Here is a 72,089-nt window from a genome sequence, read left to right on the forward strand (position 1 = left end):
CAGCAGGGCCGAGGGTGTGGGGAGCTGAGGATCAGCTAGGAGACGGCAGGGCCGAGGGTGCGGGGAGCTCGACACTCTGTACCTGGGCTCAACAGTCACTGAAGGCCTCCATCGTGGGTGCCGAGAGCAGGCGAGCGAGCGACCTTCTGCGGGGACCCTGCTCTCGTTGTAACAACCTGGACGGGGAACCTGCTCACGGAGCCCTTCTGCCTCGGTTGCAAGGCTTTACCTGACTGCCCGAGGAGCAGTGGGGGCTGGAAATGTCGCCTGCTCGTTTCTTTTCTCTTTTTCTCTTGTTTATTTTTTCTGAGAGAGAGAGAGAGAGATTGAGTGGGGGAGGGCAGAGAGAGAGGGAGACACAGAATCGGAAGCAGGCTCCAGGTTCTGAGCCGTCAGCCCAGAGCCTGACGCGGGACTTAAACTTGTGAGCTGTGAGATCATGACCCGAACCAAGGTCAGACGCCCAACTGGCTGAGCCACCCAGGTGCCCCCAAAGCTCTCATTTCTGACCACAGTGCAGAGAAGGGACTGGAGGGGGGGGGTTATGGTTGCGGTTGTGGGGAGACTTTGTTGCCAGTTCTCACCACCCCACCTACTGGGCTCTAAGTCTCCTGTTCTCAGCCTGGCGTGACCTCTGACCTTTCCCCTTGTGTGTCTTAAAGCAGCTCTGACCTCCACCTCTGACCCTAGGGGCCGGCCAAGCAAGACATTTCTGGAAGCAGAACCCTGGTTGATCGTTGGCAAAATCGTACCCATGCTTATTTGCAATGAGCCTTCGTGACTTTGAGGGCCTTCCCCTCCACAGGTGGGATCCATTTCCCCGCCCCCGATCCCCAGACTTGCGACGGTCAATACGACTCAGCGGCAGCGACACCACGCGGACTCTGAGCTGAGGCCCCACGAGGTTCTGCGAGCCTCCGCTCTCTCTTTGGAATCCTGCGGCCACCACGTGAACAAGCCTGTACTGACCTGGTGGATACTGGGAGACTTCGCCTCCTGTATCAGTGATCGCTTGCCGCCTAACAAATTCCTCCAAAACAAATTCCTCCCTTTGTCTGACCCCGTTGTGTTTGGTGCACCTTATCGTGTGCCTGGCACGGCCCGGCATCGACTCCGGTCTTGGTGGCTCCCTCGGTTCCCTGAGAGACCTTCCTTACCAACCAATCCACCTCCCCTTGCCCTGTGCTGACACAAGTTCTGTGCATTGTTTCCAGGGCCACGTCCCCTGGCCCGCCCGGAATCATGCCTTCCATTCAGCAAGATCTTCAGGAACGACGGCTTTGAGGCTGCTCTCCGTATCACGCAGGCGTGACCTTATAAAACCTTTGAGATCTCAGGAAATACGCGGATGGTAGGAAACCATGCAGAGGGATCCTATACGCCATTCACTTACTTCCCCCCCGCTCCGACGGTACAAACTTGTAAACTGTATGACGATATCACAACAGGAACGTCACACTGATGTGATCCATCCACGTTCTTCATATTTCACTGGTTTCACACACATCCATTCGCACGCGTGTACACGTGCGTATTTGGTTCTATACGACGGTGTGACGTGCGGATTCTGCGACCACTGCCAACCCCAGGCAACACGCAACGGTTCCACCAAAACCTGTGCTGCCTCTTTGTATCCGGAACCACCTCTCCTTCCCACCTCCCATCCCCCGGGGAACCTCTGGCAACAACCGGCCTGTTCCCCATCTCTAATTTTATCATTTCGAGACGGTTACATAAATGGAATCATGTGCTATGTAATCTCTGGAGGTTTGGCTCTTATCGCTCAGCATAATTCCCTTGAGATCCATCCAAGCGATCGTATGTATTGATAACCTGTTCTTTTTTATTGCTGCGTACTATTCCATGGTGTGAACATACTACCATTTGCTTCAAGAGTCATCCTTTGAAGGACATTTGGGTTGTTTCCAACTTGGAGCTATTATGAATAAAGCTGCTATGAACACTGCTGTGTAGACTGCAGTGTAAACATAAGTTGTAATTTCTCCGGGATAAATTCCCCGGGAGTACGACTGCTGGGTCAAATGGTAAGCTCGTGTGCAGCTTTATAAGAAATCGCCACGCTCTTTTCCGGGATGGTTGTGCTATTTTACATCCCCACCAGCACTGTGTGAGTGCCTTGGTTTTCCACATCCTCCCCAGCACTGGGTGCTATCACCGGGTTTTGTTTGAGCCATCTGACAGGTGTGTGGTGATAGGTCACTGTGACTTAAGTTTGGGTTTCCCTACTGGCCAGGGATGTTAAATATCTTTTCATGTTCTTGTTTGCCTCGTGTGTGTCCTCTTTGGTGAAAGGTTTGTTCATGCCTTTTGCCAGTTTTCCAGCTGGATTGGTTGTTTGCTTTTTTTTTAAACTGTTGAGTTTTGAGTGCCCTTTATTTTTCCAGATATGAGTCCTTTGTCAGATGTGTGGTTTGCAAATATTTTCTCCCAGTCCATATCTGGTCTTTTTATCCTCTTAACAGGATCTTTCACAGAGTAAAGTTTTGAATTTTGACGAGGTCCAATAACCAACTTTTCCTTCTATGAAACACTTTTCCTTCTGTTTAAAGGTGCTTGCCATAAACTCGTTGTCTAGCCCTAGATCCCAAAGATGTTCTTTTTTTTTCCTAAAAATTGTATCTTTTTACATTGGAGTGCATGATTCATTTTGAGTTACTTTTTAAATAAAATGTGACGTGTAATGAGTAGAGACTCATCTGTTGTTGGTGCTGTCACTTACACATGTGCATTTGTCCCAACACGCCTCCTCCTCCGGCAAATCGCTTTCCTTCTTTTTCTAAAATCAATCAGGCAATTGTGTGAGTCTTTCTCTGGGTTCTCTATTCTGTTTTAATGATCTGTGGGCTGATTCCCTCTTCCCAAACTACACCTTTGTGATTACTGTAACTATATAGTAAGCATCAATATTGAATAGAGAAATTTCTCCCAACTTAGTGTTTTTCAAGAACATTTTAAGCTATTCTAGATCCTATCCTTTTCCGGAAAAACGTTAGAATAAGCTTGTTTAGGAAAAATCTTGCTGGGATTTTGAAAGTAATTGCATTGAACGTATAGATCAATTCTGGGAGAACTGGCATCTTTTACTGTGTCGAATCTTCCAGTCGGCGGGCTTGATATGTTTTTGCATTTATTTGGGACTTTTTCCATTTATTTTGTTAGTTTTTTAATAACATGCAAGATACAGATCCCATATGTGTTTTGTTAGAATTGTACCAAAGTGGCTCATTTGCCTTAGAACCACTGTGTTTTACATTTCACTTTTCACACATTCCTTGTAAGTACATTGAAATGTGATTGCTTTGGTGGGAGTTGCTGGGTTTTGTTTTTTGTTTTTAAATTTTTTTAGGTTTACGAAGCAGGCTCCAGGCTCTGAGCTGTCAGCACAGAGCCGGACGTGGGGCTCGAACCCATGAACCGTGAGATCACGACCTGAGCCGAATCGGTCGCTCAACCGACTGAGCCACCCAGGTGCCCCATGGGAGTTGCTGTTTTATCATGTGACATCACTGGACTCCCTCATTTGTTCTGGAAGTTTTGGGGAGACTTCTTAGAATTTTCTACAGATGACAATCATGTCATCTGTAAGGAGTTTTATGCCTTCTTTTCCAAGCTGTATGTCTTTTATTTCCTATTTTTGCCTTATTGTACTGGCTAAAACCTCCAGGCACAAAAGACATTCTTCTTTTTTTCTCCAGTCCTATGGAGAGAGCATTTAGTAGTGTTTCGCCATCAAGTACAAGGTTAGCTGAAGGTTTTTGGTAGATGCTCTTTGTCAAATGGAGGAAGTGTCCCTCTAGCCCGAATTTTCTGAGAGTTTTTATAACGAATGGGTGTTGGATTTTGCCCAAAGTGCTGTGGCGGGTTTTTTTTTTTTTTTTGCATAAACGGATAAACTCATATGATTTTTCTTCCTTAGCCTGTTACCTTAGTTTTTGAATATTGACCCAGTCTTGTAAATCCCATTTGCTCATGGTGTATAATTTGTTAAAATACATTTATTGGATCCAATTTGCCAAAATTTTTGTTGAGGAATTTGGCATCTAAATTCATGAGAGATATTGGCTTATATACTTTTTTCTTTCTTTTCATTATCTTTTTCTGGTTTGGGCATCAAGGTAAACTTAGCCTCCTAAAATGAGCTGGAAGTATTACTTTCTTTTTTAAACAATTTCCATTAATTTTTTTTTTAATGTTTATGTATTTTTGAGAGAGACAGAGAGAGAGACAGAGACAGAGCATGAGCAGGGGAGGGGCAGAGAGAGAGGGAGACCCAGAATCCAAAGCAGGCTCCAGGCTCCGAGCTGTCAGCACAGAGCCCGATGCGGGGCTCGAACTCACAAACCGTGCGATCATGACCTGAGCCGAAGTCGGACGCTCAAGCGACTGAGCCATCCAGGCGCCCCAAAGTGTTACTTGGTTTTCTATTCTGTGGGACACATTGTGTAAAATTATTGGTTACTGTAGGGATTCCAATATACGTACACAATTTATTATAGTTTACTGGTATTGATACTTACCACTTGAGTCAAGTGTAAGAAAACCTTACTTCCACTTAGGTCTTGTCAACCTCGCCATTAATATACAGGTATTGTGCCCATGTGTGTGCACACACACATACACACACAAACAATGTACTGGTCCTTTTTTTCTTCTCCTTTTTGAACTCAGAAGACATACATATTAATTCTTTTCTTACTGTGTCAAGCTCGCCGAGATTCTGGGGTGTTTTTTTCTCAGCTTATTTTCTCTCTGTTAGAGAGAATGGGAAATCCTAGTGATGTGAACTCAAATTTGCTGATTCTTTCCTCTGTCATCTCCACTCTCCTTCTGAGCCCATCCAGTGAGGGTTATTTGGCCTTTATCCCGGTAAGTGTGTTTTTCAGTTTTTAAGTTTCCATTTGGTTCCTTTTTTTTTTTTTAAATGTTTATTTATTTTTGAGAGAGACAGAGACAGAGAGAGTGAGCAGGGCAGGGGCAGAGAGAGGGAGACACAAAATCTGAAGCAGGCTCCAGGCTCCGAGGTGTCAGCACAGAGCCCGATGCGGGGCCTGAACTCAAAGACCGCGAGATCATGACCTGAGCCAAAGTCGGACGCTTAACCGACTGAGCCACCCAGGTGCCCCCAGTTGGCTCCTTTTTTTTTTTAATATAACTTCAGTTTCTTTACCAGGAGTTTCTACCTTTCATCTGTTTCCAGAGAATTCCTAGTTGCTCTTTGAAGCATTTTTACGATGGCTGCTTTTAAATTTGTGATAATTCCGGGGCGCCTGGGTGGCTCAGTCAGTTAAGCGGCCGACTTCGGCTCAGGTCATGATCTCGCGGTCCGTGAGTTCGAGCCCCGCGTCGGGCTCTGTGCTGGCAGCTCAGAGCCTGGAGCCTGTTTCAGATTCTGTGTCTCCCTCTCTCTGACCCTCCCCCATTCATGCTCTGTCTCTCTCTGTCTCAAAAATAAATAAACATTAAAAAAAAAATTAAAATAAATAAATAAATAAATAAATAAATAAATAAATAAATAAATAAATTCGTGATAATTCCAACCTCTGATTGTCTGTATTGGCGACCTGCTGCTTCTCTTTTTTCAACCATGTTGTGCTTTTCTTGGTTCTTGATAGAGGAGTGATTTTCTATTCTATCCTGGATATTTGGGGTATTATATGGCGGGGCTCTGGATCCTATTCCGTTTTTCTTCTTGGGCAGGACATCTCTCTGCTGAGCTGGAGCGTGAGGGCTGGACGGGTTGTGTGTTCAGCTTCCCTCTGAACCCCACTGACACCATCCTGGCAAAAGTGAGGGGGGTGCTGACTCCACCTCCCTGCTGTTGGGTGGGTGCCAGTTAGCTTTCTCCCTGGCTCCGCGGACACCTTCCCAGTGAAACGGGAGAAACACCTTGCACCGCGCTGTCGTCTCCGAGCTCCCTCGCCAGGCTTCACAGACACGGGGATGGACACGTGGAGAGTTGATTCCCGCTGCTCTCGCATCGCTGGGCGGGGAGCGGAAGCCCCATCTACGCCAGGGCTGGGGAGGGGGGTGGGCCTTCCTGTGCTTCTTTGTGGCGTCACATCCGGGGATTTTTTAGTTGCAAGAGGAAGACCTGGGAGGAATGGGGAGACCCTATCTTGTCCGGAGCCAGAAGTTCAGGTATGGCACGACCTTTCTCTGTCCCCCCTCTGTTTCTTTATCTGTAAAGTGGGCATAACAATACCTACACCACCTGCACTACAGGATGGCTTTAAGAATTGACTAAGGGGGCGCCTGGGTGGCTCAGTCGGTTGAGCGTCCGACTTCGGCTCAGGTCACGATCTCGCGGTCCGTGAGTTCGAGCCCCGCGTCAGGCTCTGTGCTGACAGCTCAGAGCCTGGGGCCTGCTTCGCATTCTGTGTCTCCCTCTCTCTCTGCCCCTTCCCTGCTCATGCTGTGTCTCTCTCTGTCTCAAAAGTAAATAAACATTAAAAAAAAAAAAAAGAATTGACTAAGATGTTTACGCCTAGGAAAATACAACGCTGCTAGGAAAACCCTGTGCTAATGGAGACTTGGGTTGTAATGATGGTTGCTTCTGAAAGTGGGGTCTGGCAAAACATAGCTTGAGAAGAGACAGGGTAAGTGGTCGTCTCCTCCCTCTTCACCTATCGCTTTCATGTCGGTGGAAACAAACCGGCAGCCAGAAGCCCGCCTTCTATTGCCTATTCCCTGTTTCTTTTGAGTCCACGGTGACCTTTCTCCTGACGAGCAATAACCCTGGAGAAAGCTGGAGGAGAAACGAAGATTAAGGTCATGGCAAGGAGAGAGCAGTAAAGTAGCTTTAAAGAGCCTAATAAACCAGGATAATTGAATGTAGTGAGGATCGTGGCCGGGACAAAGAGGGGTGTCTGTAGCACCGTTTCCAGGAAAACAATCATAAAAGGGAAATAATGCTGAACCCTGGAGGGGAGGAACAGGTCATAAAGGGGTCCCGGAGCAGACAGCGATGGCCGTTCAGAATGGTTAGCAACGGCCCGGCCTTAGTTGGGGGCACGGGACGGACTCCAGTTGCAATGTTACACTATCATCAGGATGGCCGGGGTCTCGTGTATCACCGGCCCCCATTCCGGGCAGGCAGCGTCTGACCTTCCTGCGTCTCAGTCTCGGTCCTGCCACCTTGTGTCTGTGTGATCTTGGGTAAGCTTTTTCCGCTTTCTATAAAATGAAGTTGGTAAAGGTGCCAACCCCACCAGGTTGTCTGAGGATCAAAGGTGAAACATCTGAGCCGCCCAAAGTAGGCGATCGATGTATAAGGTAGTTCCCTTCCCGACTCCAAGTCCAGCAGCTTGACCGACGCGGCTCCAGCCATCGGGCACCTCCTCCAGACCTCCACGCTGTGCCATCATTTCCTCCGTGTAGTGGCTCAGTGTCGGGAAGGGCAAGTCACGGTGACCTTGCCCTAATCTCCTCTCCAAGATACCGCCCATTCCAGTCTCCTGGTTCCTCTTCCTCTCCTGTCCCAGTGGGTCTCCACTGAGCTTCCCGTGCGGGAGGCTGTGGGGGTCCAGCCCTCAGGGCTACCCCTGGGGAAGGGGTATTCCTAGACCAGAGTGGGGGCTGGGGCAAACCTAGACCCAGCTTCTTCTCCCACCCCCCAGCCTATGTCTAGCAGAAGCTGGGTTTAACGGAGACCATGATGCATCACTAAACTGTAACTCACTACGCTCAGAAGGCTATGCTATGTGTGTCCCGTGCACGTTTGAGGCCCCCACCCAGTGCTGCATTAGACCTGGCTCCTTCCAGCTCAGGAGAGCCAACTGTTAAATTTCAGGAGTTTTGTAAGCTGGTGGTTCAACACAGACATTATTAAAAATTAGAGGGGCACCTGGATGGCTCAGTCGGTTAAGCATCCGACTTCGGCTCAGGTCATGATCTTGCAGTCCGTGAGTTAGAGCCCCGCGTTGGGCTCTGTGCTGACAGCTCAGAGCCTGGAGCCTGTTTCAGATTCTGTGTCTCCCTCTCTCTGATCCTCCCCTGTTCATGCTCTGTCTCTCCCTGTCTCAAAAATAAATAAAACATTAAAAAAAAATTTTTTTTAATTAGATTATAGGGGCACGTGGATGGCTCAGTCCGTTGAGCATCCAACTCTTGATTTCAGCTCAGGTCATGACCTCGTGGTTCGTGGGATCGAGCCCCACACTGGGCTCTATGCCGACAGTGCGGATCTTGCTTGGGATTCTCTCTCTCTCTCTCTCTCTCTCCCTCTCTCTCTGCCCCTTCCCTGGTCGTGTGCTCTGTCTCTCAAGATAAAAACTTTAAGAAAAAGAAAAAAAAATAGATTGTAAAAAACTTTAAATTATATTGCAAACAAAGATAATGAATGAATGATGGAAAGCTGTTCCTTCCTAATTATCGTACCATGATCTCTGCTCTGGGGGGTACTTACGTACACGGTACGTGTAGGACATTCTGTAGAACAATGTGGTAGCCTGATGTTGGCCACTGGCCACAGTGGGAGGGTCCACACCAGAGGGATCAGGCAACAGAGCTGATTTACCATGTGGCTGATTGTTTAGATTTAAGACAGTGATGGAGAAAAGGTCACTGATGTAGGATAAAGTTAAAAGTGTGTTGTGTTACATTATAAATCGCACAAAGAATTAAAGAAATGTTCTTCCGGGATTAGCCAGCCGTTCTCATACGCAGCAAAGTGGTCACTCAAGGCTTTGGCGGAGGCAGAGTTCCGGCAAACACCGCTGTTGTTCTCCTTTTGTCTTAACGTGCATGAAAATATCCACCACAACTCGTGACGCAACTCCTCTCCCAGAGCCAGCGGTTAATTGAGCAGCCCGTCCCGTGTCTAGAATAGCACCTCATGAAAAGGCATGCCCGCTAACTTCTTTCTGGGGACCAAAATCAGAGCAAACGAGCCACGACGGCGGTGTGGGGCCATCTCGCCTGTTTTGCATTGGGTGGCGGTCCTGCAAATCTTGGGTGCTGTCTCCGTTCCCGTTCTCGCTCTGGGCCCCTTTGAACCTTGTTCCACTGTGCTCTGTCCCAGGGCTCCTTAAGCTGTGACATGCACGTGAACCACCTGCGGGTCTCGTGCAGGTTCTGAGGGCATCCCAGCAAGCCCCCGAGTGAGGACGGTGTGGGTCATAGACCCCGCTTTCAGCAGCGAGGTTCTAGCCAAACAGCCTGCTTCTAACATGTGAGGGGCGGGCCATCAGGCTGTCTTTGAACTTGTCATGTCCTTTCCCTGCAGTGCCGGTCCCCCCCTCCCCCCACCTCCGATCCTCACATGACCGGCTTCTGTGCATTTTCAGGTCTCTGCTCAATGCCCCTCTGCCCAAAGAAAGCCCTTCCCTGGGTGCTCTGTCTACCATAGCACCCCACCTCGGTTCTCTGCCCAACGACAGCTGATATTTTCTACTTAGTGATTATCAGCGCTCCTCCCCACCGCCACCCCCATACGAGAACGGAAACCCCGAAGGAGCTCTCCTGTCCACCCTGGTGACTTCGTGACAGGAGGGGCTCAACCAGTACTTGTGGGGCGACAGTAGTGACGTTGCTGATACCGAGGCGGTATGAGCGAGGTGGCGGGTGGGGATCTTTATCCCTCACCTGCATTTGAGGGAGGAGTAGTAGTCACTTTGCATCCTCCACCATCACGACCCCCTGCCCAGACTGCAAGCCCCCACGCCCAGCCGTTGCCCCATTCGTGGGACTGGAAGTGTCCCGGGCCCCCGCTGAGGCTCTGAGTAAGGGCTGGCTGTCACTCTCCCGACAGTTCCTCCAGAGCTTTGCAAAAATATGGCTCATGGGGTGCCACCCACATAGCACATCGAGGCACGTTCTGGCCAGCCTGGTGGCCCTGGCATGGTTCTCAATCGTCTCTGGAGGTTAAGTTGGGCTGTGGGTTGCGTCTCTCTCCCTGCTGGCTCAGCCGAGAGATGCCTGGAGCCCTTCAGTTTTGGTGGGGGGAGATGAAGCGTCTGGAGTGCCCAGAAAACCCCTTGTGACTACTCTTAACGTGAAATCCGCACAAGGACTGCCTTTTGTTATTTTTGCCGGTATACACCCAGAGTTTTGAAAATGTCAGCACACACCCCACGCGGAGTAGAGCACCCCCATGGTGTGCCAGGCATAGGTTTCAGGTCATTTGATTCCCCCAACAATCTCACGGGACAGAATCTCACCCTGTCCCATCCTAGAGACGAGGCACTTGGAGCTCAGAGAACGTAAGTCGGCCGCCCGAGGTTACGCAGCAAATGGGGAGAGTCGTAATCCAAAGGGTCACAGGCTCAGCTGCGCAGGGCAGAGGTGAGCTCACATTGTCCTTTAGGGACCACGCCACACGTATTTTAGGCTTCGTGCGGCAGACAGGATCCGTGCAACCGCTCGCCTCCGTCACTCAAGCGTGAGAGCCACGCTGTGGACGCTCTGTAAACATTGAGCACAAGGTGTTCTAATAAAACTTTATCTAGGAAAACAGATGTCGGGCCAGATGGGGGCCGTGGGTGTAATTTGCCGACCCCGCACCTGAAGAGGCCGTTAGCTAAAGTCAATGAGAAAAACACCAGCACTGTGGCCGCATCCGGAAGTTGGGAGGGGGTGGTGGCCACGGATCCCAGCCATGCACAGCAGCCGGTACTCAGTTCCCTCCCACCCAAGACACGCAGCCAGTGTGGCCGGTGTTCAAGAGAAGCCACAAGTCTGCATGTGAAGTGTGTGTGTGTGTGTGTGTGTGTGTGTGTGTGTGTGTGTGTGTTGTGTGATCTCCTCTTTTAAATGTTGGATCAAATCAGTAAAATAAGATCAAAACTCCTGTGCACACCAAGTAGGTGTTCAAGGCTAGGCTGTGGCCCGCAGGCTGCCCGCCTACAACCTCTCTGCTCTGAAAACCTACCAAACAACCCTGCATTTATTAAGTAATAATTCATCTGTTTTCCCATATTTTATTTATCAAAGACCTCAGTAACTGTCAAGCAGAACTTCTTATCAGCAGGAACTGACCAGCGGACAAGTGTTACCTCCCAGGGGTTGACTATAAATCCTGGCGAACCAGGAAACCCTGACATTTTAATTAGCTGGAACATTCTTATCAGCAGTCAATCCCGACGGTGCCATTTCACATTGTCTGTGAACCCCTAATTGGGAATCTCTGATTTGGTCCCTCCAGGGCCACACCTCATGCGCGTGGGCTCATCCTCATTATTTTACTGTGGCGGCTGCCTTTATATTATTCAACATACCACCAACACCGCGAGCTGCTCTCGCACAGCTGTGCACAGCAGAACATCCTGAAACCAAAAGAAAAAAGGGGGTTCCATTTGCCACAGCACCAGCAAAAGAATACGGAAAAAAAGTTTTTTTTTTTTAACACAGAACAAATAATTACTCCGGATCAAACAAGGCAGCGGACAGATTTCCTCCTCTCCGGGCTCCTGGAGAAACCACAGAATTCTGCAGCAGGGACGGGCCCAGGAAGAATCTTTGTTACTCTCAAGGCACCGTGGAACCACCTGAAAGGCACATGCTTACCTGGCCCCTCCGTGGAGATCTGGGGGTCGGGGACCCCGTTTCTTATGGATCTAGAAAACCCAAGCCTTGCAGGGAACCATAGCTTTGGGGAAATCCCACGCAAGGATCTCTCCCCTCAAATACAAGCAAATCCAGATTCAGTAAGGAGAGACTTCATTCAGAAGGGTCATTAGGGGAGCGAAGGTGGCAGGACACAGTGTTGATGCAGGGAGAGCTCAGGTCTGGGGTCTGCAATGTGGCAAGAGTACGCAAGGTCAGGCAAAAGGCCTTTCTTTCACGGGGAGGAGGGAGCCAGGCTGGGAAGAAGGGGTGTGGGCAGTAGTCTGTATGGGCATGGGCTGGAGACGACAGGGGTGCGGGTGCGAGCACACCGCTCCGATAGACGGACCTGCTTGGGAGGGGCTGGCTGCCGGCTCTCTCTCAGGGTGGGCCAAAGGTCAGGCGCGTGCGGAGGCAGAGAAGCTTAACCCGAGTTTGGCTGACCAGTGTCTGTTACCGTTGACTGTTTCGTGCAGCCATTCGCAAAGCGAAGGATGGGAATGTGGGGTTCTGTGTCCGGCCTTGATGGAGAGAAAGGGGGCAGCAGCATCCTCGAGTCCTATCGGAGTCTCGTGGGAAAGGGCGTTTTTCTCTACAAGCTGTATCCGGAACGCAAAAGGGTGGGGGACTTCTTACCCAGGCTGTTTTCCAGGACATGGGGCTCAGGTGAAACTTAACACTGTCACCACCACCACCACCACCACCACCCCCCCGGGGTCACCTACAATAGTCCATGGCTTATGGATAAGTTGAGAATTCTCCCACCTTTGCCTGGAGCCATCTAGTGAATTTTCTGGGCCTATCCTTTCTGGAAATTTCCCTTCTATTCCCCCCCGAACGAGCTGCTCCCTCAAATTCTGGAAGGCTCTGCAGTAGGAAGCAAGGCTGGGGCTGAGCCGAGAGGCTGGTCTCAGGCTCCCCTGGAATTTGACGGAGGCCCCTCCCGTCTCTGACCCCACGTCGGGCCCTGCCATCACAGGCTTCCAGTGATACCCCAGACCCGTGGCCTCTAGCCTTCCCTCACCTCTCTCACCCCTAACCCCCCAGCCAGCTCTTTCCCCAGCTGTAGACTCTGACATGGCCTAGCTGGTTCTGTTGCAGAACCCAAAAGCTTTTTGATGATCCTAATCTGCCTATAAAAGTACTTCCAAGGGCTGCATTGCCACAGACGTGGTAAGTTCAAACCTATTTCGCTACGACAGTAAAAATAACACTGATGGGTGTCATTGTTACTATAAGTGACATGGCTACTAAACGGCGCCTACGCACGGCTGCGTGCCAAACCCTGCTGGGAGCGCTTCGCACGTGTGAACTGATTCATCGGATCCAGGCAACAATTCTGCGGAGCGAGTCTTCTTATTCCCGTTGTACAGATGGGGAAGCTGAGGCACAGAGGGGCTTCTCCTAGTTTCAGAGCTGGGATTTTCAGCCTGAGCCCGAAGCAGGACTTTCGCCACCACCTTCCACCGCTCTCAGGGCGACGAGGCAGTGCCAGTTGGGTTCCCAGAAATGATGATTTTTCCGCTCCGTGGCGGCTGGAGCGGACACAGGACACCTGCTGGGAAGTCGGCGACCGTTTCTGCTGCAGAGGCGAGTGTGTATGTCTGTTTCCTAAAACTGGCTGCTGACACAGGTGTCTGCTTACTTCAGGGCACCGTTTCTGGACCCGTGTTGGGAACACAGGCGCTTTTCATTTTAAGAGGCTCTCAGAGCAAGTGAACTTGAGATTTCATTAAGATAGCTATTGTGTAAGAAAACCGGGCAATCTGGCTGAACAGGTTTTGTTTTTGTTTTGTGTTTTAAAAGAAGTACCTATTTTAAAGCAAGATTAGTATTGGTTACCCCAGTCTCTGCAGCCAATTCACCTCTCTCCTAAACCTGTCCGGTGGGGGGTGGAGTGGGGGTGGAAGGGGTCGAGAGAGGAGGGAGGAGGCTGGGAAGAGGAGCGATGGACGTGGGGGTTCACAGTGCCCGCGATCTGGAAGTTCACCCTGGCCATGGCAGGGCCAGCGTGGGAACGTGATCGTAACAGCAGGGCTCACCCAGCGGCGACTGAGTCCTGCTGTGCCCGGGTCATCTCTCATTCTTAGGACAACCCTGGAGGCAAAGCTGGGGCATTGGAGTCTCTCCGAAATTGGTTGAAATCTCCTTTCCACCCCTTAATGAGCTGCGTGGCCTTCAGCGGGCCGCCGTCCCCTGTGTCAGTGTGGGTGTCCTCGGATAAAGGGAGGCCTCCCGGTAGTGTCTGTGAGCGTTAATGAAATCATGCGCATTACGTAAATACATCCTGCATATGAAGTCAGGACTAAGAAGATATAATTTTAAAAATGGGCATAATTCTCCTCACCGTACACAGAGGAAACAAGTCGAAATGACCAGACCCAAATCATGAGGCTAACCAAGCAGTGGACGGGAGTCAGCAGATCTGGGTCCAAATTCCAGACTCGGTGAGCAGCTAATAAGTGGGAGGTCGTGTTACTGGTAATGGTGACTATCATTATCATCACAGGCTGGTGGCTTGGGGTCCGGGACCTGGGCTGATACCCCGTTGTGACCGGCGCCCTGTGGGGACTCTGTCCTGCCAGCAATAACAGCTGCTAATGAGGTTGGGGCTCACAAGATGATTATCGGGAACACTTTCCTCTCACACTTTGGCCTCGCTTGCTTTCTATGCCAGTGAAGCAGAGGGGAGGCTAACCGCTCACGGGAGCCCTCAGAATTCCTCTTCAGAGGTGACACTGCCACCCCAGCCTGAAATTTAAAAACCCTCACGCACGTACTCGTGGATACACATCAGGAATTTAAAAGATCTTCCAGGGGTGCTGCGGGACCACGTTTCTGGGTAACACTCACAATGATTACAGACAGGCGATGCGGAGCATAACTGAAGAGTCAGCCCCAGTCATTTTCTGGCTGTGCAACTGTGAGCCTGTTCCTTAACCTCTCTGAGCATCAGTTTGCCCCTTTTATTAAGTGGAGGCAATAACAACCTGCTACACAGAGTTGGGGTGGGGGTGGACTGAGATAATGCTTGGAAGGTGCCTGGCACCTAACAAAAGCCATGCTAAAGTTTACCCGTTATTTGGGAAGATGAGTCCCCCTTTGGCTTCCAGGGAGGCAGCGGCCACACTTGCTGGGGGCGGGTGGGCCAATTCTGAGGCACTACATTCATGCTGTCTCCTCTTTAAACACAGCACGGCGGCCACCGCGACCCCACTCCCGACCTCTCGGAAGGAAGGAAGTGAATAAAGACCTAGCAGGTCCCGCGGAAAATCCGCCAATCCCACCACCCTGCCCTGGCCCTCCGCTCTTTACCTTAACCCCAGGACACGCTTGACCCTTCCCTTCAGTCTGTCTGAGCTCTACTGTATCCTGGGGAGAAAGCCAAGTTCTTAGCCATGACATTGGCCTTTTTTCCCTTTTTTGTTAAAAACAAAACAAAACAAAACAAAAACAAAGCGGTGAGAAATGTTCCCTCCTTGCCTTCCTGCACCGTCTCCTCTTTCAACCCCTCAATTTCTTAGGAATGAAATCATCCAAGATATAAATAAAATGTTCTAAATAAAGCTCTATTCGACTGCAGCCGAAGACATATCTGCGTATGTATGTGACTGTCAGCCAAAATAAATTAACCTCCAGTGGAAGTCATTTTCATGTAATTAATTATTCTTGTATCAGCTGAAAGAGACAGGTGCACCACTGGATTGCCTTGCTCGAACTTCTCAATGAACATCTTAAGGAGGCTAGCTACACTTAAAACACGCCAAGTGACTAGTGCACAGCTATCACTTTTGTTCTGATACTGTTTCTTGACTTAGACCCTTGATTTCTCCATCACTGCAAAGGGAAAACAAAAGAACGGACACCAAAGGCATTTTGAAGTGCGTGATGTGCTAATTAAGCAGCAGGAATGCAGCCTCCTGTTTCAGCTGATGTCTTCCTTCTCCAGCTCAAGGAAGGGGTTTAGGCTGCTTGGGGCTTTACGGCAAACAAGTTGGGATGCGGTAAGTCGGTTACTAGCCAGAGTTCTTACCGTGTCCGGGAGGTCAGAGCCCTGGCGTGTTCAAGTGCTCGTACGAGATGAGAAAATAGGCCGAATGAGAAGATGGCCAGGTGAATTTGCAACTTGTTGAATGAAATTATCCAAAGAAGGACATTAGGGAGTTGGAGCCTCTGGTGGAGTGCCTTAGGTCTCTTTCTTTCACCTTCTTTTGAAGCCATCACTGCGGGACATGACAGAAACCTGGGGGAAGAGTGGTTATACTTGGTGGCTGAGTGAGACCAACCAGCCCGGACAGACTGGAAGTGATGGGCTGATTGAACAAGCTGTTTTCCAAAATAAATGTAAATCCTTGCACCAGGGGTAAGAAAAACCAACTAACCAACCAACCAACACCACAGGGTACAAAGAATTTACTTAAAAGCAACCTTATAATCCTAACCCTTCCTGAGTCATCTTGTTTTAAGTTTGTCTCTTATTTATTAGCAGCATATGACTGTATTTTAAATCCAATCTGATATTTAATAGGTGAGATTAACCCAATCACATTTATTGTGATGACTGATATACTGGGGCTTAATTCTATCATCTCGTTTTGTATTTTTCTATTTACTATGTTTCTCCACCCCCCCCCTTACTTTCCTTTATGAATTGATAAAGTTTCTTTCTTTCCTTTTCTTCCTTCTACTGTGTTGGAAATGATAGCCTATGCTTCTGTGTTTTTCTTTGCTACCCATACATTTTTAAACAAATATACTTTATCTTTTTCTCAGAGCCTAAAATTATGTAGTGTCTCTGTTCTTCCCTTAAGCAAAAAAAAGGGGCCTGAGAAAATTCAACCTCTTCCCTCCCATTTTCCATGTTACTGCCCTAGAGAAGTTGGCATCTCTCTTTTGTAAACACAAAAATAGTTTTGCTAGATTCAGTAGTTCATAAGATTTATGAAATTATTTCATGATGTATTTATTTACTCTTGCCTCTTATGTCCCACTCCTTCACCAGAGTGAACTTTTCTCTTTGCTGAAGTGCATGCTTTAGAAGCTTTCCTGCGGAGGGGTGGTTCTCACTCTTGAGCGGTAACTCGTAGCTTCTCTGGGTATATAATTCGAGATTGACAATTACTCTTCCTCAGCTATGTCATGTGTGCTGGCATTTCACGCTGCTGAGGAGATGTCTGGATTGTCTAGCTTTACGGGGAAACCAACGTCTGCTTTCTAATACCTGGGAATCTTTTCTGTTTATCTTTAAAACTCTGCAGTCAATAACATTGTCTGTGTGTCAGTTTATTTCTATATATCCTACATAACGCAGGATGAGAAATTCCTAGTTAAGGATCCAATATCTTCCCACAAAAACAAACGTGAGCAAGTGGGTACCTCTTCTTCCTGAACAAGGTGGCTCAGCGTCATAAAGATGTCAACATCTCCATAAAAACGCCAAGTAGGTTTTTTTTTTCCTGGAGCCAGACAAGATGATTTGAACGTTCAAATGGAAAGATAAACATGCAAAAATAGGGAAACCACACAAAAGGGAAATAAAGGTGAGCTCCTGTAAACATACAGCCTCCATAACTAAGAATGTGGTACTATTGCATAAATAGACAGAAAGGTCAATACAAAAGCCAGAAACAGACCTAACAACAAAAGAAAATTTAGTGGATGTCATATGTGACATCTCAAATCATTGGGAGAAAAGAGAGACCTTTTAATAAATGGTTTTGTAATATATACATTTAGACTTGGACCAAGTTGAATTAGTTCTTCACACCATAAACCAGAAAAAAATCAAAATGGATTAGAGAACTCATGTAAAGTCTTCTTTAAAAATTGTGGATGAATTCCTTTACAACCTGGATGTGGAGAAATCCTTTCGAAATATGATGAAAAATCCAGATGCCATCAATAAAGACTGATTAATTTGATTGCATAAAAATATACCTTCTTATGATTTAAAAAATCAGTCTAAGCAAAGTAAAAAACACACAACAAATGTGAAACCAGGGATCATAAATATAGCTCCTATTATAGACAAGTATGTATCCCTATTAATGTGTATATATATATATATATATATATATATTCATATTCTAGTATATATCCTAGTAACATCCCTAATATATAAAGAGCCTTTTAAAAGGGAGGGTTTAAAGACCACAAACTTGACTGAAAAATGAGCAAAAGGCATAACCACATAGTTCATAAAAGTCAATGTACACATAGCCCTTTTAGACCTATGAAAAGATATTCAACTTAATAAAAGAAATAGAAATTAAAACTACACCAAGGTACCATCTCTTACCTTCCATTCTGGCAGAAATTCTAGACCCGAACAACACTACTCTTTGGGGGAAGATGCAGTAGGATACAACATGGCTAGCGCCTCCTGAAGGGAATGTGGTGATACCCAACCAACTACAAAGCACTTAGCCTTGGCTGCTCCAATCCCACCCCGAGGGATTTACCCTGAAAACACACCTCCACAAATATGAAACAACGTATGAACAGGCCGGTATTGCAGCCTTGTTTCTAAAAGCAAAATATTGGAAAGAACCCAAATACCATTCATGGGAGACTCATTGAACAAATTGTGGTACGTCCATGCAGTTGATGGCTGTGCACCTGGGAAAACAATGAGGAAGATCCTGAGAATAGATTGGTCTCCAGGATATGTTGCTAAGTGAAAAAAGCAAATTGCAAAAGAGTATTGGAATATACTAAGTATGTGTGTGTGTGTGTGTGTGTGTGTGTGTGTTTAATTTTTTTTCTGGAAAGGAACACAGGAAAGATAAACAAGCTAATGAAAGCAATTATCTATGCGGTTTAGGAGACCAGAAAGGAAGTGAGAGGAAATGAGGCATCTCTGACTGTGGCTTTTTGTTGTCGGGTTAATATCTACCATACTTACAATTATTTTCTATTTGTAGCCCTTTGTCTTTGTTTTTTTGTTTGTTTGTTTTGTTTTTGTTTTTGTGTTGTTTTGGTTTTGGTCTTCCTGTCTTTTTCTATCTTCTCTGGTCTGAATCTTATATGATTCAATTTTCTCTCCTCTGTTAGTATGTCAATTATACTTCTTTTAAGAATTGTTTTAGTGTTTCCAATGTACATGTACAACCAATCCAAGTTCACTTTCAAACAACTACTTCACGGTCAGCATGTACAGGGACATAGAGTAGAGTATTCTAAATTCTGCTATAATGTTGCTGCCGGGCACCAGACCTATCCATTGGCTGTGATCACCCATTACCTTGTTGTTGTTATCATTTTGAACAGTTACTTATCAGATCAATTAAGAATAAGAAAAAGAAGACATTTTATTTTAGCTTCATTTATTCCTTCTCCAATGCTCTTCCTTTCTTTATGTAGATCTGAGTTTCTTTTTTTTTTATTTTTAAAAATGTTTTTATTTATTTTTGAGACAGAGAGAGAGAGAAACAGAGTGTGAGTGGGGAAGAGAGACACTGAATCTGAAGCAGGCTCCAGGCTCTGAGCTGTCAGCACAGAGTCTGACGTGGGACTTGAACTCATGAACCACAAGATCATGACCTGAGCCGAAGTTGGATGCTTAACTGACTGAACCACCCAGGCAGGCACTCCTCTATAGATCTAAGTTTCTGACCTAACATTATCTAAGAGCTCCCAACATTACTTACAAGGTAGGTCTACTGGAGACAAATCCTCACTTTTTGTTTGAGAACGTATTTCTTCCTACCTTTGAGGGATGGCTTTGCTGGATCAGATTTCTAGGTTGGAAGTCTTTTTCTTTTTATGACCCAGTAAAGATTCCACTCCACTCCCCTTTGGCTTACGTGGTTTGTGAAGCGATCTCTGATGTAATTCTAATCCTCATTCTCTGTACATAAGGTGTTTTCTTCCATTGGCTTCATTCAAGATTTTCTCTTTGTCTTTGATTTTCTGCAGTTTGAATACGATGTGCCCAGGTGTAGATTTTTTGGTTTTTATTCTCCTTGATGTTCCCCGAGCTTGCTGTAACTATAGTTTGGTGTCTGTCATTAATTGTTTAAAACTCTCAGTCATTATTATTTGAAATACTCCTTCTGTTCCTTTCTCTGTTTCTCCTCCTTCCGGTATCCCAATTACACACATGTTGTACATTTTGTAGTTGTCCTACCCTTCTGGCTATTCTGTCCCACTGCCCCCCCCCCCTTTCCCTCATTATTCTTTCTATGTGCATTTCAGTTTGGGAAGTTTCTAGTGACATTTTTCAAGCTCACTGGTTCTTTCCTCGACCATACCCTATCGACTGATCTGCCCACCCAAAACGTTGCTCATTTCTGTGACAGAGTTTTTGATTTCTAGCATTTCCTTCCGATTCTTTACAAGCATTTCCATCTCTCTGCTTACGCTGCCCATCTGTTCTTGCGTGGTGTCCACTTTTTCCGTCAGATCCCTTAGCAGATGAATCACAGTCGTTTTAAGCTCCCAGCCTGATCATTTCAACATCTGTGTCATATCTAAGTCTGATTCTGGGGCTTGCTTTGTCTCTTCAGACCCTGTTTCTTCTTGCTTTCCAGAATGCCTGTAATATTTGTTGAAAGTCAGCCATGATGTGTCGGGTAATAGGAACTGAGGTAAGCCAGCCCCAGTGTGAGCTCTCTGGTGGCTTGGTCCTTGTCCCACAGGGACGTGGACAGGATGCAGTTTGACACCAGGTCAGTTTTGTGGGTGTCTCTGCTCATTCCTGCCACCTCCGGCAACCACCTTGGGCCACTGTTGTAATGTTTCAGCCCCCATCTGTGGGTAGCAAAGTCCTCCCCAGATGACCCAGTCCTCGGCTACGTGGAGTCAATTCTGTTCTCTTTCCCTGGAAGGATTTAATTTCCCAAGAACCTAGGTGTTTTTCGAGGGCGGTTAAGTCTCAAAACATATTTTTATACTTTTTCCATTATTTCTGTGGTTTGGGAGATGGAAGGAGGGAAGCATTGTGTGAACTCACATGGCCATTTTCATGGCAAGTAACCTCCGCTTCCCGCCTATGGCTTTGAAAAAGACACTCGGTTTCATGGAGCGCGGATCGCCTTCGCGTGTCGATTGCTATCTTAATTAGCTTGTAGACAGGCGTCTGCTTGACTTGCTTGGATAATGATAACAATCCTTCTGGAAGATTATTGACTGATACTTTAGATTTTTCAATCAAAAACCTTAAATTGCAAAATTACATATTTCAGGCGTGTATTAACTTCGGTAACGGGAGTAAAGAGGCCACATAGAATCTTTGAACATCGCTGAACTTCCTGCTCTGACGCACAATGATAGTATTTTTGTGAAATGACAAAGAAAGTAAGAGGACGTGATCCTTCCTCTCTTAAAGGCGATTTCTTCTTCTTTTTTTTTTTTTCAGCACAAACTCCGGCCTATAATCCGGGAGGCCAAGTAGGGTTCCTACTACCTTCTCTTCTCAATTGTTGTTCACATTCAGCACAGGTGATCAGCCAAAATGCATTTGGGTGAAAATAGCAATTTTGCCCACCCCCAATCCTCTTTCTTTCCTGTCCCCCATCACAACTCCAATCTGGCCATAATTGTACCGTTCCCATAACAACGGCCAAATAGCTGGATCTTTGTGGAGGGCTTATAACACAGTTGTCCACAAAGCCGCTGGCAATGCTGTGCAGACCGTGCACATCAGCATCTCATGAAAGAGACGGCTTTCGGGGTGAACGTTCTTGGCAGTGCCAAACCTAACTTGCTAGCCTGCTGATTACCACCACCGCTGCGTTCCCGAACCGAGGCCCGGCGCCCCGTGTCTCTCCTACAATCCTCACGTGCACCTTACTCTTGCGATCGTCATTCCCTCGTGGCCTGCCTGGGACATTCAGAACGGCCCAGACGGAGAGAAAAACACAACAAAAACTCCTTCGCAGGGTGTATTCCACCACATTGCGGCAAAAATCAAAGAATGACATTCTTGAGATCTCAGGGCTGTACTTGAGATTACATAGTATATACTTATATATAAATATTTTATTTATATACATAAAAGGAAATATATTTCCTTTTTGCCTAGCCACTGTGTGATTTCAGGGAGCAAATTTGTTGATCAGGACCCAAGAGCTGGCTGGATGAGGAGCTTCCTTTGTTATGGACTGCAGGCATGTCGAGTTAAGTTAGACGAGTTCCTACCTACAGCTATTTTGATCTCTCCGTAATGAATGAGACAGCCGCCGTGGGTAAACCTGGAGCTGAATCCCATTTTCTGTCTGAACTCAAGTCTGGGATTCGCAGAATGACAGCTCCTGTCCCCTTGTGAATGCGCTGCTCACGTGCAAACTGACTTCGGTGAAAATCAGGGGTGGGGTGGGGGGCAGGGCGGCAAGAGAAAAGGAGCGTGGGGATAAGAAGTTGTGAATCGTGCTCATGTGTGAACCCAGACTCAGGGTTTCTTACAGCCGCAATGCCTCACTGGCAGCGGCCGGTGTGAACGCCATTGGCGTGGACTGCGGACAGAGCCCGGGGGCTCCCTCCTACGGAATGAGATCGTGGGTAAGCATCTCTGGTGTCCCTGAGAGCTGGGGTGGGCTAGGCTGTGGGACACCTTGATATCTTGCAACAAAGAGAGACCTACAGGCTTCGGGCTGGACCCCGCAGAAAGGGTGGCGACCACATCACTTTGGAAAATGATTTCATTTTCACCCCGTCCAGAGACAATGCCGATATTTTGCATTTGCAGGAATTACTGTCTAACTGTCTAAGCAATTTCTTGTGTTTTGCTAATGGTTTGATTGATCCCACGTGCATGGAAATGTGCTCTGATGTTTGCCTTTGTAAAGTTCGGGTCACAGAGAAGCAGCCCTGCCATCCCCTGGAGCTCGTGAGAAAGGTGGACCCTCTCCCCTTCCAGATGTCCTCAACCTGAATCTGTCTTTTAGCAAGACACTCAGGTGGTTCGGCGCACGTTAGGGGTTGGGAAGCTCTGTTCCGGGTTCATCCTTGGCAAGTATGTTCAGATTGCTCTAGTGTTTGTATTTCCTTGGGAGGATGAATTTGTTCTTCTTTACAAGATGTACTTTGGAGTTTTAGTTTGAAAGCTCATCTTGAATAAATGTGTGTACAGGTGTGTGTGTGTGTGTGTGTGTGTGTGTGTGTGTGTGTTTCTTTTTCCCTTGAGGTCTTGGTGACTTCAGCTGAGAAGAACGAAAGATTCACAGTCGAATCTGCCTGAATGCGGCTCAAGACTCCAGAACTGACCAACCATGTGACTCTGGACAAACTACCTCATGTCTTTGAACCTCAATTTGTTCAACTGTCCAGGGGGGATGTTATCAACCTCACCCAGTTCGTATGAGGATAAAAATAATATACGTAAAGCCCATAAGTCCAGTGCCTGGCACCTAGTGGGTGTTTAATAAATCATCAGATCATTACTGCTGTCTTCAGTTTTACTGAGGTGTAGTGAAACAGTGCAGTACCGTATGGGGCTCGGGGCACACGTACACCCCTATGTAACCCCGACCGCGACCAAGGTTCAGAATATTTCCAGCCCACCAGAAAGCTCTTATGTCCATGTTATTTCAGAGAAGGAAAAGATCCAGCCTTTGCCCTTAGGAAGCTTTAACATCTCTCTGGGATAAGAAGTCTAAAGTATGTGAAGTTGTTAGTGAGCAATCATTAGCGAATGTACTTTTAACATCACGTTGTGGGCTGGCGTCTCAGTCCAGTTATATTTTTGCTATAACAAAAATATCACAGACTACAGGGGCATCTGGGTGGCTCGGTTCATTCAGCATTTGACTCTTGATTTCAGCTCAGGTCATTATCTCACGGTTTGTGAGTTCAAGCCCCACACTGGGCTCCGCGCCAACTGTGCATAGCCTGCTTGGGATCCTCTCTCTCTCTCTCTCTCTCTCTCTCTCTCTCTCTCCCTCTCTCTCTCTCTCTCTCTCTCTCTCCCCGCCCCCGCCCCTCCACTGCTTGTGCACTCTCTCTTTCTCTCAAAATAAATAATAAACATTTTAAAAATATTTAAAAGTATCACGGACTCGGGGGCTCAACAGCAAATATTTCTCTCGGTTGCCAGGTTGGGAAGTCCAAGATCAGGGTGCTGGCAGATTCTCTGTGGGGTGAGTACCTGCTTCCTGGCTCACAGACACGTGCTTCCTGGTGTCCTCACCTGGTGGCAGAGGAAAGGGAGCATGTTGGGGCCCCTTTTATTTATTTATTTATTTTATTTTATTATTTTTTTAAATGGCATAACATGATAATGAATTGTCTTTTTTTTTTAATTTTTTTTAACGTTTATTTATTTTTGAGACAGAGAGAGACAGACCATGAATGGGGGAGGGTCAGAGAGAGGGAAACACAGAATCTGAAACAGGCTCCAGGATCTGAGTTGTCCGCACAGACCCTGACGCGGGGCTCGGACTCACAAACTGCGAGATCATGACCTGAGCCGAAGTCGGCCGCTTAACCGACTGAGCCACCCAGGCGCCCCTGGGGCCTCTTTTATATAAAGGCACAAATCCCACGTCATTTCACAAGTGTGTTCCCTCTTGGTACCTTAACAGTGGGAGCTAGGATTTCAACATAGGAATCTGGGGGATGGGGATACCAACATTCGGTTTGTTGCATGTAGGGACTCACAATAAGGGAGTTGGGATTATGGTGGTGGTGGTGACGATGGTGATAATGATCATGGTGGTGGTGGCAGTGAACAGGGTGATGGTGGTGATGGTGGTGGGGTCAGAGAGAAGTGGAAATCTGCACAATATTTGGAAAGTAAAATGGACCAGCTTCAGTGATTCTTGGCAATCACTTGGAAATGGAGGATGAGGAACAAGGACAAACCAAATTTATCTCGTAGAGTGTCTAGAAATTACTTTAAGCTGCTCTTGGCTTGGTTGAACCTGCAAATATGCATGTGTGGTGTAACAAAGGGCTTCAAATGGTAACAGTCTCCATGTTTGGGATTGCTGTGGTGGATTCGAGGCGACTGCACGTTTCGACAGTCCTCTGTTCAGGAGATGGGGCTTGTTTCCCTTCCCCTGTGATCTGGGCTGGCCTAGGACTGTTTGGACAAACTCATGGGAGAAGTGATGTGCACGCCTTCTCCCACAGCATCTTGTCTCTGAACGCAAGGTGTCAAGACCCTGGTAAGGGATGCTCCATCTGCCTGCCTGGTCCCTGAGGGGTGCCGTGAGGCACTGTCTATTTAAATTAGAGGGGATAGAAATTACTCAATTTGAGCAGTCCTCCCCCTGGAAGAGATTAAATCCCAGCTAACAGGGAGATGGATGAGAAGCGGGGGGCAAGAATCTGTCAAGCGCTATTCCTCATCCAACCTCAGCTCCCTGGAACGATGGCTCCTCAGTGACTGTTCGGACTGTGAAAGCGAATGCGATTTTAGGAATGTGCGAAATGAGGAAAATAAATCCATGAGTTCACGTGGCAACTCTTCAAAAGTCTGTGTGGTCCAGTTAGGTTATTTCTGTCACCATTTTCGTTGTACAATGGCATTTCTTCCCGGGATAAAAGCTCATCGAAATGATGTCTTCCTAGGAGCATATATACAAACTTTACACCCGGCTAATCGTACACCTGATTAAAACTTAAATGCATCAGAACATCCTTTGGAATAATTAAAGACACTTCACCAACAGGGGCACGATGCTAAATGTGTCCAAACACATCTGAAGTCAGCAGAGATAGAGCTACGGGGAGGGAGTTAATATGGCATTATGTCATTTCGCAGTAATTTTAAAGAATGCAGAATTTGGCTTTCAAAGGATATGCCTTTTCATTTGGGGTGAAATAAGGTGCACTCTCCAGTCAAAATAAGTGGCCCATTTGTGTGAAGTTAATGTACGAAGCACAATTTATCTCCAGGTTGTTGAAGGGAAGGCAATCATTTAAGGGCCACTGCTGTTCCCTGGGAAGGGAGCATCCAAGACAGTTTTGATCCATTGATGAGCGCTGTCTAATACGCTCCCCGAGGTACAGTTACCCTAAATCTATTAGACTTTTACAGTCTTCCAGGATGTGCAGTCTGGAGATGCTCCATCACACTGTATTAACTTGACAACGTAATGTACTGCCATCTTTTATTTTCATAGGAAGTACTAGGTTTGACCTTGAAACTCTTAACCACACTTTATAATCTTCAGCCCATCCTGGCAAAGAGGGCCCCCTAAGAAAAATGCCCTGGCGAGAGTTGAGTCCATAAAACCTTGGATTGGAATGACTGAAATGGGGGAGGTTTGGAGAGGTGGGGTACCGGCAGATCTGTCTAGATGCACAGGGGCAAGTGAAGCGAGGACGTGAAGAGTCACGAGAATTGTTAACAGCTGCGGTTTGCTGTGCTCTCGCCCTGTGGCAGGCACCGCGCTTCACAGGCTTTCCTGCCGCCTCCTCGTGAGGTTGAACAGAGACTCAGAGAGGTTATGTTACTTACCCAAGATCACCCAGCTATTAAGTGGCAGAGGCGGGAATCAGACTCAGGTCTTTTTGACTCAAAAACCAGAGCTCTTAAGCACATGCAGTGATGGCTCACTCTGAAACAAAATCTCCGCTTTTGAGAAGTTAAGTCATCTTGGGCCATACTTGTCCATTTGGTGCCTTTGTATACCATTGTCTAGCCCTTCCCTTCCCTTGTCATAAGCTGATAGCTGGGCATTGTCTTCCTGGGTCTTTTCCTAAGAAGACAGGGTCCTTCCCTAGGGGCCCAGGATGGTGTGCTGGGTGTGCTAGGTGCATTCGGCTCCAGAGCAGGAAATTGGAAAGGGCCGAAACGGTAGCTCCATGCAAACCTCCTAGATGCTGAGCCCGTTCGGGGACCACACTTTGACTCCCCTGGACCGATTAGTCCACAGGCAAATGCCAGGGGACACGTGAAAGTGCCTGATCTCTGCAGAGAGTACTGCCTTCGGACGGCTGAACTGAGGTTCCAGAGACCAAGTCAAAGGTGAACAGTTCACCGGCTAGCAGCGGACGCAGACATTGATCGGCAGGGAGGAGCATTGTACAGATCCATGGTGGATACTCACAAATTTGCTTCTTCCTGCAAGCCATAAAGGCTTTTAATTATTGAAGAATGATCCTTGCGTCTGGCCAATTTATCAGCCTCTGGCAAGAGTAAAAGTCAACCGGCTATGAATCCTATGTGATTACTAATAAGAACGACATAAAATGACACCGGTGCTGAGGAATGTTCTTGGTTGGGCTCCAGCCAAGGCAGTCCTGGATTGGATGACCCCAGGTTAAGATAGTACTGCTTCCTTGGTGGTTCTAAGTGCACGCAGAAGGCAAATGCTCCCAGAAGGCAGGTAATCACAGGGCCGCCGAAGCGTTGGAAGTAGGCGAAGATGCTTTCCAGTAGGCCCCCAAGTGGCTCCCCGTCCCAGGATCATCCTTGCTCCCTCAGGCAACTGGGGCATGCCTGGAGCCTCCTTTTTTCATTAAAAAAATTTTTAATGTTTATTTACTTATTAAATATAATTTATTGTCAAATTGGTTTCCATACAACACCCAGTGCTCATCCCAACAGGTGCTCTCCTCAATGCCCATCACCCACTTTCCCCTCTCCCCCACCCCCCATCCACCCTCAGTTTGTTCTCTGTATTTAAGAGTCTCTTACGGTTTGCCTCCCTCCCTCTCTGTAACATTTTTCCCCCTTCCCCTCCCCCATGGTCTTCTGTTCTCAGGACCCACATATGAGTGAAAACATATGGTATCTGTCTTTCTCTGCCTGACTTACTTCACTTAGCATAATACCCTCCAGTTCCATCCACGTTGCTGCAAATGGCCGGATTTGGTTCTTTCTCATTGCCAAGTAGTATTCCATTGTACATATAGACCACATTTTCTTTATCCATTTATCAGTTGATGGACATTTATGGAGCCTTCTTTTAAAAAGAAATGTTTCATTTATTTTTGAGAGAGAGCAGAAGTGGGGAAGGTACGGGGGGGGGGGTGCAGAGGATCCAAAGCAGGGAGCCAGCAGCGAGCTCATGACAGCATGGGAGCTCATGACAGCAGCGAGCCCATGTGTGGCTCAAACTCATGAACCGTGAGATCATGACCTGAGCCGAGGTCGGCCACTTGACTGACGGAGTCACCCAGGCTCAGTCCCCCCACCCTCCTTCTGGAGCCTCCTCCATGCACCTCTTTACTCTGGGGCCCAGGCCACTCTGCAGAGGTCCCCAGCTGGGAGCCAGCATGCCTAGGCTTGAGAGACATGATAACAGCCCAGATGTCCACCAACAGATGGATGGGCAAACGAATTATGGTATATCCATACAATACAAAAATCATTTATCCATAAAAAAAAAAAACCAGAATGCTGGGGCGCCTGGATGGCTCAGTTGATTGAGCAGCAACCAACTTTGGCTCAGGTCATGATCTCACGGTCTGTGAGTCCATGAGTTCGAGACTTGCGTCAGGCTCTGTGCTGACAGCTCAGAGCCTGGAGCCTGCTTTGAGTTCTGTGTCTCCCTCTCTCTCTACACCTCTCCTGCTCACATTCTGTCTCTCTCTCTCTCCAAAAATAAACATGAAATATTTTTTTAACAAAGTTTAAAAAAAAAGAACGAAGTTCTGATAGACGATACTTTGTGGATGAACCTCAAAAACATGATGCCGAGTAAAAGATGTCAATGCAAAAGGTCACATGTTGTAGAATTCTATCTTATAAGAAATGTGCAGTTTAGGTAAATCCCTGGAACCAGAAAGCAGAGGGCAGGGACAGTGAGGAGTAACTGCTCAGGGTCTCCTTTCCGGGGGGTGAAAATGCCTCGGAATTAGGTAGAGGTGGAAGCTGCATGCCTAGTAAATGCCACTGAATTATTCCCTTTACAATGGTTACTGTATGTAATGTGAGTTTCACTGTGATAGAAAAATAAATAGAATAAATGCAAAAATAAATCAGATCACAAGACCCCGTTAAACAAGCTGGGGAAGGCCTCGCAACCCAGTGACGGCCGATGAAACACCTTGGTTCATGTCAAAGACAAGGCCAAGTTCTAGGAAAGCCGTTGCATTCCTGGCTAAAGTTCAGAGAGCCACTTGCCTCGGCTCCCTATTTCCCCCTCCCTTGAACACAGATGCTCCATCTAGAACCCCAGGGCCATCTTGCCGTGACGGGGCTCCCAGGGCAAGGGAAAGTCTGCGGGACCATGGAGAGGCCGGCCCTGACTCCCAGTGGCTGCTGAGTCAACACCAGTAACAGCCCATCTCTTGTCTTTTTGTCGTTGAGAAGAATCAATTCTCATTTGCTTAAGGCACTCCTAAAGAACAGCAGAAGCCATCCTCTGCGGAGCGTTGGCTGTGGGGACCTCAAGAAACTCGAGGGGAGCCTGGGTGGCGCAGTCGGTTAAGCTTCCGACTCTTGATCACTGCTCAGGTCATGCTCTTGTGGTTCATGGGATCAAGTCCTGCCTTGGGCTCTGTGCTGATGGTGCAGAACCTGCTTGGGATTCTGCCTCTCCTTCTCTCTGCCCCTCCTCCACTTGTGTGCGCGCTTTCTCTCTCTTTCTCTCTCTCCCTCTCTCAAAATAAAATAAATAAACATAAAATAATTTTTAAAAAGTTAAAAAAAAAGAGGAAACTCAAAATAAGGCGGGAGTTGGATATAATCCAACATCACGTGGTGACCACCAGGCAGAGGAATGATAAAGAAGCTGCCTGGGCAGAGTGAGTCTCAGAGAAAAGACCCCGCGAAGCCCACGCAGGAAACCGATCCCCCATCACAGTGTTGCTAGAATGCAAGGCAAATCAGATAAAGGACAAAAAAGTTAGCATACATATTTGCAATCTTTCAAACACCTTCCTGCTGGCCTTGCCCTGCTGAGCTGTGCTGGAGGGGACAGGCCCCGGGGTCAAAGGCCAGAGGTGATCACTTTCCTCTACTAGAGGAAGGATGGGGCGGGGTTGGGGGTGGGGTTGCAGGAAGGAGGGAACAAAGGACTGGCATTAAAGAATTAATGAAGGAGAGAAAAGGATGGGGGGGGGGGAACAGCTCCCGGAAGAACCAGGGCTTTGAGGTGAGAAGCATGGAAAGTGGGTTTTTAGGACATCCCTCTGTGTGCGAAGGCCCTTCCATGGGAAATTGTCAGTAGACTGTCATTAGAGTTCAGTCCTTGGGGGGGTTGGGTTTTCTGCTGGTTGTATTGCTGGCTGTGGGAGTCTCAGTCTCCTTTAAGGTAGGGGGAAAAAAAGCCGGTTTCCTTTGGGTGACAGCGAGGGATAAGGCAGGGGGATGGAGAAATGGGGGTGGATAGATGGAGGGCCAGGCTGCGGAACATCCCCGGGGTCTGGGACTTCATTCCGCAGGCAGAGGGCAACTTTTGGATGGCGGACAAATTGTTTAGCTTCCCTAAAGCTCAGTTACGTCTATAGATCGGAAATCATAATGGTACCTGTGCTATAGATTTGTCACGGGTGTTACACAAAACCACACATGAAGATAGACCTAACAAATTTCTGAGCACAGAGTAGGCTCTTAATTAACCATCCCTGAATCTGGATCTTCCTTTGCACGTCCAAACTGATCTGCCCCGTGTCCGATTCATCGAGGACCGACCCTCTCTCTACAGCTAATCCACAATTTGCACCCCAGCCCCCCAGCGACATGCGCTTTGTGATAATTCTGTGGTTCACAGCGGACTTCACTCCTTGATCCAAAGGAGGGACAAGGTGGGCATTTCTGTGGGAAGTAGACACACAGTCTGCTTCATTACAAGGCTCTGAGCCTCGAGCCGGTTCTAGCTGCTGATCAAGATCAAGGCCCGAAATGAGGGACACAGACAAAAAGAATTACAAACATGTATTACACGTTTACTCCACGTGCCTCTGGGAAGTATCCCCCTTAATCTTCACAAGGGCCCTGTGGCATAGCTACGTATACTTGCTCCTCTGTACTGATGAAGAAAGAGCCCAGAGAGGTAAGGTGCTTTGCCTCAGGCCACCCAGCTAGGGAGCAGCAGGTCCGGGTCTTGAACCCAGACTGTTCGCCATTAGTCTGAGCTCTTGACTCTGAAGACATGCCATGTCTCTGGGGAAAGCCAAGAAATCCTGGTGGAGGAGTGAAAATCCAAAAGTACATGAAACACAGCCATAAGCTGGGGCACCTGGGTGGCCTAGTTGGCTAAGCATCTGGCTTTTGATTTCGGCTCAGGTCATGATCTCACGGTTCAAGAGTTCAAGCCCCTCAGCAGGCTCTGTGTGGATGATGTAGAGCCTGCTGGGGGTTCTTTATCCCTCTTTCTCTCTGCCCCTCACTCTCCCTCTCTCTCAAAATGAATAAACGTTAACACACACACACACACACACACACACACACACACACACACACATAATCATAAACTTACCTTGTAGGTCCAGATGATTAGATTCTATATAGTTTGCCTTAAAAAAAAAAAGGTATTTATATGTTCATTCTCATATATCCCATTCTGTTCCAATAAATTAACTGTGCTCAGCTTTGCACAGAAGTGGAGAACTGCCCCAAATCAGATGGCTCCATGCACAGGCTGTTTCTTGCAGGATCATTCCTAGAGGGGATTCCTGCAGCCAAATGACACCAAGTGTGACCATCGCAGAGCACAAACAGGATTAAAAGGAAAACATCTGTGTTTTGCAAGGCTGCACTAACACAAGACAAACAAGCTATGTTTATACCCAAATGCTCAGTGGCTTTTGCTGCAGAGAGGGCTGGTGACCGTCTGGACAGGACGTTGATTAGAAGAGAGGCAGAGAATGTACTGATGCCCGCACCTGAGTTCTTCGGGTGGCCTGGGGCCCGAAGATACGTGTGATTCCATTGTGTCAGGGTGACTGGTAGACCATCCTCTGTGGCGGTGTTGTTGTTAAAGTCAGTGAGTCATTGTTACGCTTCCCTCCTGGGATGAAGTCTTGGGAATTTTAGAGTAACTTCACACATGCACTCCTATTTTATTAACACTTCTCAGATGCCATGCAGGGCTCTGAACTTCAAACAAAGCTGGCTGGGATTTGATCCTCCAAAGAGAAGAAGAGACTCCATCAAGATGCCCACATGCCTGAAGCTATTTGTTGGATCCCAAAAAAAGGTCTCATTTTGTGTGTTGCGGGGAGGGGAAGGAAACTTAATTAGCAGTGAATGAAGCAACTCTCAGAACATATGGTTTCAGGTTGTGCCAAGATTCGTGGCCAATTTATTACTTTATTATTATTGTTGTTGTTAATCTTTACTTGAAAGATGTGTAAAGCCACTCAGTAAATCCCTTTCTGGAGGACACCGAAGTTGGAGGATGGCAAGAAAGATCGCAGATCAGAGCGAAAGCGTTTTTGTCGTACATCCACATTAAAGGGTAAAGTTTGTTCCATAATGGCTTTTTTTTTCTTCCTTAACAAAGAAATAGCACTCTCCTTTGTTTGGGAAACCTACTTTGATGCCTTCAAGAATAATTTGCTTTTTTCTGATTCCTAGTTTGTTCATCTCCTTTGGCAACTGTGTACTTCCTGCATCTGAACCAATATTTGGAAGGGACGTTTTTTTCTGTTTATATAACTTCCATGTTTCAGAGAAGACGTCACGGCTGAAAGAGAGGCAGTTTGAGAAAAGGTCTGTTCTCTGTTCTCCACAAGCCAAGGGAAACATGTTTTTAAAATCTTGCTAACACGTTAGCTTTGGCATCTTTAAAACTCGTTTTTCTCCACTCTTTTTGTGTCTTTCGAACTTGGCTGTCAGTGAGCGGTGAGGTCTTGCGAGTGTCCAGAGGCAGAGATATGCACTGTAGCCCCATCACCAACTGGCAGAGGGCGTCGGTTACAAGATTATTGGCCTCGTTCAATTAAGGGGGCGGATTGAGCAGGACTGGGAGCCATCTGTGCCTATGGAAACTGTCTGGAGTTGGGACCACACATCCATGAGAGCAACATTCAATTGCAAATTGTTAGAATTGACCAGAAAGTAGAGAAACGCAATAGCGCGTCTCTTGCCACACTGCCTCCCACGTGGTGAGCTCCGTTGTAGGGCTGACAAATAGATGTAGGGCTTTATGAATGACCCTTTTACTCTGTTGACACACAGGTGACCCCTGTGTCCTCTAAATGGTGCAGGCCAGACATCTTTTCTGAGTCCTAATAGTCCCTTCCCTTTCATAAATGGCCAAATCGAAGCACATTAGTGCTCTCAGGGGGCCAACTCTTTAAATGCCTCCTGTACAATGGGCCTCAGAGGCCCCCAACTCCTTCCTAAATGCGCCTTACCACGAATCCCGGTGCACTTCCTCACACTCAGGCATCAGCTGGCTCTGCTGCACGTCCTTGCTGAGGCCACAGCAGCAACTGCTGAATATTTTATTAGTCACTGTGACCATCCATGCAGTCTGCACCTGGATGTCATCTTTCCTATTGTGACACCCTTTTCCCTTAAAGGAGCCACTGGTGATGATGCAGTACAGTCTGTTTAGAAACAAGGTTTCAACCAGGCTCCATGTTAAGCTGGGCAACATTATCCTTTCTGGGAAGAGGTCTTTGAAGGTTTGTGCAGACTTGGTAAAAGGGAACACTCCAGGGAGGGCCTTGGTTTCATGAAAGTCCCCTCTCTGTCCCCAACTCCCTTGCAGCTAACCCCAGGGGAGAAACTTTAAAAGAGAAAATGAAGACCTAGAAGACTCCAAAGGTTGCTTTTTCAAAAGGCTCTAGTTTCCAAGAGTACTATTTTTATTCTTTGGTTTTAGAACTTGGGTGAATTCATTTATTCATCAACAAATGTTTATTTAATTCTTACTATGTCAGGCACTAGGCAAGTCAGTGGAACTCAACCCTGGACAGTAAGACGCCCACCTTGCCCTCAGAGAACAGAAAGTCCAGTGAGGGATTCATTCATTCATACATTCATTCATTCAGTACTGTTTATTGAGTGCTTACTATGTGCCTGGCATTGTTCTAGAGACCAGGACACACAGTAGTGGACAAAACAAACAAAAGTCATTCTGGTGGGAGATGGGAATTTTTCAGATAATTACATAATGTATATAATTATAAAATGTAATAAGTACAGCAAAGAAAACCTTCTTAAAAACACCTTCCCTGGATTCTATACCCAGCTAAACTATCATTCAGTAGTCAAGGCAAAGCAGAGATATTTTCAGATATACAACAAATAAGAGACTATATTACCGCCAGATACTCAATGTCAGAGGGAAGTGGGCAAGGAAGAAAGGCATGAAAAACAAGAAACAACACAAAAAATCATGAAATATACTGGCAAATGCAATGAACTATTGCTTATGTTAAAATGCTACTTTTTTTGTCTTAACAGAGAAAAAAATTATAATTCGTGAAAATGAGTGAAATAGAAAAGCAGGATAAAGGAGAAATAATATTACAAAATAACAAAAACTGGCTTTTAAATCAAACAAATAAAATAGACAAGCCTTTAGCAAGATTTAAAAATGGATGGAACCTTTCAGTCCACCCACAGAGGGTTCCATACGGTATTGTTCTGCATTCCTGTCAGAACTTAAAGGGAAACCGTCACAAGATCCAGAGCCCTTGATGTCCTGCAAATGAAGGAGGAGGATGTCCTCAAATTCTTTGCAGCAGGAACCCACTTAGGTGGCATCAACCTTGACTTCCAAATGGAACAGTACATCTACAAAGGAAAAGTGATGGTGTCTACAACATAAATCTGAAGAGAACCTGAGAGAATTTTCTGCTGGCAGCTGGTGCCATTGTTGCCATTGAAAACCCGGTTGATGTCAGTGTCGTATCATCCAGGGGTACTGGCCAGTGAGCTGGGCTGCAGTGTCCCCTGCTACTGGAGCCACTCCTATTGCCAGCCACTTCACTCCTGGAACCTTTGCTAATCGCATCCAGACAGCCTTCTGGGAACCAAGATCCTCTGGTGGTTACTGATCCCAGTGCTGACCACCAGCCTCTCACGGAAGCATCTTATGTTAACCTGTCTACCATCGCTCTGTGTAACAAAGACTCTGCTCTGCACTGTGCGGAGATCGCCATCCCTTGCAACAACAAGGGAGCATGCTCAGTAGGTCTGATGTGGTGGATGCTAGCCCCAGGAAGTTCTGCGCATGCATGGCACCATTTCCAGTGAACACCCATGGGAGGTCATATTTGATCTCTACTTCTGCAGAGATCCTGAAGACATTGAAAAGGAAGAGCAGGCTGCTACTGAAAAAGGCTGTGACCGAAGAGGAATATCAGGGTGAATGGGCTTCACCAGCTCCTGAGTTCACTGCTCCTCAACCTGAAGTCATAGACTCATCAGAAGGTGGGCAGGTGCCCTATGGCAGCTCCCTACTGAAGGCTGGAGTGCTCAGGTCTGCAGCTCCCACCGCTCAGGCCACTGAATGGGTAGGAACAACCGGTGAGTGGTTTTAAGCTGTTCTTCCAGAAAGGCAAACAAAATGGAAATAAGGTTGGCAGAAATTAAACAGTTTCTAAAAGAAAAAAAAAATGATGGAAAAAAGGTAAATAAACAATGATAGAAATAGATACAAATGGACATACAGTTGAAATTTTTTTTAAATTGGAATAAAAGAAAAGAAAATAAGGCAGATATAATGAACAACTTTATGTCAACAAACTTGAAAACTTAGATAAAGTGAATGATTTTCTGGAAAAATATAGACTTCCAACAATGACTCAAGAATGTTTTAAAACTCTGAAATACACCAACAACCATTAAAGAAATTGAGCCAGCAATGGAAAATACCCTCGACATCAATCCCACACTCCCACCCCCAAACACACAGACAAAAGGTGCTGATTCTGTTTTACAGATGAGTTCTTACAAAACTTCATTGAATAGAGAGAGCCCCATCTTATAAAAGCTATTATAGAGACTAGAAAAAGAGGGAAAACTATAAATTTAACATAATTACGATGGCAAAACCAAATTCTCATGATGCCACAAATAGGGTTCAAGCCAGTGCCTTGCTTGCTGGCCTATAAAGGGAGGTGTCGGTTACCTTGCACATAGAAAGAGTCAGGAAAAGAAAGCAAGGTTATCACTGGTCATCCTTCACATTAAGCCATGTGTTCAATTGAGAAATTTGTTTACTGCACAAAGACCAAGATGTCTCACATGAGACTTGGGTGACACCATTTCAGAAGCTGGAGTTACAAAGCTGAGGTTTGCCAATCCACTGTGGTCCATTTAAATGCAATTGCTAGAAATATCACTTCATCAGAAATGAGGAACTTGGATGATTGCCAGACCAAGTGGGATGCCAGATCAACAGGTTGAAAACCATGACTGTCCTGAGCAAATCAGGAAATTTAGATCCTATGCTGATAAGAGATCAGCAATATTCTGGATGTAAAATCAAAATGCAAAACCAGTAGCATTCCTCTAGAACGATAGAAACCAGGTAGAAAACATAATATAAGGAAAAGACACAGAAGCATGATAGAAGAAAGCTACAACAACAACCAAAAGTATTTAGACCAATTGTGAACATAGCAAATTTTTAAAAACTTTATGAAGAAAAGCATGAAACAAGACCAGAGGTGTTTTGTTTTATTTTGTTTTAATGCATGGATCAATCACATACAAGCTTTAGGAATTTTCAGTTTAATAAAGGTACGGATTCTCGTCCAATTAATTTACAAACTGAATTCAGTCCCAAAAGGATTTCTCAAGGAATTTCCCAAGCCAAGGTTTAAGATGGTTCCTGGAGCCCCAGCTATAGAATCCACATTCCAAGGAACAAGAAGAGGGAAAGAGAAGAGGAAGAAAAGGGCATGTCACAATCCCACCTTCTTTGGTCCCACCCAGGAACCCCTGCTTATTTTATTGCGGCCAGAATATAGATGTAGTCACATCTGGGAACAAGAAAGGTGAGGAAAGGTGTCTTTTCAACTGGCCATGTTGCTACTCTGAGTAACCTGAGGTCTGTTGCTGAGGAAGGGGGAGGAGGTTTGGGAAGCAACCAGCAGTCTTTGCCATCAACTTAAATGTCTATCTTTAGGAGAAGGAGAAATAACTTGCAATTACATTCACAGCAGAGTACTACATAGTGGTTAAAATGAGGACAACAGAGGCACGTGGATCCATATAGCTAAGCTTCAAAACAAAAATCTCTTGCTTGAAAAAGAAACTTGCAAAATGACTCAAACTGTATGATACCATTTTTATAAAGTTTAAAAGCCTACAAAACAACCCCGTGTATCTTTTATGGCTACACAAAATACTTATGTTGGGAGGATGTAAAAACATGAATGGGTATGAAAAACATTGAATGCAGGATGGTGATTATCCCGTGGAGAGGGAAGGCGGGCAATGGGATCAGAAACAGATACATCAAGGATTTCAGTTTTCCCGATGATGCTTTATTTCTCCAAAAATAAAAAATAAAAAAGATTTGAAGGAAAATATTTTTAAAGTTAAATCATGAGTACTCAGAGTTTAAGCTATCGTTCCCTATACATTTCTATATGTTTGACATTTTTCATAGTTTATGGGAGAGAGAAGCCTTGAAAAGGCATAACTAACGAGGTGTAACTTACATACAGTGAATTCACACATCTCAAGTGTACAACTTGATAAATCTTTACAAAGCACATAAATCCAGAGCATGATATAGAAGCCAGCACTGCAGAAGCTTCTCTTGAGTCACCTCTCGATGATAGCGTTCACAAAGAATAACCACCATTGCGACTTCCATCACCATAAATGAATCGTGTTTGTTTTTGACTATTGTACGAAGCAGCCATGCAGCCTCCTACAGCATATTCTCTTTAATGACTGGTTTCATTGTCCCCATAGTATGTCACTGTGGTTCATCCTGAGGGGCTGTCTTCTCCACCACTGTGGTGCTGACCCAGTTGGAAGGCAGGGGCTCCACACTCAACATTGAGAAGAGTGTCTTTTCCTTCTGAGCCCTGCAAAGCAGGGGGGAGGGAGCTGAATTTTGGATGGTTTTCAGAATCCTCTACCCGAGGCTGTTGAGGGAGCTGATGTCCCGCCCACAGTGTAGGTGGCTTTGACAATGCTCCCCAGCTCCCTCCTGACCCTCAGTCTTCCATTTCCCTCGCCTGATGTCTGCTTTAAATAAAGTAACAACCAAGTGTCAGGGACTGCGGAGAGGCTTGGGACAGCCTTCCCGCCTCAGCCCTCAGACAGCTCACCAGGGGTGTAAAAATAATTAAAGTTGCAAAGGGAGATGTAGGTATTATTTTTAGACATGTGTCCCAGGTTTGTCTCTCTTCGGTGCCCTGTTCCAGTCCCTCGCTGGGTGCCGGTGTTTTTAAAAGTTAACTCCTTCATGTTGGGTTTGCCAAAAAATGTTAACTTATGGAGCAAAATGCCGAGATGTGATATGTTCCCGACGCACGCTGGTGGGTCCTGCAGCTGGACGAGGAGGAGGCGGGCACTCTGGAGTCTCCTAACGTGTGCTTTGTTCCCTGGGTGTTGAGTGAGGGTGAGCTGTGCTCCCTCCACCCGCTCCCTGATGTGTGGAGGCTGCAAGGCGGACCCTTGTTCCAGGGCAGCCGAATGCTCCCCCTGGCTGTTCCCTGGAATCCATCATTGAAAGTAATGGACTGATGGAAGTCTGTGGTCCAAACTACAAGAATAAGAGAGAGTGGCGTGAAACACACGCCCGTTATGCAGAGCACAGTGCAATTCGACATCTGTTTTAAATGAGTCATTTCCGCTTCCATGTTATCACTTTGTTATGTCCGCAGTGGTGAGGCTCGTCAGAGTTACGTGTATTTCCATTGGTTTCCCTGGAAAGATGGATTGTCAAAGATGACGGTCTGAATTTGACCGCCAGAACCCATGGTCCACACGTCTGGGCCCCATTCCCAACCTACTTAGAGAACCCATGTCACAATGGCTTTGTTTTTGCATAAACAAGAGGATGACACTAATTATCCAGGTCAAATAGTACACGCAAAGCTCAGAAAAGGCATCTGGTGAGGACACCATTCATAGTCACGCTGCGAGTGGAAAATGAGGAACCGTGATGGGCAGTTTTGTTGCCTTAGTGAAGCTGATTCACTATCCATTGCAAAGGAGATATTTTGCTTATTTCAGCAAGGAAGCGGAAATGTGGTAGAGTGCAATCCCACTTCAGTGGAATCCCAAGTGGACGGTGTCCATGTGCTTGTGATTCCCCTTCGATCCGAGAAGGAAGAAAGAATCACGACTCTGGAGAAAGGAATAATGGAAGATCAGCAAGGTGCTGATGAGATGCCAGCTGAATTATAGACAGTCTGTCCAGGGAGGGGGGGAGGCAGTGTACTTGAGAATTCAGCCAAGGAGAACAGTGGAAACCAATAAATTATTTTGGCTGCCAAGAATAAAAACGTGTTGGTGGAAGAGGCACAGAACAAGTCACTGGGAAGGAAGGGAAGGAGTGTTGAGCGAGATTTCGATGTGGTGCCAGAGCCTCTCAAGTTGTGGGAAGACAGCTGGTGCAGTGGCTGCTGCCCTAATCCTCTGTCTGCAGCTCCCTGGGGCCACACAGTGTGGCTTAGCTTTCCCCTTTGCTACCTGCAGTGAGAGGAGAAATGTTCCTTGTTAAAATCTGAGCCACTCGTACGTTTATCAAATCCTGGATCTTCCCGGGTGCCCACACTGGGGATTAGCAAACAACTAAATGCCGTTAATCCCCCCCCCAAAACCCCCAAAAACAAAAAGCAATCAAAAAACAAAAACAAAAAAAGCCTCTGAAGGATGCAGGAGCACCTTTGCACAGTTCTCTTGGAGCCAAAGTCCATGGACTTTCAATCTTGTCGAAATCACGACTAATTAATACCTTCTCACTTCCCACTGAAAGAAAAACAATTTACAATTAAGTCAGGCAGCCTACGCAAAATCACTCTAACACCTTCTATGTATGTTTTGAAACGTGCTCTCACATTTCATGATCCGTTTATTTTACAAGATGAGTAAACGGCACACAATTATGGTGATAATATGGCTGAGGTGTGCGGTTTTTATCTCTTTGCAGTAAATTGTGGTTGTTCAAGCCTTCACAGTAACATTTGTATCCCTTTTTCAATTTCTTCCTATCGCTTGACAATAAATATGAGTTTTTTGTTTCAAAAAAAGGTTGGCTTACTGTAATCGTAACACCTATTCAGATAGCACTGTAATTTAAAAAAAATTCTTGGTAGGCACAACTCAACGAAATTAATTACACTAACCAAGATATTCTAGGGTATGTGCCTCTGAAAATATAATATTAAATATATTAGCTTTGTTGTGTGTCATTTTTCTCTGCCTAGGCAAAAAGTACTGTCTGGATAATTGAGCAGGCAATTTTGCTTTTGAACGATACTATCAAAGGACACAAGGATTTAATTTCAGATTTTTTTTTTTATTAGAAGACTACATTCCACATATAATTCTCAGCGCTGGATCAGGGCTGACGCGCTTCAGAGATTCATGAGCAGCTGGAATGAACATCAAAAATCAAAGCCAGGGCTGTGGGGAGAGCTGGACCACAGAGGGTTTCTTGGCATCTTAGACCTGGTCTCTTTATTGCTCATTCCCTCTGAAATGTCCTCAGTCTACCTTTGCCAGAGGCGTTCTCAGATGTGAGTAAAGGGAGCCTGGTAGGCTGTTTGTAGGGTCCAAAAGGATTAAGATTTGAAGGTGACAGCCCCTGTTAGGATAATCTCCCTCAAAACTCTCTAAACAGTTGAGGGTAATATCCTTATACCTTTTGCCTGTTGGCTCTCTCCTGGGGGAAGTCTCAAATGTGCTTGAAAAAAGAGTCTCAAGAAAATAGGCAATCTTACCTTTGCGGAGTATGGCAGGAAACCATGGTAATGTCACAGCAAGCCTTCCACCACAGTGACATGGGTGGCCTCCCATTAATTAGGTTAGGGAAATGCAGAACTAAATTGCCATTTGGGGAGAGTAAAATGAAATCCTCTTTTTTTTTTCATGCCTCCTGAATTTTGAACGCACCCAATACGGCCACAGCCAAAAGCACCCTTAAAGACCCTCTGACATTTTAAGAAATCTAGGGGTTGACTTTACCCTAAAGCCCTCCTCCCGTGTCCCCACACTATCACACCAACTCTACGGAGAGAGATGCAAACCTAAATGGTCATTTATATGACAGTAATGACAAGTAAGCTCTGCCAATAGCACTCTGCCTTTTGCAAAGTGGCTTTGCAGGTAGCAGCCCATTTGTTTGTGAACTCAAGATCCCTTGGACCTGACGGTGGTGGGGGCAGATGGGCAGAAGGCATGTGGGCTTTGATTTATTTCTCCAAATCATAATAGGAATCAGAGCAAAGGGAGATGCGATCATTATGCTTTGTAGAACTCCCTCTGCCCCTCTCTCTTCTTGTCCATGAGCTCCAAATCTGTATTGAGCTCCATGGACCCTCATCACATTTTATTTGGGTGCTATTCTTCATATGCTTTCTATAGCAGTTCATAAGGCGTCCTTAGAATGGCAGGAGGTGACCACTCCCTGCTTCTCTGGGGATCACTCGTTCTGAAATGTGACTCTTTCATTCTTCTCCAATCACCAGGACTGATGGGGGAGTAGGTTGAGGCTGCAAAGCCAGCACAGCTGTTTTGTGACTCATGGGAATATCATATTTAGCATGTTTTCCCCAGTGAAATGTATTTATTTAGATGACACATAATACTGTTTAAAAGCCAACCCTCCTTCGCTCTCGCACTCAGCCTTATGGAAGAAAACAGAGGAGTGAAAAAGGCAGAATGAGCTCATTTGGGAGAGCCAGCTGGTCGGAGAGTTCTCTCGGGCCATTCATGCAATGAGCTCACACTGGAAATCTAAACAACAGGGAAATTGACACTGGGTACTGAACTACAGGGCACAAGAAATAGGAAGTAGCTTGTAGACAGCTCTTCCTTAAGGATTTGTGGCTCACAAATCTTTCCACTGGGGCCAGGAGATCACTGATTACACACAAGCATTCTGGAGAGAATAACATGGCCATCTACCACTTGAGTTGATAGGGCATCTCGGGAAGTGATAGCAACATTATGGCTTTTATCCTCTCTGTAGGTCAGCCTCTGGAAGGTAACAAGACCATTAGCACTTGAACAAGCCAGATGGCCCACTCAGCAGATAGCAGGCTCCCTCCTTGACCCAGTCCCCCAGTTCAGCTGTTCCCAGACTTGGCATCACTGTGCCTTGCCGAGCTAGAGCTCAGAACATCTCCCAAACACAGGGAGTTAGGAGGGGAAGTGTGTAAATGAAGACAATGTGTCAGTGATGGACAGCCTTCCCTCCCCCGCTTTCTCGTTGTTCTCAGTGATGTCTGGAGCACGGTGACTTTGCTGAAGCAGCATTCTGGGGGCAATCTCCAAGGGCTCCCATTTTATGAAGTTTATCACCTTGAACTTGCTCACATTTGATCTCATTTCCCTCCTTCCTGCCCACCTGTACAGAGTCTTAAGATCTTCCTGGCTCCCTGTCATCAATTTCCCATCCCTGTCCTTTTATCTGCTAACCCTGGGCTTTCTGTGTACCTGCCCCCCACTTCCTTCAGCTCTTGTGAAAGAATATTAAATAAAACTGGGGCTGGCACTGATCTTTCGGGAGTCTTGCTCTTTGCACCTCCCTTTGGAGAACTGCCTCTGTCCCCTTATCATTAATGTTTGTTCCTTGCTCCCTATCATTCCCCAACTGTGTCAAACAACCGTCATCTCCGTTGGTCAGTGGCTCAATTATTTCAAAAGGCCTTTAGTGAATAACACTCCTTGAAATCTTGTGAGTAGGTGTTTTTCAAACCTTCTGTGGCTGTGAACCTCTTAGTTACTCCACTCTTGTGCCATTGCCAGATACCTAGAAGGGTGTGAATGGGTAGATCAAGAGTAGAGAAGGTACCCAATCAGTGAATATCTGGTTATCAATAACAACAAGGAGCCCAGGGAACAGTGCAACACAGAAAACAGCCCTTGCCTGCCTGGATTGCTTTCAGTCCTTATAGAATCAGCTTCAGATATAGGCTAAAGGGGAGCCCACTTTTCATAGGCCACCCTCCAGCCTCCCCTTTCAACTCAGTCTCCACTGCAGGGTCCTGTATCCAGCCTCTGGCTCCCTGCACAGTCAAATCCAGGGAAACTGCTGCTCTTTGTTCTATCTTGGAGGGCAGAGGAGAGCATCACAATTTTCTGTGGGTAGAGTGATAAAGATGGTGATGATGGGGGCACTTGGTGGCTCAGTTGGTTAGGCATCCAACTTCAGCTCGGGTCATGATTTCACGGCTCTTGGGTTTGAGCCCTGCATTGGGCTCTGCTGACAGCTCAGAGCCTGGAGCCTGCTTCAGATTCTGTGTCTCCCTTTCTCTCTGCCCCTCCCCTGCTCATGCTCATGCTCATGCTCTCTCTCTCTCTCTCTCTCTCTCTCAAAAATAAATAAACATTAAAAATAAATAAATAAACTACATTAAAAAATGATGATGATGGTGGTGAAGATGATGGTGATATGGATGACACTGGTGATGGTGATGAAGACGATGGTGGTGATGGTGATGATGGTGATAATAAGATGATAGTGGTGGTGGTGGGGATTATGGTGGTGGGGATAGTGGTTGTGATGGTGGTGGTGGTGATAATGATGGTGGTGGCTGTGATGGTGGTGGTGATGATGATAAAGATAATGGTAGTGGTGATGATGGGGATGGTGGTGGTTGTGATGGTGATGAAGGTGATGATGGTGGTGATGATAAGGATTGTGGTGCTGGTGATGATGACTGTGGTGATGATCGTGATGATGATGGTGGTGGTGATAATGACATTGAAGATAATGGTGATGGTTGTGATGGTGGTGGTGATGATGAAGATAATGAAGATGATGGTGATGATGGTGATGGTGATGATGATGGAGGTGGGGGTGATGATGGTGGTGGTGGTGATGATAGTGATGATGATGGTGGTGAGGATGATGAAGATAACGTTGATGGTGGTGATGGTGGCGGCCGTGGTGACGAGGATGGTGGTTCTGATGGTGATGATGGTGATGATAGTGATGATGATGATGGTGATGATGATGGTGAAGATAACGTTGATGGTGGTGATGGTGGCGGCCGTGGTGGTTCTGATGGTGATGATGGTGGTGATGATGATGAAGATATTGGTGATGATGGTGATGGTGACGATGAAGGTGATGGTGATGATGGTGATAATGAAGATGATGGTGGGGGTGATGGTAATGAAGGTGATGATGGTGATGGTGGTGATGATGATGACGAAGATAGTGGTGATGGTGGTAGTGGTGGTGATGATGACAGCAACAGTTTGTACTATCAAGGCAACATCATAGCAGTTTGCATGTATTAACTCATTCAATTCTTAGGACATCCTTATGAGCCAAGTATCATTATCATAATCAATCTCGCATTTGACACATGAGGAAACTGAGGCCCAGAGCCATTAAATAACTTGCTTAAGTGACACAGCCAGTAAAGGCAGAGCTAGGATTTAGACCCAGACAGTCTGCCTCCAAAGCTTATGTTCTCAGCCACTGCACTGAAGGTGCAGATGATTCAGAGTTTTTGACACAGTACATTTCCAGAAGTGACTGAACTTGCATTAATATTATGTAGAACTATCATCAGTTGTGTTCAGCAACCCCGTAAGCAATGAGGATGGGATGGGAGGCAAGGGGACAGAGGACCGCACCATGACACACATTTTCTCAAAGGGAATCTTCTGTAGAAAATAAATATAAGCAGAGCTGTTTGGGAAGAACAGGTAAGGGAGCCTGGAGTCTTACTCCCGACCTCCTCAAAGACCCTGCAAAGTGGCTGTAGGGTGCTGTAGAACTCAGCTGGGGAGACCTCCAGTCCAGCTGTGGTGCATAATACAAGCTACCATTTATTACTGCCTGCCAGGTGCTTTCCTTATCATTTTTAATCTTCAACGCTGCCTTTCAGGTGAGGTGTGATTATTCTCATTTTACAGGCTCAGGCAAGTCGTGCAACCAGTGCGAGCTTTCCCAGTCTGAGCTGGCGGAGCTGGGGTTAGAGCCAGGACAGCATGGCTAGGAAAACCTACTCTCTCCCGGACGTATGGGCTGCTTGCCGTGCATTACCCGTGGGAATGGGAACCATCGGTCTCCCTTTGTACACATGCTGACTCACCCTCTCGGGCCTCGGAGGACTCCAGGACGGCTGTCAGGTGTGGCTGCTCTTACTCCCACACCCCACTCGTTCCTTGCCCCATGGGTTATTTTTAAGTCCACGGCCTTCTCTTCTTTATTCCAGTTGCCACCAGCTTGGTCCAGATGGAGGCTGAGAGCTGGGTCATCTGTGCTGTAATTCCCCAGGCCCTGCCGGGGCGCTCTTCCGGCCGGGGTCACATCTGTGAGCCGACATCCTCTCCAGCACAGCAGCCATTTGCACTGACAGGTCCCACACTCCTGCCAGCCAACCATCCCAATTTCATCCTTGAGTTCCCGCTGTGCTCTCAGGTGGATGCCATCTGCTTGCAGTGATTTATCTGCACTTACTTCTTTCCAATCTGGCTTAGAACATCCTTGTATTGACCATGGTTTGATCTAGTACCTGTCTGCTGTAGAAGCCGTTCTAACAGCCTCTGTAGACTGAGGCTAGAAGTCCATTCAATCCGTTAACTGTTTTCTTTTCATCCTTTCCCCTGTAGAGAACATCTATTAGTCATACTATCCTTTTCAAAAGTGGAGTGAGCAACTGGGTTGGTGGTGTGTGCTCTCCTAGCAGGACGCTGACCTCGTCTGTGATCAGGGAGTTGTGTTGCTTAGTGACTGAAGTATTAGCTTCAGAGTCAGACTGACCTGTGCTGATGCCCTGGTCCCACCACTGCCCATCTGGGGAGCTTGTTGGGTCAGCACTGCTTTCTCTCCCTTTAGGGAACTGCTCCCCTCACGCTCCATCATGGTGGTTGTGCTGGGGTCACCAATCACAATACACAAACCCCTTGGACCCAGTGATGGGTCCAGCAATCCTTTCCTGAATCAACCAGAATCCTTTCCTGAAATTTTTCGACGAGAGCCTGTGGAGGAGACATTTCTACTCATACAGACAATCCAGAGCAACTAAGCGTCTTCCCGACCTCTCCAATGGAAAAGATCTGTTTGAAGCAGGTGAGAGTGATGGCAATAAACACAGAGAATGAGAGTCGGGAAACAGGGAGGAATCGGGAAGCAGGGCATGAGCAGGAGGTTGCCACCCCTAGCGCTCAGTTTCTGTGGTCTCCGGAGCCAGCGGCATCACCTGCCTTTCCAGTTACAAGTCAATGAGTCCTTCTTTTTCCCTTGAGCTAATGTGTGTTGGGGTCCTGTTAATTGCAACCAATGTGTCCAGATTAATTTAGCTCCCCAAATGAGTTTCCTACTGAGCCTCTAGATGTCTTTCCTCATTAATATCATTAAAAGGTCTACTCTCATGGGATTGGTTTGAGAGTCTCTTGTAAACTACACAACAAAATCTAGGGACCACATTGTGTCTGGCTGTATTCAGAGAATTCTCTACTGCTGTTTGAACAAGCTCCTCTCCTTCTTTTTTTTTTTTTTTTTTTTTTTTTTTTTGTCTCTCAATGATCCAAACTACTTTCAGAGCACTTCTGTATCTTGGGTCTTCTGAAGTGCTGTCAGCCACGTTTTGAGACAGGGAGTCAACAGACCTCCTATGTCCCTGTCACTGTTCTTGGCACTGGGGATACACTGGTGAATAAGACAAAGCTCCCACCCTCATGACTTACTTTCCAGCGTGAGAAATGAACAAACCATGAGTATATATTGTGTGTTTATAGAGGTGGTGGTAAATCCTCTGAAGACCAAGCAGATCAAGTCAAAGAGTGGCTGTGCGGTTGGGTGCCATTTCAGACAAGGTGTTCCTAGGTGGTCATGGAAGGCCCTTCTGCAGAGCTGACATTAAACCAGTGGCCTTAATTCACTCAGGAAGTATCCCAAAGGAAAGAGCTTTCCAGGACAAGTCCAAAGACCCTGAAGCAGGAATAAGATTGGCACAATCTGAGAAAGCAAGGCCATGCGGATGGCATGAAAGTGATGGGCAACCTTTGTGTTAATTAGAAGAAGGTATGTCTTCCAGGTAGACTAATCACCACCAGCCATCATTGCATAGGACACAACCTGGACAGCTGTACCTGGTAGTCATGAAGAAAGTCTTAGGACATAAGGTCAGAGAGAGACTGGAACCGGTCATGGAGGAAGGACATTGATGGGAGTTTACTCTAAGTCACCACTGTCCAGGGGAAATATTGCATGGGTCACATATGTAATTTAAAAGTTTCCAATGGTCACATTTTAAAAAGTAAAAAAGAAACAGGTGGAATTATTTTAATAATATACACTACTTAACCAATAGATACAGAATATTAACATGTTAACATGCAATCAATGTAAAAATTAATGAGATGTTTGTCATTTTTTTCATACATTTTTTTTCAAAAATCTGGTATATATTTTGTACTTACAGCAAAAGTAACTCAGGTGCTGAATTTTTTGTTGCTGTTACAGAGAAAGCCAGTAGGGGACAGGTAGAGGGAGAGGGTAGAGAGAGAGAGAATCCCAAGCAGGCTCTGTGCTGAGTATGGATCGATGCGGGGCTCCACCTCACAACTGTGGGATCACGACCAGGGTCGAAATCAAGATTTTGACACTTAACTGACTGAACAGGCGTTCCCAGGTGCTGAACTTTTATTGGGAATACCTGGTCAGTATTTAGGTTTCGTAAGTTTACACTGGAAAAGGTAGATTCACATAGCCACGTTGTCCAAAAGTACTTAAAAGTTTTCTAATAATTGAATTCAGCATCAGTTTTTAAACTTAAATTAAATTACATTAAAATTAAAACGGGTTTCCTTAGTCACATAAGCCCCATTTCAAGTGCTCAAGAAACACATGCTAGTGGGTCCCGTATTGCACAGGGCAGAGCTGAGTGTTCTGGGAGTGACTGTAGGGTTGAGAGCAGGAAGTGGCATGACCTCAGAGGCCTTTTGAGAAGGAATCTCTTGGGGGTGCCTGGGTGGCTCAGTCGGTGAAACATCTGACTTTGACTCAGGTCATTATCTCATAGTTCATGAGTTTGAGCCCTGCATCAGGCTCTCTGCTGTCAGCACAGAGCCTGCTTTGGATCCTCTGTCTCCCTCTCTCTCTCTGCCTCTCCCCTGCTTGTGCTCTCTCCCTGTCTCTCTCAAAATAAATAAATAAACTTAAAATTTTAAACAAAAAAAAAAAAAAGAAGAAGGAATGTTCCAGAAGGTGTGTGGAGAACAGACTTGTAAAGGAGCTGGAACAGAACCTGGGAGACCATTCTAACAGTGGAGGCGGGAGATGACCATGACTTATTTAAGGGTGACAGGCTGGCAATCGCGGCCATACCGGGATCTGTTTCCAGGGGCGGGCCCCCAGACTTTGCAGGAGACATCGAGAATGACTCCAGAGCACAGCGGACCTTCAGGGACACTAATGGAGCCTAAGCTCCAAGAGTCTCGTGTGGGCTTCTCGCCAAGGCTTGGATTTTGTTATGTGTTTGTCAGTTTTTTCAAAAGTGTTAATTTGTAGTGAGTGTTAATTCATTATAAATATTCACCTTTGTTCTTGATTTCATTAATAATCTTTTTATTTTCTTAACGTGTACACTCCAGATGGAATAAGTGTCAAATTCCATAAAAGCCAGGATCTGCCTCTGCCCAACGGTGTCACTCATCCATTTTGAAAATGAGAAAGCAGACCTGGGAGGTGAATATGACGTAATGAACTCTGTCTACATGTCTTTCTGTAACACAGCACTTTCATCCAGTTAAGTTATGTTAAGACAGTGCTCTGGTGTTTACAGACTCATTGATTCTTTCTTTAAAAAAAAAAAAAGATCTTTTTTAAGTTCATTTTTGTATTTTGAGAGAGAGAGAAAGCAAGTGGGGGAGGAGCAGAGAGAGGGGGGGGGGAGAGAAAGAGAGAATCCCACACATGCTCCACACTGTCAGCACAGAGCCTGACCTGGGGCTCGAACTCAAAAAACCATGAGATCATGAGCTTAGCTGAAATCAAATCAGACCCTTAACTGACTGAGCCACCCAGGTGCCCCCTCATTGATTCTTTTTAAATGCTTCCCTCATGTTTTCCTAGACCCACTGTTGACCATGTTGTCTTTCTAAAGGGAGCAGGTGAGCAGGTAAGGTAACTCTTGGGTACATGCTTCCCCCAAGCCCCGGGAGACAAAGAATTTGCTCTGTGACTAGGAAGTGGCCTATGCTGACAGCTAAAATGTGGATCTGCAGTCAGACCCTGAATCCTGATTCTGCCACTAACTCACTGTGTGGCCCTGGGCAAATCACTGTCCCTCTCAGCCTCATCAGTTAAACATGGACCATAGCACCTATCACAGGGTAGTTATGGGGATTAAATGGGCCACTCCATGTAAAACATCAGCCATTTGCCGTATAGACGGTAAGTGCTCAGTAATGAATTGCTATTATTATTATTATTATTTTGTCTATGTTTCTGGTGCCTTCCCTCCATGACTTCCTGGTCCAGTGACTGTTGGTTAGTCAAGGCCAGGGTCCTAAACCACCTGTGGCAGGAGAGTCAGTCAGTCCATCACCCGTTATAAGGACTTGATTGTTGCACCACCTTAACCCAGCGGTCAAAGTTGACATCACCAGTAGTGGTGATGACCTGACACTATGTCCCGATGCAAGGCACCAGGAAGGCCACATCCCCCTTGTTCTTGTCCGAGTGTTTAACCTGAGTGTAGGTAAGAGGAAACACCCAGCGAATGCAGAAAGCGAGGCATTCACAAGCACAGCTGGCCTGGACTCTTCCACAACATTCAATGTCACAAAAACCAAGCAGGCGAAAAGGGGTGGGGCACGCTCCAGACTCAAAGCAAGAGCCACAGACACCTGGATTGCGTCCTGGTGCAGGTACGAGAAAATAGAACAACACAGCTGCAAAATCCATTTGGGGAGCAAAGTGGGAAAGTGTATCAGACAACTACAGTCATGTTAACGCTCGTGGGTATGTGGTCAGTATCAGAGTTATCATCATTATAACGTGGAACAGCAATACCTCCTTTAAGGACCTCTCTGTACAGTACGGATCAAATGAGAGTCTCCTTGTTAAAAAAAAAAAAATAGGAGAATGTCCATATTCTGAGGCGAGGCATGATTAATCAGAGGTGAGGGGACAGGAAAGTTCAGAGAGAGAGAGAAGGAGGAGGGAAAGGAAAAGAGAGAAAGGGAAAGGGAAAGTCTAGTGGAAAGGTACATGTGTGTTTCTTGTTACTATTCTCTCAACTTTTCTGTAAGTTTGAAATTAAAAAAAAAAAAAGAGACACTGATGTTCAAAGCCACCTGACCTTTATTTTCTGTTCAATACCACATTGGACCCACCTGTGCACAGCGATGAAAGGTTTCCATCAATACTAGACTAATTTGGCCACTTGCCGGTACTGGTTAATGTCTCTCCATCTTTGCCGTCCCCAGCCGGGTGCGATGGTGTGGGCAGGTGTTTTGTGACGCAGGATGGAATTTCCGCTGGCCAGGATTCCCTGGCACGTCCTTCACCAGGTGAGTGCAGGTGCCTGGCTGCTACTTGTGTCTTCCCTGCTTCCAGGTACCTTTGCTCCTACCATCCTCCCTTCCCCTCCCCTTCTGGCATAGTTTTTGGCCTAAAAGCCCATGTCATCAATTGTCTCCCTGCCGCCAGTTCCCCAGGTGCCAGCTGTGTTAAGATCTTTCGCTGCCAAGGATCCATATGAGCGATCTTAGTATTTAGGCTCCTGGCATTGGGATATATAATCTGGCTTTGTGTATTGGTCTATCTCTGCCTACCTCATGTCTCATTTGACGGGTCATGTTCTGTCTATTCCTTTTATTTATTTATTTATTTATTTATTTATTTATTTATTTATTTATTTATTTAAAAAAGAAGGCTACAAGGCTTTCCTCTTGGCCTCTATAACAGAAGCCTCATCAATCTTAACCATGCGCTGGCTTCCTCCCATTTTATTTTAAGTTTGGAAAATCCAGTGACATAAATGGTGGACCTTTTTACACTCCTATAATGGAACCAGTATTTGTTGAGGGGTGATAGCAGAAGAATCATTCGTATTAGAATTCGTTGTGTGTATTCTGCTGCTAAGCTGTAAGTTCCTTGAGGACAGGGACTGGGTCTTAATCTCTGGCCCTCCAATTATGTCTGGTACACAGTAGGAACTCAACATCCTGTGGCTGTAACTGTTCAGAAGCCACAGGCCATTTCCCCTCTGACATCAGAAGGTTAACAACTTGTAAAGGTCTCCCTGGCCTTTTAAGTCTTCAGTGTCCCTGTTATGCAAAAGAAGGGCTTGCAGGGGATTCTTGGGGCTTAAAGGCCAATTCTTGGGGCTTAAGGATTCAATACTTACTGACCTACTGGAGGTCAAGGCCTCTAGCTTTCATTCCACAGACCTTACTTTGAGCCAGCATTGCAGCAACAGTGCTGAACAGCAAAGATAAAAGATAAAGGGCCACTGGTGACTCTTAAGGAACTCCCAGTATTGGGGTGTCTGGGTGGCTCAGTCGGTTGAGCGTCCGACTTCAGCTCGGGTCATGATCTCACAGTCCGGGAGTTCGAGCCCCGTGTCAGGCTCTGTGCCGAAAGCTCAGAGCCTGGAGCCTGCTTTGGATTCTGTGTCTCGCTCTCTCTCTGCCTCTGCTCAAGCTCTGTCTCTCTCTGTCTCAAAAGTAAATAGAAACATTAAAAAAAAAAAAGGGAACTCCCAGTATCTTAGGGGAGGATGGCCAAGTACACAAGTAATAATCAGATGGAGCAGAGAAAAATATCTACCACGGGAAGAAAGATGAAAACATTCCTCCAGAGTCCCCCTTCTGAAATGATGTTGAAAGCTCTCAGGATAAGAACTTTGCAAAATAAGAACAACAATGCTGTAGAGCTGTTTTCGTCGCAGAGTATTTCAGGCGTGGATCCTCATCCACACGAAGCACGCTCCTGTTTTCCTAGAGGAGGAGAGTAAGCTTCCCAGGGAGGGAAAGTGACCGGGCGCGGAACTCACCGTCAGGCCCGTGGCCAAGCCGCGACCCTCATCCTCAGCTGTGCCTCTGAGGCACTGGTGTGAGGTGTTGGGTCTACAGAAGACTCATCGATTTCCCCCAAACGTCTGGCTCAATTTGCCTGGGTTCACTTTGTTTCTAAAGCTCCTTGGGTGATGCGAATGAGGACCACTGGGTATTAATCATACCTTTTCATTCTGCTTTCTGATGCTTTGATATCTTGGGGTCTTGCTGGCCCTGGAGGAACTGTCCTCCCAAGGTTAACCAACCCCTAGGGATAGTAAGCAACTCACCTTGAGGATACCTTTCATATGCACACCCGTCAGCCCAGAGCCCCTTCCCCAGTCCTCTCCTCCACGGAGCTCTCTGGAACTCTGGGCCACTATCCCCTGCCCCTGCCCGATCACCCAGGACCAGGCACCCAGACAGACATCACGCCCCAGGGCACATTGAAATTGTTCAGATTAGTGGATCCTACACCTGATTCCCCAGCCCCGCCCATTCCTTCTTGGGGAAAACGAAGGTGAAAGCCTCTGCCCCCATTTCTCCTTCCTCCCGCTGCCTCCTGACCACCCCTGGTTCTTCCTCGAGTGACCGGTGCAGTCGGGGTACCCCCTCCTCCTGGAACTGTGAGTAACAAACTATCTTTTCAATGGCAATCCTCTCCTGATCTGTTGGCCTTGCCATGCCTAAATTATAATAAAAACCTACGTTTAAAAATGGTGATATTAGGGATGGAACCAAGGAGGGCTTTGCAGATCCTCAGGAACTGGGGATCACCCCACTGAGAGGTCTTTTCTTCTTCTCCCCTTCCAACCATGGGTTTCCTATTATCTGGTTTACATAAAATGGACCTTTTAAACATAATTTAGGTCATGGCACTCTGGCTCAGACCACCACTGTGACTCCCCAAAGCTAAAGCTCCTATCATGACGCACCTGCTGCCCCTACCACCACACCGGCCTCTTTGCTGCTCAGGAACCCTGAGGGCAGGCTCCCCTTTAGAGCCTTTCCAGCTGCCTGTAACACTCCCCCCACCCAGCTAACCCCTATGCTCAACCCCTCCCTCTCTCCCTCCCTCAGGTCTTTGCTGAAATGTCACCTTCTCTATGGGGATACCTTGCCTTCTCTATTCTACCCTTTCTTTTTCCCATCACACCCATTAACCTTGAATAGGCAATATACTTATTTATTATGTGTTGCCTTGTCTCTCCTCTTCTCCCCTCCCTACCCTACTGTGTATCAGCTCCACAGATAAGGAACTTTCTTTGGTCCTTCATATATTCCAAGGACCCACAAAAGTGCAGGGCACAGAGTAGACAGTCAAATTATTATTATTATTATTATTTTAAATTTTTTTTCAACATTTATTTATTTTTGGGACAGAGAGAGACAGAGCATGAACAGGGGAGGGGCAGAGAGAGAGGGAGACACAGAATCGGAAACAGGCTCCAGGCTCCGAGCCATCAGCCCAGAGCCTGACGCGGGGCTCGAACTCACGGACCGCGAGATCGTGACCTGGCTGAAGTCGGACGCTTAACCGACTGCGCCACCCAGGCGCCCCAAATTATTATTTTTTAAATGAATACATTTCCTTTTAAGATTTCATTGAACAAAATATCCTCAGTTAAAAAAAAAAAAAAAAAAGAGTTTGCAGGATCCCCGGCTGTCTCAGTCAGTAGAGCGTGTGACTCTTGATCTCAGGGTTGTGAATTCAAGCCCCACATTGGGCATAGAGTTTACTTTAAAAAAAAAAAAAAAAAGAGCTTGTAATTGGCTTACCTAGATCTGTTTGGCCATCTTCATACGGAAGCTGCGTAAAGGTAAAGCACATTTGTGAAAACGTCAAGGGGGGGCGGGTCTTCTAGCAGGACCCTGAGAATGGCCAAGTGAATGTCACTTCTGCTCTGGGCAAGGTTGTGAGTCACGAGTAAGTAGTGTGACCGTCCAACAGCAAAGGAAATGAAAGATTCTGGGCGAAAAGCATCATTATTTTGGTACAGGAAATAGAGCCTGATGACATCTCTGTTAGAGAGTAAACACGTACAAGAGGAAACACATGGAAATAATATTTTAGGTTTTTAGAGTGCCCTTGATGAGATTCTGCACCAAAACATATTTTGAAACCTTTAGTTAGCATAGTGTGGAGTGGGCAGAATGGGTTTTTTTTAATGGGTAAGAAAATGACTCAGGGGCAGGGAGAAAACAGCAGTGATGAACAGACATCAGTGGCCAGAACGGTGTCAACCCTGGGGACCCCGGCAAGGAGCCTTGGAAATGGCCTTGTGATGTTTTTGCAAACGATGCGGCGGAAAACACGCCCAGTGAAGTCGGCGACTCAGCACACGACCTTGGACCTTCCTGGGTGGTGAGATGCCAGGCCAACAGAGACAAACGGAAGGAGGTCTTCAGGGCCGAGTGCGTGGACAGGGAAGTGGCAAATGGGCCTCGCTGGGCCCAACTCTGGTAGAGCATCCGGGGAAAAAGATAGTAGGGCTGTCAGCCATGACCCGTGGATGGGCACAGGAGGCACTGTGCACGATTTTTGGAATGTGTCAGCCAAGATGAGGACAGAATGCTGGATCCTAGCAGTTCATCAAAGACAGTTCATCGTCCTGCTGCTCTGTGAAATGCCTTGCCTTCTGCTGTCCTGTCCCCACGGCCTCCACCCTGGTGCCAGGGCTTCCTCTTAATCTTCCCCCTCTCCCCTTGTCACTCCACACCTCAGAAGGCTGCGTTGCCCTCTAAAAACAGTACCACCATCTTGTGAGTTCCCAGCACCTTTTCAATCGCAGCTCAAATGACTCATCTCTGTGATACCTCTGCGGACATGGCTCGGCCATCATTGCTTGCTCAGAGCTAAAAGTGGCTCTTCTGAATCATGTAAAGATGATCTGCTTAAAGTTGGCCTCTTGCACAGCAAACTCCTCAAAATTGAAAAGTGTGTCTTGTACTGTAGGTGCTCGAAAACTATTTGTGCGATGCACAGATGGAGAGATGCGCTGTGTATCTTGAGACAGACAACGTGGAGACGAGGAATGTCCCGAGCCAGCCGGAGTGGCCCTGGGGAGGGAAGAGTCACAGTGGGGAGGCAGGTGTCCTTCAGCGTGGAAGTAACAGCTGAAGAGGGACACAAGCACCACATCCAAATCCTTGAAAGGTGTCGAGATGGTGAACAGGGTCACAGAATACTGGACCAAGTCACAGAACAGCAGAGAGAGGAGGCAAACCTCCATGTTTAAGAAAAACTTTGAAATATTTATTTCACGCAAAAAGAAGGCTGCCTTAAATTTTTCTGTGTACAAAACATCGCATTTTTTATAGGATTAACTTTGGGGGAAACAAACACTCTGTGATCGCATAGTTGGATTAGCTTTGACGACTGTACGCGCTCGCGGAAACGTTGTCCCTGTCAAGATGCAAATACGTCTGTTGCCCCAGGAAAGGGCCCCATGTGCCCCTTTGAAGTCAGTCACCCCCCCGGCCCCCAGCTTGTGCAACCAATCTGCTTGCTATTGCTGTAGATGAGTTTGCCTGTTTTCAGAGCCTCATGGGTACATTCTGGTGTCTGGCTTCTTTCTCTCATCACTGGGTTTTTGAGATTCATCCCTGCTGTGGCGTGAATCAGTAGTTGGGTCATTTTTCATCCATCTATAGTATTTCATTGTGGGACCGTGGTGCCGTTTATCCATTTACCTATTGAGGATATTTGAGTCTATTGTGAATAAAACTGCCACAAACATTTACGCAGAAGTCTTTTTATGGATAAGGCACGGCGCAGACACAGTGTTACTAAATAAAACAGAATTCTGAGGCAGAATCTCGGATTTGAAAGGGAAGTTGATAGGAATCCTAACTCTTGCTGAGTCCAAGCCTCCGCCTGCTGCCTTCCTTCCCACGTCACAACCTTGAACCTGGCCATTTGGTCTTTACCAGCCCCAATGATGGGGAACTCACCACTTCTCAAAGAAGCTTATTCAGTAGGGGGAAAGCTCCAAATGGTAGAAAGTTCTCCCTTAACTGAATTTCAGCTGATCACTGTACAGGGCCCACCCCTGCCCCCCGGTGTGGAAGTGAAGTCTGATAACACGGGCACACAGTCAGATATTTAAAAAGAGCCGCCAGATTCACCTCAAGTCTTTCCCGTTTTGGTCCACGGACCCTTTGTTGTGCCAAGCATTTCACTTGGGATTTACAGCTCTGGCTTGTGGCTGTCCCTCTTAAGATATGCCACCAATTACTGGACACATCGCTCCAGCTGAGGTCAAGCTGGCCCAGCTCTGCCCAGCTCGTCCTTCTCTCTGCACAACCATGTTGGCCCTGCCTTAGCCCGGGACCACCAGTACACGCGGCTGACTCCCACAGAGCGAGCGGCAGTAAGAGAGCCGCCCGGAGCCTTTTCTTTCTCACATGTGTTGCTATTAAACCATGTCCCCCCCTCCCACCCCCACATCCTGTGCTTCCCACAGTGGGTAGCAGATTTATGGAAATAGTACGGACTTGAAAATACAAAGAGCTTCAAAAATGATTCAGACAACTTCATGGTTGAGAGACCCAGAATGGCTTATTATGGCAAACTGGGATGTTCTGTTTCCCATTGCTTGCTTTCCGGCTGACATCAGGACAGATAACTGGGCTGGACTGGATGGTTTCTGAGGCCCCTTCTAGCTCTCAAATTTTGTGATTCTTTGTCCTCTCACTAAATGTTCTTTGGTGTCACTGCCGGTCCCAGGATGAAGTCAACGGGGCCAGGAGGCTGTGTCCGTTGCCATGTTTTCTCAGAAAAGAAGGTAAATGAAAGAGAGAGGAAGGAGACAAGGTAAGGAGAAGCATTACTGAAATTCCCAACATTGCCGAGTAGGAGTTTACACCTACTAGGAGGGCTGCTCCCTCCTAGTGTGAGGGGGGAGAGTGGCTGGTCCCACCCCCACATTAAAGCACAACTTACATTAGTTTTCCTATTGTTTCTTATAAAATTATATGTATTCGTCTTAGATTTCTTAGAAGCTAAGGACAAATTTAATGAAAAAAAAAAACTATGATCTTATAAAGAATGAACACTATTAACATTTTGGTGCATTTTATTCCAGTCCTTTTTAAATTATTTCAATGTTTACTTATTTATTTTGAGAGAGAGAGAGAGAGAGAGAGAGAGAGAGAGAGAGAGAGAGAGAGAGAACAGAGAGAGAATCCCAAGCAGGTTCCGTGCTGTCAGTGCAGAGTCTGACACAGGGCCTAATCCCATGAACTGTGGGAAACAGGTTCAAGAATTCCTTATAGTTACATAAATGGGTTAAAAAAAGCTTAGGACTGAAGGCTGCCCCCACAGGGCAAAAGTGTCCGAGGTTAGTTAGTAAGATATTAAAATGGGATCACGAATAACTTGTTACAGGAAACTACTTTCCATCTGGCGCCCAGACCGTTTGCTTCTTACACGCGCAAGTTAATAACAGTCTGATTGTTTTCTCCATGTTCACCACATGTGTACGATCTTGAGAGCTCAATAAATACGGACATGAAATCCCTGTTCAGGGCTCTTGTCTCCTCCCAGACATTAGCCTCTCTCGTATTCAATTCTGCATCCGCTCTCTTGCTGGACAAGAGAGAACTCCAGACTCATAGTTTGCGACAATGAACTGTGAGATCATGACCCGAGGTGAGATCAAGAGCCGGATGCCCAACCAGCCGAGCTACCCAGGCGCCCCTCTTCCAGTCCTTTCTTAAAAAGTTTGTTTATCTATAGTTGATTCATCCCTCCAATATATATCCAGGTATTCCAAATTTTGCAAAAGAAAAATGACACAACTAATCTTGACCATTTTCCCATTTTCTTTGAAAAATAGTTTAATAATTTCATAGTATGCCACAAAGTAGATAAGTCATAATGTATAATAATTCCTACTCTTAGACATATGAATTCCTTCTAATTTTTTCCTATTACAAATGATGCAGAGGTAAGCACATGAATTCTGGCACGTGAATCTTCACATTTGGCGTCAATTTAAAGATATTTCTATTGGAGAGTGATTTGGGGGGCAAAGCATATGAACTTTCTTAAGGTTTTTCATATACGAGTGTCACCAGATTACTTCCCACAATCCCTAGGTGACTCGGTGGTGATGTTTTTCATCCAAGAACTTTTCAGAATGACAGAGCAGATAAACTCTGTTTCACTTCCTAACTTGAATAGAGCTCAGGAGAACAAAAGGTAAAAACCTATATACAAACCCCCAAATTTCTCGCTAAGGATCCCGAGCCCCATAAGAGAGGGAAAAAAAGCAGTTAGAAGGACAATTGGGGGTAAAGTGCCATAATTTAAAAAACTCATATAATAAATGTCCCAGGTGAAGCTGAAATGCCAAGGAGTGTGGGCATGTAAAGATGTCCCCTAAGTGAGAACCACAGGTCCGGTGCTATGAATGCATGTTAATTCTAGGGTATTTTGCCCACATAGCTAAAGGGACCTAGTCATTCACGCTATTGGTTTGCTCAGGCTGGGGGACTTCGCCAGCAAAAACTTGTTTTTTCACAGTTCTAGAGGCTGGAAGTCCAAGATTATGGTTAGCAGGTTCCTCCTGAAGCCTCTCTCCCTAGCTCACAGGTACCCACCCTCTTGCCTCCTCTTTGCATGGTGGTTCTTCTGTGAATGCATCCCTGGTATCTCCTTGTCTTTCCAAATTTGCATTTAAAAAATTTTTTTTAAATGTTTTTTTAAATTTATTTTTGAGACAGAGAGAGACAGAGCATGAGCAGGGGAGGGACAGAGAGAGAGGGAGACACAGAATGTGAAGCAGGCTCCAGGCTCTGAGCTGTCAGCACAGAGCCTGACATGGGGCTTGAACTCACAGACTGTGAGATCATGACCTGAGCTGAAGTCCGACATTCAACCGACTGAGACACCCAGGTGCCCTCCCAATTTGCATTTCTTATCATGACACTGTTCCGATTGGATTAGAGCCTACCCTCATGGCCTCATTTTAACTTAATTACCTTTTAAAAATATGGTCACATTCTGGGGTATGGTTAGGACTTCAGCATATGAATCTTGTGGAGGGACGGAATTCAGTCCAGGAAGCCCACCTAGTAGAAGGAATGGCTTGTGTGGAGGGCTTTGTATCTGTACTCTGATTCCACGGTTTCTAAGGCTGTTCTCCGGCCCCTGAAAAGTACCCTCCCTCCAAGTATCTCACAGAGACCTCAGGAAGTATCTCTGGCAGATTGTATTTTGCAAAATGACTGCAACAATACCTCCGATCTTGCCTATTTTGCAGTGTGACCTTGCCTCCTTCGCATCAAGAGGTAGAGTCTAATTGCTCCTCCTCTCAAATCTGGGCTGGCCTTAGTGATTTGCTTTCTACCAACAGACTGCAGTGGAAATGATGTGCCGGCTTTCCAAGGCTACTGCAGAAGGGGCCGTGCAGCTTCCGGAAAACTGTGTCTCAGATGCTTGCTCTGGGAACGCAGCCGCCATGCTGTGAGGAAGCCCAAACCACACGGAGAAACCACATGCATGCAGTCTGTGTAATAGTCCCAGTCAAGCCCAGCCTGCAAGCGATCCCAGCTCACATGCCAGACTTTGAGCGAAAAGTTGTGGGGGATTCCAGGCCTTAGCCGTTTTCCTGCCGTGCCCTGATTGAATTTGTGACCCCCAGACCCTGTGAGCGAAGTGACTGCTTCACATCACATTTGGGGATGAAACGGAGCCAAAAGAGAGACTGTGCCTTATTCAAACATATATTCAGCTGGTGGACGGTGGAACTAGATTAAAATCCAGCCCCTGCAGTGTTCAGGCCAGAGCGTCTGCCATTTGTCCTGCCAACAAGTGTTTATTGTCTGTGGTACACCACGCACTGTCTTGGGCACTGAGTAGGGACTGGTGACTCCTGTATATAGCTCCAGAGTGCGGAATGCGGGCCAGTGACCGACACTGCAGAAAGCCTGCCTACAGTTCACTGCAAGCAAGACTCAGTGGTAACCACAGCTTTCCCCACATGGAATGCTCCTGAGAATTGACACAGAGGAGCCTCGGGCACATGACTCGACTGAAGAGGTATTCATACCAGCCCTAATTCCCCCATTTAACTTCCTGCCTTGTTCCCACAGGGACGTAAGAGCTTTCTTTTATTTGACTTAGAACTTCCTCTTTTACACCAGATGCTCTTTAAGACCCATTACTGACCAGTTCTCATGATGCTGACTGTACGATATTTGTCTCATCTTCTCCAAGGGCAGGAGACAGAGTCAGGAGATAGGGTTCAAATCCCGGCTCTACCTGTGACTGGCTGGGTAGCCCCAGGCAAATGATTTAAGCTTATTGAACCTCAGTTAAGTGCAAAAACATACTTCCTGTCTCACAGGGGTTGTTGTGAGGGTTAAATAAAGTGCTTATGTGAACCCCAGGTGGAGAGATGTCTACTGAATCCTTTGCTAACGTCTGTCCCCTTCTCCAAAGTAATATCTCAAACCTTCCATACTCCAGTCTCAAAGGCTGGCAATTCTCTTCCTCTTTCTACCCCTTAAGTAGCTAGGTCCTCTTTGAAGAGAGCGATTGGGGAGAGACAGAGAGAAGAAAATATCAGCTGCCTCTTCCTCAGCTTTGCCTCACCACTCACCAATGAAGCTGTGCCCCCTGCCCATGCCCCAACTTCCCTTTGCAGAGGACTCGACAGCTCTCCCCTGGCCAAGGCCAAGCCTTCCCCTCATAAGACGTTCCTGGGGGTCTTCGGGACTCTGAACTATTGATTACCAACCCCTCCTCCTGGTTCTCTTTTTCTACAGAAAAGAGAATTCCCTCGAGCCCGAATCTCCCTGCCATCTTCTGCCCTCGCCCAAACCTCTTGAACATGGCACCTGAATTGCCCACCCTTGGGGTTAGCTCAGGCTCCCCACAGACACTGCCATCCCAGGTCTTGGAGGAGCGTCTTGTCACTAAGCACAGGGGTCACGTTTTAGCCCTTAGCTTCTGGATGCTCTGCTGTATTTGCTTTTGTCGATTGCTCAAAGTCACTTGTTTCCCCATCGTGGAGGCCCCACCCTCTCCCATCTTGCTTTCCACCTCTGCTCCCACCTTGACGGTACCCACAAACATCCTGCTGTCTAACGATGGACGTCACACAGACATCTTGAATCTAACAGATTCAAAAGCAGATCAGGTGGTCTCTTCCACCCCCCCATCCCTCAAATTCTGTTCCTCCAACTGTGTTGGCTCGCTTAAGAAGCCAAACAGCCAGTTTTCTTGCTGCGAGAGCCAGAAAACAGGTGTCATTGTCCACGCCATCCTTTGTTATCTATGGATCCCACCTCCAAAATAGCTTCTTAATCTTCCTGTTTTCTCCCATCCCACTGTCCCTGGCGTATCCTATTTAAATGGCCACAACAGTCTCCTCTCAGGCATCCTGGCTTCTGATGACCCAACCCTAATCCATGGACTGAATGATGTTGCTGAGTCACATCTGATTAGGTAACTCCTCTGTTTAAAAACCTTCAGCGGGGGAAACAAACCATAAGAAACTCTTAAAGATAGAGAGAACCAACGAGGGTTGATGGAGGTGTGTGGGGGGATGGGCTGGATGGGAGATGGGCCTGAAGGAGGGCACTTGTTAGGAAGGGTACAGGGTGTTGTATATAAGTGATGAATCACTGAATTCTATTCCTGAAACCAACACTGCACTGTATGTTAAGTAACTAGAATTTAAATAAAAAACTGAGAAGATAAAAGAAAAAACAAAACCTTCAGGAGGGCTCATTGTTCTCATGCTGAAGTTTACACTCTGAGCTTCCGCACATGGCTTTCCCTCTGCCTGAAACATCCTGCCTTCTTTTCCAGGCTGTTGATTCAACTCCTACTTATCCCTCAGGTTTCTGTCGAGACTTTACTTCCCTGGAAGATTTTCCCTGATTCCCCACAGCTGTGAAATCCTTCTGAGATGTTCCTTAAAGTGCTTTCGCTTATCGTATGGTTCCTGTAATTGTTTATTTCTCTCTTGCTTAGCACTGGGTCTGGCACAAATCAGCAATTTAATAAATACTTGCTGAAACTTAAGAAGAGGAGGAATTACTTTCCACCAATCATTCTTGGACACTCCCAGCGAGCATCAGAGTCCTCTGGAGGGCTTGTTAAAACAGCTTGCCGGGTTCCACCCCCAGCGATTCTGATCGGAACTTCTGATTCTGTAGTTTGGGGTGATGCCCCAGAATTTGCATTTCTACCCAGGTGATGCTGTTGATGCCCGTCTGGGACCACACATTGAGAACTTCCACTTTACACAGTTGAAAGCAGTCTGAAAGGGGAGGGGTAGTTATTTTTAGAGAAGGCTGGGAGAAGTTTTTGGAGGCTCCGTACGTTTTTGGTACTTCTCTTCTTCGTAGCTTCTTTAACAAGAGCATTTCACGAGAGTTTAGCTTCTTAAAAAGTTCTCAGCTGAGTGGGCTCTAAAGTAACCAAAGCCCACGCCCCATTAGGGATCAAAAGCAGCACCTGGTGGCTCCTTAATGGGTTGCCAGGCAACAGAACAAAGGCAAGGCTGGGCTGGGATTAGCAGCTGGCAGGGAGTTTAGAGTGAACTACCCAGGCATCTAGAGAGGGTAGACCGCCCATCAGGAGAAGGCTGTGCAAACCAGATGCAAGGAATCCCCACGATCGTTGCCTTGATTTGCACGTGGAGGGGCACACCATCCCCTCGCCGACAAGATCATGCTGTAACTTGTTCTCTAATAGGACTGGGGAATATTTTTCTCAGAAGAACCACTGAGAACCCATAAGGGACATTTCTTAATGACTTACAGGTAAGAAATGACTTAGGCTTATCACCCTTTGCTTTTAAAAAATCAGCTCTATTAGTTTATTTTTGATTATAAAAATATAATTCACATTTGAAAATTTAAAATGTGCAGAAAAGCATGCAATTCCAAGTGCCCTGAAGGACATTAAAATTTGGCATCCATCCATTCAGGGAAAAAAAAAGTTAACATAAATGGGATTATTCTATACATTTCTCCATAACTTTATAAGAAAAACTGATATAGTGGATATTTCTACATCAATACTTATACTTCATTAACAGTTATATGAGATTTTCTTGTATGGGTGCACCATATTGTACTTAACCTTCCCGGATGGGCATTTAGATTTTCTTCTTTTTTTTTTTTTTTTTGCTATTATTAGCAATCCTGGAATGGACAGCCTCAGACACACATTTCTGTGCATTTGTGAAGTGGATGGCTAGACCAAAGACAATTAGTATTCGAAGTTTAGCTATGAATTTCAGGTTTCACTCCAGAAAGTTTGTGAATTTATATTTCCACTGATAGTATGAGCGTTCATTTCCACACACCCTCACCAACACTTGCTGTCATCAATGCTTTAATATTTTTATAAGCCTTGTTAATTTTTCATTTCTTGGATTGATTTCTTTGAGCATTCTTGAAACACGTTTTTTTCCCCCTGACATTCCTGTTCATGTTCTTTGCCCCTCTTTCTATAGGAATTGTTCATCTATTTTTCTTATTGACTTACAAAAGCTATTTTTATGTAGAAAGATTAATACTTCCTCCAGTGTATTGCTTGTTTCTCTTAACATTTTTTTCACAGTGCCATATGGATGTTCTTGGTTTTTAACTTGTAACAGTTGAGTATGTTGGTGTTCTACGACGTTGCAGATTTTCCTCTAAAAATAAAAAAATAAAATCATAATTCTATCATTTAAAAAACTTTCCCTTTTTATCTCATTAAGGGCAAAAGATGAGAAAGAAGGCAGAATGAACCAAAAGAAAAATAAAGACAGAGAGGAAGAGAACAGAGAGCTATATTCATCATGTTTCTTCAATTCTCAGGAGATAGGGAGTGATTCTCAAACTTTAATTTATATATGGATCACTTGGAGATCTTATTAAAATGTAGATTCAGATCCTGCAGGGGCCTGACATTTGACATTTCGAATCAGTTCCCAGGAGAGGCTGATGGCTAGTGGACCACACCTTGGAGTAGCGACGCTTTAGAACAGGACAATGGGGTGGCCTCAGTGACAGTTCTAACTCCAGTTAAATGATCATTTGTTGTAAAACTCCTCACTCTCTCTAGTTAAGCAGGGAAGATTCTTTTTGCTCTTGAAACCAGGAGATAGCCATAGCTCATTTTTTAAAGAAACGTAAGTCAGCTCTCATGGAGCAAAATCCCTCTACCTCAGGGTCTTTTAGAATACCCGGCTTTTCTAAGATTTTACTTGTAAGTAATCTCTACTCCCAACATAAGGTTCAAACTCACAACCTCAAGATTGAGAGTAGCATGTTCTACCAACTGAGCCAGTCAGGCACTCTACAATATATGGCTGAAGGTTTTTATTTTAATTTTTTACATTTGTGGCTAAAGATTTATTAAAGCGAGTATATACAGGGATGAAGCGTTCTCTTCTTGAGACCTTCTTTTTTAGGCTCGATAAAATTAAATGGAGAGATTAATTGGCCCTTTTGGGTAGAAATGTTTCAGCTGTGTGCTGGCCTCTTCCCAGCATTATAAAGGGGTTTTTCTGTATTATTTTTTTTGAGAAAGAATAGCCACAGTCTAAACACATCCCTGAAGACAGTAATCTAATGAGTCATGTAAAAGGCAACATAATCTTGTGGGGAAAAAAAAATCTTAGAATAGCACCCAGGAGAGCTAGATTCCTACTCTGGCTTTAACATGGTTACCTTGTGTATGTTAAACTTCCCTAGCTTAGTTTCTTCAACTGTAAGATGATCAATATCAGAGCCTCACTTACCCAGGATGATACTGGAATAAAAAAATTCACAGAAGTGTCTCTGGACCTTTTGGAGTAGCTGTGATACCCATGGTTCTCTTACTACTTACGGTATACTGGCTTGGCTTTCTAATTTCCAAGCAAGATTCCATAACTTTTTCTGAACTGTAAAATAAATTGTAGCAAAAGAGACTCTGGGTATTTTTTGAGTGTCTCGAAGTCAAGAAGTTGCCTGTGCCATATTCTTGCCTATGCTGTAAGGGCGTATGGGTGTGGCTTGCTATCTGCAAAGAAAATAATAGACACGTTTGTATTTGAAAGGAAAAGGTTAAATATGGCCCCGACTCAACTGGGGTGCAGACCAAGGGAAGTTTGGGGCGGTGCTCCCCAGCTGGTCCGAAGCACAGGAAACTAGCACTTTCTGAGTGTGTGAATTATCTCATTCCCTCGGAACAGCCCTGTGAGAGGGGAATTCTAACTTTTAACGGGAATTCAGAGTCAGCAATCTGCCCAGATTTCACAACTAGAAAGAGCGGAGCCTCATCGCTGACCAAAGTGACTTCCCCTCGTTAGCCATAGACTCCCCAACCGTATGAGAGCACCTCTCAACACAGAGGGCGGTGGGGGGGGGGGTTAGTGCCAGGATGGCCCAGGTTGGCCCACAGGAGGTGCTCGGCTCGCAGGAGGTGTTCAGTTCACAGTAGTGCCTCTTTCTCCCCTACGCTCTCATATAGCCCTGTAAGTCAGACCCAAGGCTGCTGCAATGGAAAATAAAAGTTGAAATGCCCCCCTCACTCTCATCCACCTGTCCTCAGGACAACGTGCCCAAAGGGCGCCTCTGTGCCGCTTCAGGCACTGCACACCCGTGCTTCCACGTGTTTTCAGAGAACACGCCCCCTCCGGACTGCTTCTCACTCTTCCGGCCCTCCTTGCGTGGGGTGGGAAGGCGGCAGGGGGCAGGCCCCGGGAACCGACCTAGGTCAGAATCCACCTCCTCCGTTTGGCTGCTGTCCTTGGGCCTCAGCTTCCCCATCTTTCCTTTACAAGGTCCTTGTTGAGGCTCAGTAAGGGTGGATGGTGCACGGTCAGTGTTCTGGGAGTGGGACCCAGGTCCCTCTCGGAAACCTCGAAGGCAGTGCCGGCTCTCCCCTCCCTCGCCCCGAGCCCGGGGCAATAACCTCGTGGATCCAGCACCCGGCGAGGCGCACGCCCTGTCCAGCTGCCATCACCGTTTACATGATCTCAATCATCACATGCCCCCAGGCTCCTCCAGGCCCACTGCCAACAGCATCAGACTGTGTGTCACCTTCCAGGCCTCCTCCCACGAAAATACTGGCCTTCCAGCCTCCAGAGCTCTTAGCTCACCCCATAAACTCTGCTAATGCTTACCACATGCGACTGAGCTTGAGCGCCCCGCCCCACGCACCCTTCGCGGGGCCCCCAGGCCTGGCGCTAGGAGACCCTGGCCCCCAAAGGATCTTTCTCCCTAGGGGGGCCCTCCCCACTAGAACTCCCCAGGGGCCCTTCCAGCTATAAGACCCGCCCCCCTATGAGACCCTCTCCCTAAGAGATCCTCCCTCTTAAGGGAAACTTCCCTTGGGAGACCCTTCCCAGAGACCGGCCCCTCCACTGGGCGGGAACAGGCGGCGCTGGGGTCCTTGCAGACCACACATGACCTTGGACGCCCCTCCAAAGCCAGAGTCCACTTCTGGCAACAGGCGGCGGGTCTGCACCTAGTGGTGGCTTTTGTTGCTAACGACTGAAAACCCGATTGCGCGTGTGTCTCGTTTGCAATCACAGTAACTTGGCGCGTAACTACCCGGACACCACCCACTGGCTGGAGCGGGCGGATCCCGGGGCTGGGGGGGAGGGGGGGGCGGGGAGGTCTGGCTCGGCGCGCCGGGAGGGGCGCGCCCACCTGCCCCAGCGCGTGGCTCGGGCACCCGGCCCAGCCGCCCCTCGGCCACAAGTGCGCCAGCCCACCTGTGAGCCCGCACGCCCGAGAGGGGCGAGGCCGGCGCCGCCCCCACCCCTGCGGCCCGCACCGCCCCCGCCCGAGCTGTCCGCCGAGCGCGTGCGGAGACGGCGCCGGCCTGCAGTGCGCGCCGCGCGTCCCTAGGGGGCGCAGCCGGCGCGGGAAGCCGCCGAGGCGAGCCCGCGGCCCGGCGTGAAATTCCAGGCGGGCGGGCGCCGCGAGTTTGAAAACAGGCGAGGGCGTGGGGGCGGGACGCGAGGCCCGCGAGCCGCCTCCCCTCGGCCAATCAGCGGCGGCGGCGGGCGCGGGCGGGCGGCGCGTGCGGCCGGGCTGTGAATGGGGCGCGGCGGTGGCGGCGGAGGGCGAGCGCCGGCGCGCGGGCGGGCGCACTTTCTCCTCAGCGCCGGGCGGGGGCGGCGGCGGCGTCTCCTCCTCCTCCTCAGCGCCCGCCGGACCCTCCAGGAGACGCGGCGCGGCCCGGGTGTTCCGGCCGCGGGGGCGCTGGGGGCGGCGTGACGGCAGTTCACCCCACTGACAACTTCTCCTCCGCCGCGCCCCTCTGCCGCCCCCGGCCCCCGCACCTGGCGGCTCGGCCGCCGGCCACCGCCCGCCCGTCCCGCTCGCGGGGCCCGAGGCCGGGCGCGGGCGGCGGCGGCGGCGGCGGCCGCTCCTCAGCATGGCCCGGGGCGGCGGCGGCGGCGGTGGCGCGGCGGGCCCGGGGCGGCCGCGATGGTCCCCGCCCGGCCCCGAGCGGCGGCGGCGGCGGCCCCGGGGAGCCCGCGCGGCGCCCGAGAGCCCCGGCCGGGACGCGGGGGAGCGCGGCGGGCGGCCGGCGACAAAGTTGAGCGCGGGCCGGCGGCGCGGATGGTGGGCGCTCCTGGCGCTGCAGCTGCACTTGCTCCGGGCGCTGGCTCAAGGTAGGCGCGGGGCCGGGGCGGCGGGGCCGGGGCGGCGGGGCCGGGGCGAGCCGTCGGGGCCGCGTGGCGGGCAGCTGCCCTGCGGGCTGTGTCGCCGGCGGGAGCGGAGCCTTGCGGTCCCCGCCGCCCAACTTGGAGCCGGCCGCTCGTCGGAGCCCGGCTTCTCCGCGCGGCCGCAGGGGCGCGGCGCCGTCCTGCCGGGGTCCCGAGCCCCGGGGCGGCGGCCACACCGCCGGGAGCCGAACTTCGGGGTGCCCGCGGCTCTGCTCTCCCCGCGCTCCCGGAGAGGGCGCAGTGGGGGGACCGAGGAGGGGGGCGGCAGCTCCGCGAGCCGCGCTCGCTCCCTCCGCCCGGGTCCTGGTAGGAACCCGTTTGGCCGGAGCATCCTTTCCCGGGAAGTTGGCTTCGCCGGAGAAGGATGAAGGGAAAGCGAACGGCGGGCAGGCGGCGGTCGCCCAAGACCTCCTTTCGGGCGAGGTCTTCACAGCCGGGGCGCGGGGCCCTGCTGCTGTTGGCAGCTCTGGGGACGGTGGCTTTGGGGTTCCTCGGCCGTGCGGGGGGGAGGGGGGGCACATGCTGGCTGTCGCGGGAAGGGACGGGACTGACGGCCGCGGGCGCCCCCACTTCACCAGCCGTGCGCAGCGGCCGGCGGAGACGCTCCCCACGGCGTGCGGTGGCACCGCCGGGACGTGGTCACGTCTAGGCGGGACGAGCTCGGCGCTGCCGTCCGGGACTTGAACTGGTAACTCCGGCTTCCCTGCTGGGCGCTGACCTGACGTTGTGCGCCCCGTGGCCCTTCCCCGCCCCTCCCCGACGCTTTCGTAACACCCGCCTTCGGGGTGGGCTGCGTGGAAGCCGGTGGCCGGGTTCGCGGTTCACGTAACTCCCCGCGTTACTAGGAGGATTCTCGTCGCACTTGTGTGTGCGCGCGCGTGCTTCGGTTTGCCCAGTGACCGACTGGGGTAGGAAAGCGCTTCTGAAGTCATTTTGTGAAACGGGGTCTGTGGGTTGCTAGAGAAGCCAGGTTCGGATGAAGAAATCTGAATCACTCAGGCATGACCTTAAAGATAGAAATGGTCTTTATTGTTAAAAAAAAAACCAAACAAACAACAAAACACAACAACCAGTGATTTGCACTTTGCAGTAAGCCCTGTCTGTACGTTTGCACATTTGAAGATGTGTGCACACGTTCAAAAGGTGGGGGAGGAGGAATCTGATGGTTTTGTTTTGAACTCTGTTGCAAGGATTTCAAGTTCTCAGTGGCGCTGTGAAGCCTGTATGACGTGTCGCTTTTTTACAGCTGTAATGTTAATGAAAATGCATAATTAAAATGCACTAAGGCAACGGTTAAACTTTGTTAGGACGGAATATTTTATTCCTTGTTGGAAGTGAAAACGCGGGTACTTGTTTCCCATTTATATGGTTTATGAAAGTGTACAGGTCTTTGAGTGTAAAATTTCAAATGGGTTGTCACAAATCTTAAATTCATTGACAGGCTTCTGTTCTCTGTGCTCTGTGAAATGTGTAATATATCCATCATTTTTTATATCATATTGAAAATTCATATTACTGGGGAGATGTCACCATTTGACAAAAGCTCATGTATCTTGAAAATGAAAATTCTGGTGCTGCTATAGAGATTTCTGATGGGATGATGAGTTGGTCACATGCAAGGGAATATATTCTTGTGAATCTTATCAGATGAAATGTAACATTCTAAATGGAATACTTAACACTAAGCTGGAACTTGTCCTAAGTACCATATTACAGTGGAGCTAGGTGAAGCGATTCCTAATTTCTCTGTAATTGTTTTTCTCGTAACCGTGTTTTACGGGGTTAGGCTGGGTCGTGAGATTTTGGGAGAAAAGTGCAACGCTGACTAGTAAAACTTAGGTCTAGTTACGTAGCCTAAGTTACATAATTGGCCATTATGTGAAACACCAGGTTCAGATCTTCGAAATATCACTTTAATGTGTCTTGGGGTTTCTTTCTAACACCATAGTGAAAATTTCTTGAGTTATACTCTGCTTATCGGTGTGTGTGTGTGTGTGTGTGTGTGTGTGTGTGTGTGTGTGTATGTATATGGGGTAACTCTAGTTTCCTAAAGACCTGAGTCTTTAATGCTCAAAGGCAGGTGGCAATGCACGCTTTCTTTACATTGCCCACCAAGGAGCCAGACATAAGTGTCTTAGAGGGACGCCTTCCGAGATGAAGGATGGCCGGGTCGTAAGTATCACATGCGTGAAGTCTGTGGTGCCTTAGCTTTAGTGCTAGACCTTTGACAGGGTTATTGATTCTGGTAATGTTTAGTACAGCCTCCTATGTTCAGTATAGCCTCGTGTGTTAAGAGTTTACATTCATCAAGCTGAGAGGGGTAGGAATGCCCTTCTCCGTTATTGCTTTGGGGTTGATTATAGTTCTCGGTTTCTCCTTTGGAGTTATTTCCAGTCGCTTAGATTGATGGTTCTTGGACTTTGGTGTGCCTCAGAATTACCTGGGGAATTTGGTGACCCTGTAATGCCACAGCTTGCTTTCCAGGTGATTTTGATACACACCAGAGTTGGAGAACACGGACTTTGATTGCCTGAGGTCTTTTCCTTACTCCAGGCACCTGCTGCTTTCCTGGAGTCTCTAACCCCACGCTTGTTGAACTTGGGTATGCGTTGGAATCACCGGGGAGCTTTCAAACACTGAGGCCTGGATGTCATTCCCAGAGTTTGAGGTTTGACCTGGGCATCGGGTTTTAAAACTCCTCAAGTGTTCCTAATGTTCAGCCAAGTTTGAGAATCTTTGCTCTAACCCTTTTAAATGAGATCACATGACCCCATTTCCCTTTTAACCTTGTTGCTGATCTTGTGGTTCTGTAGTACCTTCCTGCCCCCCTCCCCCAATTCCAGTGACCTTCATACACTTGGAACCTCTTTCACTTAAACTTGTTCCATGTTTGTGATCCCAAACTTTGAAGTTTCTCCCTGATTTAATTAGCCTTTCATCACTCATTCTGTTCCTACTGTTGAGCTCCTACTTTGTGCCAGTCTGGGATATGCTTCAGAATCACTGGTGAAATTCAAAAGTACGGTTCTCTGGGCTCTGCCTCTGACTGGGAGGATCTCTGGAACACAAATTTGTGCATTCAGTAAAGCGCTATCACTTCTACAGGTGATGCTTGTATCTTTAGTATCACCTGTGGTTTTACCCTTGTGTTGGTCAGTCCTATAATCTCCGTTCTCTGTCATCCTCATTCTGACTTCGTGTGGTCTGGATGCTTATCTGGATCCTTGCCTGGACCACTTTTCTCAGGCCAATCCCCAGCCTTGGGTTAGATCTTCTAATTAGGCTTCTCTGCCCCTGGTTTGCTGGAAAAATCACAAAACTGTGCTAATTGGGTTTGCTGCAAATCTAGCTTCATTTTGGGGCCTTATTTATGTTCTTCCAGACACATTTGGTTTCACCTTTTCCTCTTACATCTTGTACCCCCTTTCTCTTACAACTTTGTAATTTGAGTTTCATCTGGTAACTTGAGTTCCAGGCTACCTGCTTCACTGGAGAGTCTTCATAGAGAGTGCTACACTTAGTAAGTGCTCAGATACTTACTGATTAAATTTTATTAGGCCACTGCATGTTTAACAGATGGCAACTGGCCACTTGGTTGGTAACTGTCTTGTAAATCCAGTAATAAGCAATTATCACCCTTTATGCGGCCTTATGTATAGCCACCTGTAGCTAACCTTTTTAGAGCCCTTCTTATGTGCAGGGCACTAAGTGCTTTCTAGGTAGGCTCATTTACTCTTGACCACAACCCCTGAGAGGTAGGTAGCATTTGGTACTCATGGTACCTGTGGGGAAACTGAGGCACTGAGCTGTTAACTAAGTTCCTGAGACGACTAGTGATGGAACAAAACGGAAAGCAGGCTGCTTGATCCACAGTCTGTGTCATAACCACTAGGTTGGAGTGCCTCCCATTGTAGCCCATGCTTTAGGTGGGGAGGGAGCGCGGTCAGAGCAATACCGAGGAAAGACGGTGGTTGGTGTTTCTAAATACTGTATTGGACCTCACATTTCAGGTTACCTTATTTACTGTTGTTACATTCCATTAGACAATTCGGAAAATAGAGAAGAGGAAATAGGCCTAGACCTCTCCATATACCCATTCCTCTCCCATAATAAAATGACGGTTGCCATTTTCACACAATTTTTTTTCCATACTGTAATTCTCAAATTCCAGTTGAGAATGGGTTGTGGTAGTCTGTTGGCGGATTTGAACACCCCAGAATTGACCAGTAGGAGCGTACCAACCATTTCTTTGAGGGACAGTTGGAAAATGACTATCTGCATTCAGGTACATGTAGTTAAGTCCTTCAAATGAAAATAAAGAGGTGGGGCTTATAAGGTACGGAATTTTTGTTGCTTCACCATGCCTTTTATATAACCTCAGTTAATTGTTAGTTACATACTGGGATTATACCTAGCTAGGAAGTTTCCTGTGCCCTTAAATATTGGGGTAAAACAAGATGGAACTCTGACAAGTAATGTAATTAAGTGGAATCAAATAAGATGTTATCTACCAGTTGCCTTTGTATTATTTTCACTCCTTAGAGTCCTTTCATACATTTTTAAAAAAATTTATTTTGAGAGAGCATGTGAGTGTGCGGGCAGAGAGGGGGGGGAGAGAGAATCCCAAGCACGCTCCTCACCATTAGAGCAAAGTCTGACACAGTGCTCTAACTCACAAACTGTGAGGTGGTGAACTGAGCTGGAATCAAGAGTCAGATGCTTAACTCACTGAGCCACCCAGGTGCCCCCTTGCATATTTTTTTGTTGTGAAACATGGACTTGGGCCTCTAGGTGTCTCCTTGATCAGAGACCAGTAATGTTGGTTGACCGAATCTTGAGAATGGAACAGACACAGAGTGAGTAGGAAAACATAGAAGCTGGATTTTGAC

General features: G+C 47.1%; 1 long non-coding RNA gene and 1 pseudogene across 1 annotated transcript; one reads left to right on the forward strand and one right to left on the reverse strand.

The window, feature by feature from the left end:
- Positions 1-15,112: 15,112 nt before the first annotated feature.
- Positions 15,113-32,825, reverse strand: LOC109495091. Its single transcript, XR_002738955.2, has 3 exons — positions 32,761-32,825; positions 16,939-17,018; positions 15,113-15,805 (listed from the first exon to the last, which is right to left on the reverse strand). It is a non-coding gene; the product is annotated as an uncharacterized LOC109495091 (long non-coding RNA).
- Positions 32,826-32,943: 118 nt separating this feature from the next.
- LOC123382662 lies at positions 32,944-42,561 on the forward strand (annotated as a pseudogene).
- The last annotated feature ends 29,528 nt before the right edge of the window (positions 42,562-72,089 follow it).

This window comes from Felis catus, chromosome E3 (assembly GCF_018350175.1).
Source record: "Felis catus isolate Fca126 chromosome E3, F.catus_Fca126_mat1.0, whole genome shotgun sequence".
Lineage (NCBI taxonomy): Eukaryota > Metazoa > Chordata > Mammalia > Carnivora > Felidae > Felis > Felis catus.